This window comes from Pagrus major, chromosome 13, assembly GCF_040436345.1.
Source record: "Pagrus major chromosome 13, Pma_NU_1.0".
NCBI lineage: Eukaryota > Metazoa > Chordata > Actinopteri > Spariformes > Sparidae > Pagrus > Pagrus major.
Genome location: NC_133227.1, coordinates 2,328,664 through 2,400,752, shown reverse-complemented (window position 1 = coordinate 2,400,752; position 72,089 = coordinate 2,328,664). Strand labels below are relative to the sequence as shown.

At 40.9% G+C, this 72,089-nt stretch overlaps 3 protein-coding genes across 3 annotated transcripts in view; all 3 read left to right on the top strand.

The window, feature by feature from the left end:
* The window catches only part of LOC141007248 (protocadherin-10-like), a 5,391-nt gene extending 4,283 nt beyond the window's left edge, over positions 1–1,108 (top strand). Inside the window, exons 2-4 of the mRNA XM_073479597.1 lie at positions 194–255; positions 358–470; positions 837–1,108. Coding sequence (XP_073335698.1) covers positions 194–255; positions 358–470; positions 837–1,108 — 447 coding nt within the window. The remainder of the gene's footprint in view (positions 1–193; positions 256–357; positions 471–836) is intronic.
* A 13,117-nt stretch (positions 1,109–14,225) lies between these two features.
* LOC141007745 (protocadherin alpha-C2-like) lies at positions 14,226–20,783 on the top strand. Its single transcript, XM_073480141.1, has 2 exons — positions 14,226–16,658; positions 20,460–20,783. The coding sequence occupies exons 1-2, from the start codon at positions 14,226–14,228 to the stop codon at positions 20,481–20,483; spliced, it is 2,457 nt and encodes an 818-aa protein (XP_073336242.1). The 3' UTR covers positions 20,484–20,783.
* An 11,712-nt stretch (positions 20,784–32,495) lies between these two features.
* Positions 32,496–56,412, top strand: LOC141006566 (protocadherin alpha-C2-like). The gene is made up of 4 exons (XM_073478770.1): positions 32,496–35,156; positions 38,758–38,816; positions 44,235–44,320; positions 51,967–56,412. The coding sequence occupies exons 1-4, from the start codon at positions 32,616–32,618 to the stop codon at positions 52,278–52,280; spliced, it is 3,000 nt and encodes a 999-aa protein (XP_073334871.1). The 5' UTR covers positions 32,496–32,615; the 3' UTR covers positions 52,281–56,412.
* The last annotated feature ends 15,677 nt before the right edge of the window (positions 56,413–72,089 follow it).

The window sequence follows — 72,089 nt, the reverse complement described above, 5'->3', positions numbered from 1 at the left end:
CTTGACATTGTTGAATTGTCCTTCTATGGACTTTATTAAGTGTTAGTTTTCAACGTGAACAACAGACATAAAGACGTGCCTTTCATCTGACTATACAGTATCTCCCATATCTAATGCCATTACATACCCATGACTCAGCTAGAGATGAATCCAGCTGGTCAAAACTTTTTTTTTTTATGTTTTAACTTTACAGCTTAAGTATTTAAACAAGGACTGGACCTGGACAAAGAACCAACGCAACTCAGCATACAAGAGGTGAGTACATCGTTGAGCCGATACGCACACAAACAAGTAATATGCACACATAAACAAGTAAAAACCAAAACATACAATTGTCCTGTCCGTTTATGTCCTCAGGTATAGTTCAGGAAATATGGAGGGCACTCTTTCCCGCCAACAAAAATACGACGCCGGTGGGTTTTCCTGCTCTGTAGCTCCACAGTACTGGACCTGGGGAAATCACATGAAGGGTAGGTGGCAAACTGTGCAATTTGAGCTCATTATTTTTGCACATGAAAGTAGGTGGTGGTGTGGGGGTTCTCCATTTGTCTGTGTCTAAGGATTTAGTCTGAAATGTAAAATGGTAAACTGAAAAGCAGATAATACCAGCAGGCCCCAAAACTGGGTAGGAGGGAGGATTTTAATGCAACAACACGAGGATTACTAAAAGTCCCCGGAAGAAGTGTTTCGCTTTTTTTTTTTAGGAGTATAGGCTGAAATTAAGAAGATGCCTTTAAAGCCACCTTATTCAGATCAAGTATACTGTATGTAAATATGGGCTCTTAGCTGAAATAATCTTCCGATACAAACTGTAATTTATGCGCATTTCTTTACAGAATGCAAGATGTCTCTTCAAGAGGGAGCAGGTCCTAACTACTCATGGGCTCCAAAGTACACTCAGCCTCAGTCGGAGCCACCTGACTACCAGCACAATGTATACATACCCGGCACCGCGTCCGACTACAGCACTCTGAAGCTGGCACCCAGAGGAGAGCTGGATATGTACAACACATTCTCCACTTTTGGAAAGAAAAAGAGATTCATCTCACACTACGAACAGTCTTTTGACAGAGATGATGGCCTCATAAGCAATCCCATCTTCAATTGACACAACAAAACATGCTGTATATTCTGTGTATTATGTATATGTCACGAAGTAGTTACATTTATAACTATAAATTGCTTCTCCAGTGAAAGTGTTGCTGTTGGAGGCTGACAGACTCCTTTTTACAGTGGAAATTAAAGCTGCAATATGTAAGAATTGACCACCTGTCAAAATTTGTATAAAAAAAACAGGGGGCAGGGTAACCACTAACTGTTGCTATCTGTAGCTGCTGTTATCTAGTTAGCACGGTAAGCCATTCATCTAGCAGTCTGAACTGGAAGCCCCGAGCAGCAGGGTAGTGTTGCTGTTCACACAGCTAGCACAGGAGCTTTGCTTTGCTAACTGGTTAGCATGCTAACTTCATTAGATATCCCTGCAACAGAAAACATACACACGATAACTTCAAAACTGTGATTTCTTCACAGGCTGCTGATAATTTTAGTCACGTTTTGAATGTTTTCAACTAAAATCATTACATATTGCACCTTTAATACCACTTCCTACCATGAATATATTTTTATTTTTGTAAATACTGAAATAAAGTATAAATAAAGTAAAGTCTATTTTGAGCCATAGTGGGATCTCCAGGTAGCAGACACAGACTTTTCTAATATTGGTCTATTTTACGGACAGTAAACTGGAGCACAAGAAAAAAGACTTTTTATGTCCAGCAGCACTGAGCTCAGCTAAATGTGATCTGATCTGGAGGCTGCTGTCCCTCAGTTAGGTCATATTGAATGTCTAACTCCAGAAAAGGTTCATGATTTCTGCATCTTACAGTCTGTTACATAAGGTTTGTCCTTGTGCCAGTCACTTTTATGTAGACACACCTTTTTGTCTTACAGGGTCAACTGTGCTTGCAAGAAACGTGAAACCCTCAAAGCAGAGGTTTCAACCTAAAACCAACACATGTAATATATGTTTGCAGACGAACATTAACTGTTAGACTCAACAGCAAGAAGAATCTTTGTGGGTATTATTTTTCACAAATGTTATAAATCTTGGTTGGATAATAAAGCTGTGCTACAGTCACAGTTGTCTAATAGGTTCAGCTTTGATCATCCAATCATTCTTGTTGCATTTAGTGACATCATTTGTTCACAAGTCTATTAAGTGTGACAGCAGCCCAGGCACAATGCACAAGCAATGCTAACAAATGGTAGAGGTAATACAATAGAAACAGCACAGGCGGGTGAGAGACTGAATAGCAAACACAGCTGATTTCAGAAATGTGACACTGAAATAATGAGAGTAATAATGCAACAGCTTTGTTTCTGTTCATTGGACTTGTGCAGCACATCACATTGTTGACACCTAGAAGGGCAATAACACGGTGTAACTGGTTAAATGCATTCCAGATTTGTATTTACCATTGGGTGCGATTTGTATATCTGCAGATGATTTCACAGTTATGCTTATTAGGATCTGTGTATAGTCTATGTACAGTGACGCAACACCAATAAATCTGTCTTCTCTTCAACTCTATATAGTTGTTTGTTTGTTTTTTACAAAACAGCCACACACTAGATAACACTCCCATGAGCATTTAATACCTCCACATGTGATGATTCGAGCTTCTTCAGACATAAAACAAGTACAGAGACACACCTTACAAGTACCTGTGTTAAGGGCTCACCTGACAGGCCATGTTCAAGAGCGGACTTCACAAAGTGCTTCACGAAAAACAGAAGCGAAAGAGGCAGAGCAACAGACAGTAGACGCAAACAACCAGCTAAAACATGAGGCAAAACAACAATAAAGAAAACCAATTAAGCAAAAACAAGTCTAAACAAATGGTTCTTTTGGTGGATTTTGGTGATTGCCAAGACAGGTGAAAAAATTAGTTATAATAACACATAAACATGGCAAAATGGACCTACTTTTAGCAATATTTCTTAGCTCATGGAAACAGGAACGAACCACACAATATACATGCTGGTCAAGATTCACGGCCTGACCCATAAAAACACCTAGATTACAGAGGGTAGGTTTTAACTTTTTTTAAACTAGGTTTTTAAAATAGCTTATTATCTGCCTGAGAGGAAGCAATACAAAGCAAACAACAGTGGGCCCAGGACAGAACCTGAGGGAACCCCACAGAACAAAGACTGATGAGGCATAATTATCAACTGGCTGGTATGAGAAGAACCAAGTCAAGTCTCATCAGTTTTATTTATATAGTGGCAATTCACAACAAAAGTTATCACATGACTCTTTCCAATCGGTGCAGGTCTAGACCATACTCTTTAATTAATTAATTTACTGAGACCCAATATTCCCCCATGAGCAAGCACCTATATAAAGCCAAATCAGAGATACCCACCATCTGCCTAAGCCTAAATAATTTATATTTACAATATTATATGAACAGCCTAAATATACCATAACAAGATCATCGGGTAAAAGAACCACTAAAATAACATTATATATACAGTGATGATTATACTTACAGAGGTCACTGTACACATGATAGTATAGTATATTTGTAAGGCATAGTATTTAATGTATTTTGTTGTATTTTTGTAGTCACATCACCTGTCGGGTGTCTGAAACATTTTTTGGTTTGAGCATGAAACATCACAGTTGTAGCTACTGAATGTCCCTGGGAGGGTTATCTAGTGTGCAGACTGTCTTTGTATTTTTCTTTTTTGCTCCTGTCCTTTCATTGCACTGAAATAATTATTCACCATGAATAAACAAAGCTGGAATTTAATATTCTCTACCATTAAAAGCTGACATTGAGGACTTTTTTTTTTAAATATCAGAGCACAGGGCGAATAACAGTGTGGATTACAATTTGATGGTTTTGTGCAGACTTTTAAAATCAATCTGCAAACTCATGACATTGAAAGCGCTGAATAAAATGTAGCAGGAGCACAGTTACCGAACAGGCTTTGAAAGTTTCTCTCAGAAAACAAGGTGGAGGCAGAACTGGCAAGGCCGCCGCTCATCTCGTTGGCCCTGGCCTTGCATGCTGCCTTCTAAAGAGAGCTTGAGATTCGTCTGCACGATTTCAAACACTTTTATCCAGTTCCTTTCCATGACCGAATCAAGCGCAGTAATTTCAGGCACCCTGCTGAGTCTACAATTTGAGGGCAAGAACCCAGTCTTGGTCATGGGGATCCTCACATGTTATCCTCACATGGACACCTGACCTGTGTATATGGAGCCTTTGGAAGAAGAAGCTGTTATTATTGTTGGTGTGTTGTGACTCACGGCCCCGAGTGTCATTTAACCTTTACTCTTGACATTCTGGTCAGTAAACTTCAGGGCTTCAACTACGACTCCGGAGATAATCCTCGAGATCCATCGCCTCTAACTGAGCTATCGCAGACCAACGGGTTAATCTTGGGCTTGGGCCCGACTGCCTCAGTGAACAGCTTCACGTTCAAAAAGCTGAGTGCCCAGGGCCAGTTTTAGATTTATTTTGAGCTCTCTGCAGATCGAGGCAGAAGGATGAAACCTTTGAGGAAAAAAAATATGAATATATCTCCCTGTCATTTAGAGACTACCAGGAATTTAAAATACAAATCCAGATAGGCCCACAGCTACACCCTGCCAATGATTACAGATAATCAAGCCAAGATTTATTTTTGACTGTATCACAACCAGTACCAGAAACAGCCAGGCTTAGCAGTCATGATATGTCCCATGTGCTATAAGCAGAGACAGATAGCATATGTCTAGCCTCTGTGCCAGAGCCCAATCTGTGTTGCCGTATTCCTCTTTATTTCCCTCTTATCTCACCCACCAATCCAAAGCTTCCTCAACTCTGGTTGAGAAGAGGAGCTACCCCATTTCCTCCACTAGAGGGCACTTTTTCCTCACAGATACCTCATCTGAAGAAACTAACCACACTGTACCTACTGTATGTGTGTGATTCGTATGCATGGGCAACATTTTTTTCCATATACTCATAATAATAATGTGCCTAAAACAGTTACTTTAAGTCATTTAATAACATGTAAATGTTCCATCTAATTTTATAATATAAGTTCAATGTAGAGTTACACTTTGCATGCAAAATCATGTTGAGTCAATGTGAAAAAAATGAACCTACTTAGTCTTAGTTTATTCAAGTGCTTTTTATTCAGGTGTTATAGCTATATAGTTATGCATTTCAAATAGGTAATTCTGTCTAATAAAACACACATCAGATCATTTAATTTATACACCTTAGCGCAACATGATAGAAAAACTGCATTAAATATGAACCTTTACATTGAATATATGTCATATATAACTTATAATGTCATTCAAATAATAAAAATGATAAAGTAAATGTTTTAGACAAATAATTTTTTGAGTGTATTACTCTTGAATAATAATGTACTGTACTTGAATACTCTGTGCTTAATAAATTCTTTGTCAAATATAATTCATTTAATAATATGCATGCACGTAAAGTTTTCAGATAAATTTACATTTAAATGTAAAACTCACAAAAAAAACACCAAGGCACTCTCTTTTAAACTGTTAAAATGCCTTTATTGTCAGAGCATGATCATGTTAGACCTTTTTTAAGGGGTAACATTACCATGCCATTTTAATGTTACTCCTTAAACAAGGTCTAACATGACCATACTCTGACAATAAAGGCATTTTAACAGTTTAAAAGAGAGTGCCTTGGTGTTTTCCTGTGATTTTTACATCTCCTTGCAAAGTGCACCTCTAACAAACTCAATTTGAGTCCAGGAAGCGCCCCTACCCTTACATTTCTTGCTTGATAGAAACACATTTAAAAAAAGTTTGAGAAAAAGGTTCTGAATATGACTTCTATATCACTTATCCTGTCAGAACTGCTGCATGCAGTCAAATGGTCCATACATTAAAGGCGAAGCCGTGTTAACTCGCTATTTTCATGTCTCAGGTTAGCCCGGAGCTCTAACTCATACTCTTTCTCCTCCTCTACACACTGTTATATAGTGCAGCAGGAGGTGGGCAGGAGGCATTGCTTTTATAAACAGTGTGTAACACCTAGTACAGCCCTGACTCTTATATCTCTTGTTCAATCAGCAACTGGGTGCACACGGTCCCTGGAAAGATGACACTACTAGATTATATAAGCTACAATATGGTATATAATTTAGCATTCATTGCATGTAGTTTAGAGAATATTATGGATTCCAACACTGTCAGAAGGGAAGGACAAAGAGAAAAAGGTGCAATTGCAAATCTGTCCGTTACTTCAGCACCATGGACAGCACCACAGATGTATCAACACACAGCTCAGTTAGACTGCTGATATTTCAGAGCCAGAGTATGGGCCATAGGTTCTAACTCCTATGCCTCACCATCCTCTCTGCTACTGGACTAAGGGTGGCCATGGCATCTTAACAAGGAGGACAGCATCCTTTTTTCACTTCACTCAATCAGCAAAATGTTGATTTGAAAATTTCAGGAGACATATTTGCCTAAAAAGCATCTTACAAACTGGAGATTTACCTCTGACAAAGTTATGTGGCAATTTAATATGATGTGCTCGTGTCTTTTCCATGTACAGTTTAAGTTAAGAAGAACAATAGCTGGAATTTATTAATTAATTAAGTTAGTATTCTTCTTCTGTACATTTTTTGTCCGGCTTCTCCTCCTACAAATTTTGAGCTACAGAAACCATTCAACTATCAACATGTTCAGCTCTTTAAGGACAATACTTCTTGTACTTTTCTATCTATAATACTTTAGGAGATATTCAGCTTTTTCTGCACATGATGAAATAAATGTCAGTGAGTTTGTGTGGTCTAAGTGTGTATTGCATTACTCAAAAACAGGAAAATCAGGTGAAGTTGAATATCAAATATATTATTAGAATGAAATAGTCAAAGACATGGTAGCATCTAGGCAAAAGTGCAAAATTTGTCAAACACAAACGCACATTTACATATACACATGGTGTATAAACAGTTTTGAGTTTTGGATTCCAGCCTTCATCATCCCAGTCAGTCAGGTCACACTGAGAGCTGTGGTTTCACACAGGTAGTGCCGTTCGCCAGCACAAGTGATGTCATCCCAGGAGTTTAACCAACCCAGCTTCTCGGTGCTTGTTGGTGGGACAATTGCAACACAGTCCTGTCCCGCTTGGCTGTTGTCCCAGGAGGCCATGGCATTGTTTAGCTCACGACTCCTCCAATAAGTCACATCTGGATGGATTCTTTGGCCAGTGACCCAAAAGTAGTCGCTCTCCATCGCAATGTCCTGCAACCCGATCCACGCTGAATGGAACCCCTCTTCAGGGTGCTGCTGTACAAACTGAAAAGTCATGTTGGTCAAGAATGCCTGGTCTTCGGCATTCAGGACCACAGCCATGTCAGCCCCCATGTCGAGAGACTCCCTGCCAGCCTTTTCCCACTTCTTTGAGTCTTTGGACAGGAAGAAGCAGCGTGAAGTGTGCTCGACCCAGCCGGGCAGGCAGCCTGAATGCTGTAGTGTGCTCCTGTCGCAGAATCTCCAGAGGAAGGACATCTTGCTGGAGAACGGGATTGAATGCTGCCGTTTATTTAATTCTTCCAGCTGCATGGTGGTTTGCCGTTCAATATCTAACAGCTGGTGCCAACGTTTGCTCTCTGCAGACGCCAGGCTGATGATGCGCTGTGATGCGTTCAGATGTAGGTGCAGTTTACTGTTCTCTGCTTCTACGTGGTAGCAGCTTTCCATTGAATGTAGAAACATGGCCAACTCTTTCTTCTCCTCTTTCACCTGGGTTTTTTCATGCAATGTGTTCTTTAGGAGCAGGCTCAGCTGTGTCTCGTCAGCAGACAACGAGGTGAAGTTGTTCAGTGCCGAATTTAGACACATGCTAAAGTCTTTGTTCTCCACTTCCAGCTTTCTGTTCTCTTGCGACGTGTTCTCCAAGAGCAGGCTCAGCTCTGTCTTTTCAGCAGACAACGAACTGAAGTTGTTCAGTGACGAATTTAGAGATGTGGTCAGCGCTCTGTTCTCCACTTCCAGGTGTGTCTTCTCTTGCAATGTGTCCTTTAAGAGCAGGCTCATCTCCGTCTTTTCTTGCAATGTGTTCTTCAGGTCTAGGCTCAGCTGAGCGTTTTCTTGCGATGTGTCCTTCAGGAGCAGGCCCAGCTTGGTCGTTTCTGCAGATAACAGGGTGAAGTTGTTCAGTGCCAAATTTAGAGACTTGGTAAGCTCTTTGTTGTCCACTTCCAGCTGTCTCTTCTGTTGGGACGTGTTTTTCAGGCGCAGGTTCAGCTTGGTCTTCTCTTGCAATGCGTTCTTCAGGAGCAGACTCAGTTGAGTTTTTCGTCAGATAACAAAGTGGAGTTGTTCATTGTTGAATTGAAAAACATGTTCAGCTCTCTGTTCTCCTCTTCCAACTGTATCTTGTCTTGCAATGTGTCCTTCAAGAGCAGGCTCAGCTCTGTCTTTTCCTGCAATGTGTTCTTCAGGTCCAGGCTCAACTGAGCATTTTCTTGCGGTATGTTCTTCAGGAGCAAGATCAGCTTGGTCTTTTCAGCAGACAACGAGGTGAAGTTGTACAGCATTGCATCAATGAGCAGTGTCATATGGCCACACTCGCTGGAGTTTTGATGAGTAGAGTTCAGGAGTTGCTTCAGTTGGCTGTTCTTTATTTGAAGCTCCTCTGCCATGTGCTGTAACTCAGCTGTCAGACTTTGCTGTTTATGCATCTGAATGAAGAGGTTGCTGGCCACAACACAGAGGAGCATCGTCAGAACCCCAATCAAAATGGCATGTCAGCTGGATCGCAGTCTCTTCATGCAGTTGTTTTGTGTGTCTTCTTGGTCATTTTGATGTACAGCTTCTGAGGTTCTTCTGAACTTCTTTCTTGTTCCTCATGCTGATTTTCACCTGCGAAACTATGAGAAAAAAAAGGCTTATGCTTAATAGTTTCCCCTCACAAACACAAAAAGTGCATCTGTTGTTTACAGTTGGAAAGAAATTAGATATTAGCTTTAACAGGGTAGTAATACCTGTGTACAATTTTTAATAGAAACTCTCTCTCTCGCAGATCTTTAATCGTTAACCTAACTCTACATGACACACTCATGTAGTTGGTCAATATTATCGCCCAAAATTCACGTCTGGATTTTTTCTTCCTCCAGCTACATTTTTAAATCAGAAACAATATCTATGAATTGTATAAACACTCCTGATTACATTACTTCAAGTGGATATATTCTGGGTCAGTCATGTCTTGTCTGTAGAAGAAGAAGAAAGGGGATCAGGAAATGTTACTTTAAATCATATTGTCAGGTAAATGCCACATTTCAGTATCAAATTGGTCTATAAATTCAAAAATGATTTGACATGCAATGTTGATGTCCAAAAAAAACATGTTAATTAAAAAAAAAAATACAATAATTTCACCTGCCAATATACAGATTTGTTGCTTTAACTCATAATTCTGGAGTAAATACTGATTGCACAGTGTAATGGCTGTAGAAAAAAATTATCCACATATAGATTGGTTATCTATAAACCTCGCTTTTCGGTCTGCCACTGGGCTGGATTTTTCGTTATTGATTGTTAGTCCGATTGAGCCATCAGGGGAGCCACATGTGATACATTCATCACCTGCAGAACTGGCAGAATTTAATACATGTTATATTTGCATATTAAAATGGTATATAAGTCACCGTAAAATGCTTGTTATTTTATAAAATCAACATATATGTTGATGTGTAAAGTAAGATATGATTTATACATAAAGTACATTCAGATCTCCTAAGTTGTTTCATATTTTACTTTGATTGGACTGCATTTTACTGTCAGATTTCTGGTGCAACAAGGGCCTACAAACAAAATTAGTTACAAACAGTAGGTTTTTTTCCCCTTTAAATTTAATGGAAATAAATCTAATTTAATACATGTAATACAAGAAGAACAAACATGTTCCAGACAGTTTTTTTTGCTATAATGCCTGCAGTACTTCACCGTATAGAAAAACAAATAATTATACAATTAAATACATAGTAAAAATATAGCAAATTACATTTACAACAAAAAATGTAATAGAAATGGAAAGATAAACAAAGAATAACAACAACAACAACTTTTGGGGTCTGCTAAACAACTGCAGTAAATATGAAATGTCTAAATAATCTAATACTTGTAGCCAATTTATGATTTTTGAGTTTTAAGTTTTCAATAATAATCAGATATCTTTTAAAATCTGCATTGTGGATATCATTTTTTATCAAGATATTAAGCAACTTAATCCTGCATGTTTCATCTGACCAGAAACTGGGTTTGTTAATAATGAGTAGCCTAACATATCAATCTTTGCTACTACTTTTCAAAAATATCTTTTATTCAAACTTTTCCCCCTCACAATCACAAAAACTACATCTGTTGTTTACAGTTGGGAAGACATTACAGATACAATTGAGCATAGAAACCCTCTCTTACATCTCTATCCAGTAGTCACATAGCAGATTTGTTTTGTTCCTACAGCCACATTAATAAATCAAAAACATAAATATTAATGGTGGAAACACTCATGATGACATTACCTCACTTGGATATTTTCTGTGTCGCCCATTTCTTTTCTGTTTCAGTGCTTTTCGTCAGGATTTGTTGTTTATCATTAAGTAAGTACAAGTAGTAGAAGTTGAACGAGCAGATATTTGCATGTGTATTTTTGAAGTATCAAATGATACGAAAACCGATGATGACCCCCAAGTTGCCATAGCAACCTTGAATGCCTTGGACCCGGGAGATCACGTTGCTCATGTCACGCGAGATTTGAGGTTAATCACGTCCATGAGATTATTAAGCTAGCTACAGGGTTTTATTTTCGTTTTCAGTTGTATTAAAAGGGGAAACGTGGAGATATCAACAGCATCTGTGACAATTTCTCACTAAAGAGTAGACGTCACGGTCTGGTGCTTGCTTATCGGGTTGTGAGCAGTGTAGCTAGCCATTAGCCATTAGCAGCGGTGTACTCAAAATGAGTTGGGGATGTTGGGATATGGGTGCATACATGCGTGTGCATGGATATTCGCTAAAAGTCAGATGACACTCGCATTATTTTTGAGGACAACAAAATAACCACAGAACACAAAATAAGGTAAGCTGCGTTGCGTATCTGCTCCGTTGCAGCTCCGGCAGTCCGGAGCCTTCCGGAGCTAGACTGCTCCAATCATGTTGTTCCTCTGTTCTGATTGGTGGACTGATGTTAAGCTCTTCCTAGTGAGTTTAACTGTCAATAAAGTCAAACCTTGATCTGTTTCAGATTACATTTACATTTCAATCGTTTCTTCATCCATCTCTTTCTTTTTCTCTTCCTCTCTTTCCCTCTACCTTTATCACACACACACACACACACACACACACACACACACACACACACACACACACACACACACACACACACACACACACACACACACACACTTTTTTCAGCTACTACTACTAGTAGTACTTCTACTAACACTACTACTTTACCACTACTTCTACTAGTACTACCTAGTACCACTACTACCACTGCTAATTGTACTACTACTACTACTACTTGTACTACTTATTGTACTACTGTTTCTTCTACTACTTATTCTAAGACTACTACTTCTCCTAATCCTACTACTTGTACTACTACTACTTCTCTTACAACTACTTCTACTACTACTACTTGTACTACTACTTCTACTACTACTACATGAAAGTTTTTCAGCAGTGTAGTGCAATGCATTATAGTTTTATGCATTTCAGGCAATTATTTTCCAGTATATTCAGGAGTTTTTTTCGATCTTAATAATAATAATCTTAATAAACATACCACTGAGCTATACTTTCATAGTTATAGTGCAGTATTGTTAAAATAATCCTTTAAATGCATAAAGCATAAGAAATAAAATAATGTCTCCTGTAATTCTGTAATATGTCACTGGATGGAGCTAAAGGAGAATGAATTTTGAGGACCATCCTCATCTTATCGCCCATCCAGGCAGTATAACCAAACACATGCTTCTGCCCATGCACAGTGCAAAGCTTTAGTGTTGCTAAAGACACTGCTGGGAATACATTAAGTTGCTTTTAAAAACTCAAACAAACTCTCTTTGTTTGATGAGGTTGGAGTAAATGAGTGAGGAATAGCCTACAAGGCAGAGATGAGACACGCGAGAACAACTTTAAATGTATGCTTCATCTCCCAATACAAGAACACATTTAAAATATGTACTACCCACAAACTATTCTCAGTTATCACCATCAGCCATATGGCAGGACTCTCATGCAGTGTCACAAGAATGCACTTTAATAACCACCCAAGGGACAGACATATATATGAATGACACAACATACCCACAAACATAATATTCTTTTATCGTTTCCTTCTTCTTTGGTAATATTTTGATTGTAAGCTTCAAAGCAGATGCTGGGTTGTTTGCAGAATTCAGCAATTCAAATATAAAATAGCAGCCTATCATTGTTATGTACCTCCTGTCAGGTAGTATTTATGAATCTTTACAACTTTTTTTTTACATTCTACAAAGGCATTCTTATTGGGGTCAACAAATAAATGAGAATAGGTTTCTTTGAGCCACATCTGTACAGTGGGAGTCTTGCAGATGAGATTAAAAAAAAGACCTTTTCAAGGAACTACATGAGAATTATGAGAGATATTGTTCCTCACTTCAGAATAATACTTTAGACAGAATTTCTATAAATAATCTTAATTTTGAGATCAGGGTACTTAGTTTGTAGGTCAATATGGAATGCAAGTTGCAAAATGTTGAATAAAAATATTCTATTTTTCATTTTTGGAAATTCTTGTGTAATCCACATGTATAAAATGTGCCTCTTCACATGCGAAAATCTAAATATAACTTGTGACTTTAATATTTTTATATTTGATTGGATATTTTCACCTGTGAACTAATATTTGAACACAACAAAATAAAATAATGTCACATGTTGACTCATTTTCACAAGTAATTGACTTTTTAACACACTGTATGAATGGCAAATTCCCTATATTTATACCTTAACATGTGAATTACATACATTCATATGTAATTGGCTTATTTCCACATAAATTAGAATTTCCACTTGTTGGAACAAAAATGTCCTTATTAGTTTATGAGGCACTGCACGGCCTTGCATCAGACTATATCTCACAAATGCTTTTGGATTATGAGCAAGGAAGACCCCTCAGATCCTTCAGGTCTTCATCCTTGTTCCACAAATCAAAACAAAATATTTGGTGCTTTCAGGATCAGAGAGGAGCTGGAAATATAGATTTTTTTAAATTTATTTTTTTACATAAACTAATAACCTATCTATTCAGTCTGGTTTTTATACGGTGTCTTATAATTTTATGGTTTTAGTGTTCATGCTTATTTGGATTTATTTATTATTTCATTTTCTTTATTATAACTGTCTTTAAACATTTTACTGTTTATCATCATTATTATTATTGTATGTTATTTTATAAACATTGTTTAAATACATTTTTATGTGTAGTATTTTATAATTCTATTTTTATCGCTATTTTTCTTGCTCTTATCATCTTTTATTCTTTAGATTTTTTTATTTTAACCACCAATATTTTACTGCTGTCTTGGTTTACATTGGTCTCTAAATCCATTTAGGTTTACTTATCATCCCATGTTTTTTTCAATCCCTTTTAAAGCACCTTAAAATGCATTTTGGTATGTTGGATTGACTATTCAGATGTAAATTCCACCTTTTCGCTTGCGATTTGGTCTGTTCTCATGTGAACTACAATTTTAACATTTGAAAATAAAATAATGTCATGCGTTAACTGGGCATTTTCACAAGTACGATTTTTTCCCAAGACATTTACATTTTTCTATGCGAATTATATATCTCCATTTAAAAAAATAGATAAATATGTGTATTAGAATATCCACATGAGGAAACTGGTTTCAGACTCCCCCACTGTAAGCCTTTGATTTGTGTGAGCCCCCCCCCCCCCCCCCCCCCAGCAGCCCACACACACGCTGCCTCCGCCCCTGCAGAGCGCTGATGAGAGAGCCCCGCTCCTCCAGCGGTGCTCTTCTGTTCATGGCCTACTGCAGCTACAGCTACAGCGTGGAGGCAAGAATGACACCGGCGCTCCCCTACACCAAGACAACCTGATCGTAAGGACGGATCTTTTTCATTTCTCAGATTATAAGATACCACAATGATGGCGCGCGTCGTCGCACCTTCACGGACGCGACTGATCGCGGCTGTTTTTCCATTCTTGGCACTATGGGGATGCGCGCTTTCCATCACTCGCTACTCTATACCGGAGGAGATGGAAGAGGGCTCCTTTGTTGCCAATCTGGCCACAGATTTGGGTCTGGATGTCCGCAGTTTGGTGGAGCGCAGGGCGAAGCTCGATGTCATTCACAGCAAAAATTACCTTGACATCAACAAAGAGACGGGGGAGCTGATAATCCGCGAGAAGATAGACCGGGAGAGCATATGCATGACTAAAACAACCTCGTGCTTCCTGAAAATGGATGTCATACTCGAGAGCCCCATTCGCATTTTTAACATCGAGTTAGAGATCATGGACATCAACGACAACGCGCCTGTGTTTCGCAGGAGGACAATGCACTTGGACGTATCGGAGGCAACCCCTCCCGGTGAGAGGTTCTCATTGACAAACGCTGTGGATGCGGATGTGGGGGCGAATACAATCAAGACCTACTATCTGAGCGAGAGCAAATACTTCAACATCGACATACAGGCCGGGAGCGATGGCTCCAAATATGTCGATTTAGTGCTGAGTGGTAATTTGGACAGAGAGGAGCATTCAGTTCATAATTTGATTTTAACCGCTGTGGATGGAGGGGTGCCTCCCCGCTCCGGCACAGCCAGCATCGTTATTAACGTCCTGGATATCAATGACAACGCCCCCCTGTTCAGTCAGCCGGTATTTTCTGTTAACGTCTCAGAGAACTCGGCTGCGGGGACTGTGGTCATGACCTTAAACGCAACAGACTTGGATGAAGGCACCAACGCTCAGCTGGTATACTCATACACGCTGTACACCTCAGAGAAGACTCAAGAGCTCTTCTCGCTTGATCCAAACTCTGGCGAGATCAAGGTGAAGGGGGTGATCGATTACGAAGAGAGTCAGAGTTTTGAGATGTACATACAGGCTCAGGACAGAGGGGCCAACCCGCTGTCAGGCCACTGTAAAGTCATGGTGTTCGTCACAGATCTGAATGATAACTACCCCGAGGTGCTGATCAAGTCTGTGAAGAGTTCGCTGACAGAGGATGTCGCTGTAGGGACTCTGATCGCAGTGATCACTGTCAGCGACAGGGACTCTGGGGCCAATGGGGTAGTGGAGCTCACCTTGAACCAGCAGCGGTCTTTGCCGTTCCTGCTGAACAAATCCTCAGAAGGCTACTTTGAGCTGCTGGTGTCAAAACCACTGGACAGAGAGATCATAAGCAAATATGACATCACGCTGAGGGTGACGGACAAAGGCTCACCGCCTTTATCTGAAAACGAGACCATCACCTTAGAGATCCTTGATGTCAATGACAACGCGCCCAGATTCCCCCAGTCCTTCTACACTATCCATGTCATGGAGAATAACCTACCAGGGGCGTTGTTGACATCTCTTAGCGCGCTTGACCCAGATCTCAACGAGAACCAGTACTTGGTTTATTTCATAATGGAGAAGGAGATTGTTAACACGTCTATGTCAATGCTGTTCTCCATCAACCCTGAGAATGGAGATCTTTATGCCCTGAAGACCTTCGACTATGAGAGAGAGAGGGAGTTCCTCTTCCACATCGAGGCACGAGACTCTGGCGTTCCCCCGCTGAGCAGCAATGTGACAGTTCACATCATCATTCTGGACCAAAACGACAACACTCCTCTCATAGTGGCACCTTGGCGGGCGCAGGGCTCCGTCGTGGAGGAGGTCATCCCGAGGTCCACAGATAAGGGGCACCTGGTGGCCAAAGTGATCGCTATTGATGCAGATTCTGAGCAGAACGCCAGGGTCACGTACCAGCTCCTGCAGATCACCGATGCGAGCCTCTTCAGCCTGGATCAGTACAACGGTGAAATCCGGACGACGAGGATGTTCAGTTACAGAGACCCGAGACAACAGCGGCTGGTGATTGTTGCCAAAGACAACGGTGAACCTGCTCTCTCTGCTACTGTCACCATCAAGATATCAACAGTGGAACATGTCATGTCCTTTTCAGAGACTACAGAGTTGCCAATAGAGTACGACGTCTTCACAGACCTAAACCTCTACTTAGTAATCGGTTTAGGGGCTGTGTCGTTTCTGCTGCTGATAACCATCTTGGTTATTATTGTGCTGAAGTGTCAGAAACCAAAGCCAAAGGCCATCAAGATCCCTCCGGCCAACAGGAACAGCGTGATCAGCAGGAACAGCGTGATCAGCCAGAGAAGCTCCACCATCGCAGATTCCACCCTGATATCCAGCGATGCCTACTGGTACAGTTTGTTCCTTGCCGAGACCAGGAAAGGCAAGGTGGTCGTGAGACAGCCGATCATTCCCAAAGGAGCTGGGTATTTCGTTTCCAGTATACCCAGAAGCATAGGGCCAAGCGAGACCACAGACTCCAGAGCATCCACACTGGAGGTATGTATGAATGAAAGGGTAGCTGGGCTCTGATGTGATTTAATCATCCGTTGAACAGGTGCGAGACGTTATTTTTAAGGGCAGCATTTGATCTAGATGAAAAAGGCCAACAAACACACTTTTGTTGAGGGCTGCCTACAGACAAAACAGTGTTGATGAAACAACTCACTGATGTGTTCGGGGACTTACAGTTGTATAAAAACTTCTGACAGATCATGATTTTTCTTTCCTTTAGAAGGCCAACAAGTTGTTGTTTCGCAGTTTCAAAGAAGTGCCTTTAGAGTCAGAAACACAAATCAGAATCAGAAATACTTTATTGATCCCCGGTGGGAAAGTGGGTCATGTTACAGTTGCTCCCAGTCAACAACAGAAATTATAAGAATTTCTGATACAAATAAAAGAAAAAAGGAGAGTGAGTATGTAAATGTCTGCGCATCATACTACAATGAATGAATACAGTGTAAATAATATTTGAATAAGATTTGAAACAAGCAATAATTGAAACGTGCAGTATAAATGCAGTATCAATGTACACCAGCATATTGAACAGTGGAAAAATTTGCAGGGATGAATAATTGAAAAGTAGCACAGGGCTGATACAACAGAATAACTTACTGTAAGCATTCGGAACAGGTCACATATGCAAAATTAGAGTGTCAGTCTTTCATACTTCAGTTTTTTTGTTTCATGCACTTTTTATCAATTATTTTAAACATAGAAACATTTGAACAATTACTGTTGAAGTGATAATCATCATTTGCAGGTCTTTTGCAGATATGTGATCTGATGGATTGTCCTCAAAGCATAAGATATATTCATAAGATCCTCCAGTGTCACATTTCTGCTCTAAACATCTCAGATGGTTTTGTTTAAATGAATGGTCGAGGCTTAAAAAGATCAAATTGTACTAAACTGTACTTATCTACACAACTGAACTGTATATAAAGTTTCTAATACACAGTCAGTGATATAAAAGTGGTTAAAACGAGCTCCACCTCTACCAGCTTCAACACTCAAATGCTACTGTTTAGTGATGCATCAGTATTAAAGGTCCAGCGTGTAGGATTAAGTGGCATCTAATGGTGTGGTTGCAGAGTGCAACCAGTGAAATACCCCTTTCCCCTACAGCATAAAAAAGGCAAAAGGCCCTCTCTACAGTCAGTGATTGGTTTGTTCATTCTGGGCAAAAAACAAGTGTAAAAACATGGACAGGACCCATTCCCTCTCTAGATACAAAGAGCTAATTCTAAGGTAACAAAACACAATGATTCTTATTTTCAGGTGATTATACACTAATATAAACATAAGTCTTAATATTATATTTAATCTCTGCTAGTATATCATCCTAAATCCCCCTAAATCCTACACACTGGACCTTTAAGAATGTAACGGTGTCATGTATTATTGTATCTGCCAGTCAAAGTGACCACTTTTTCTGCAGAACAAGAACTTTTATATGCTATTGATACTTTTTTGAACTTTAGTACTCTTATTGATGTAGGGTTTTGAGTCCAGGAGTTTTGTGTCAAAGTGTTTCTACTGTACTTTTACTTAAAGGATATGTTCATGCAAAAAATGGAAATTCAGTCATTGCATTGCAGCATTCTCATGAAGCAAATGGGGACTTGTTTAAAAACGTAAAATAGACCCACTTCAGACGGGGTGTACGCTAATGCCTTTAGCTTAGCAGCTACAGTGAAGATTTAAAAAAAGGGTTAAAAAGTCAAACAAATCTGGGATCTCAGGGCTTTTGGAGACTTGGATTACACCAGAAGAACTTTTATGTTTTCTATCCGTTGTTTTGTTACATTTTAAGTCCCCATCTACTTCAGTTGTTTAGGAAAAGGCTGCAACGCAGTCTTGCTGTGAAGCTCCACAATTTTTGTTGTGGACCTGACCTGACTTTCCATCGTCATCGGGGTGAAAAGATGATGACTGAATTTTCATTTTTGGGTGAACTTGTCCTTTAGGTCAAGGACCTGAGTATGTCTTTCACAACTGGCTTATGTGTACTCTGAAATGTGTTTAGGCTATCACCAGTGCCTGAAAAATCTATTATTATGTGCTTGGACATCCACTGGCTGATATCACTCTACAGGCAATGACATTTTTTGTGCGGTCTTCATAAAATTGAAATGTGATGCAAATGAAAACAAGATTGGCGAAATGGTGTAAAAATACTGCGTTAGCTCCAAAACACTTCTACTACACTCATTTAATAATATACATATATAATGCACTATAATGCATCTATTTCCAAAGGCAACAGTTAGAAGTCCGATAAGAATTAAGCCCTGCTGATGTTCATTATGAGTGTATTTCTCGAGCCAATTTTCTGCACTTTCATTGCATAATTAGGCCAAACAAATACCCCCAAACTGATAATGTGCCACTGTTCCATGTCTTCTGCAGTATGTAGGTCATTTATTGCAGATGCATAACACACAATCAGAGCATAACTAGTAGGCGTAAGACGGGGGTGGGGGGTGGGGGAGTACTTCAAAGAAGCCCAGACATGGAGGGGTTTTCTTCAAGGACAAAGGATACATTTCGCTGCATGATGTGGGATGCGTCATGCTGGGGGTCTGCGGAATCAGTCGACTGTATTCAATGTAGAACCGTTGCTACTGATCCAGATGTTGTTTGCTTTTGTACAGCTGGACCTGCAGACTCGACTGCAACAAGTGATCCTATGAAAGATTAAACAGTATGAATATGCATAAATTAACAGGTGCACAGAGAGAGAGAGAGAGAGAGAGAGAGAGATTTGTGCATGATGGTTTGAGTGTCTGAATTTCACATGTACCACTGAACTTGTCTCTTTTTTCTGTTCTTAAGTACTCAAAATGAAAGGAAGTCCATTCTACAACTGGAGGTATGCTGGTTGCTAACTACATTCTGTAGAGCCACTAGAGTCGTGTAGACATTTATTTTCTATCCTTTTCTATTTGGTATACATTCTTGGTTTGGCTAAAAAAAACAAAAAAAAAAAAAAAAACGGTTTTGATGACCTCTCAACAGTCCCCAATGTAATCCTGTGGTCAACATACTGTATTCTCCTGATTAAATAGAGCAGAATCGAATATTTCCATCGGACCTTCTGCCCCTTCACAAACACTCAGTGCTATTGTGAGCACTCGCATTCAAATTGGCCGGTCTCTCAAGTGCGAAAACCTATCTTACCGAGAGTAGAGATTAGAATAAAATTGGCTGCTGGTCAGACTTTGTGTTGTGCACATCTGGCTGGCTTGGCGGAGATTCAGGGCGAAGTGATGGCACAGACAGAAAAAAAGGGATTATGGAATGAATTGTCCTGAATAGGCTCTCAGCGTGTAACATACCTGAGAGCAGTGACTGCGTCTGCTATCTCCACATCCCTGCACATGAACTCTGTTAGGGCATGTTTCAAATTCAATGTCCAACGATAATGTGGAGCCTATTTTTTCCCCCTCCATAGTTGTAATATTGGCCCGCCAAATACCAAATAGCACATTGTGATGCCTGCCTGTGCATGCTTAAATGACACCCTCTGCTTCCCTATTGTCATATTTTATTTTAGCTGTGTGTTAATCTGATTTCTTCGGATGATTTGGTGAAAATCCAGAACCCCTCAACAATACTGATTCAAAAGAAAAACAAAAAGGAAGTTTCAGATTTAAATGTCCCTGAACCCCAATGACATATCACTGATGGTGGCAGTAACCAGTCACAATCCACTGTTGCATGAGTGAGGACTTTCTACAAGTGCATATAGAGGTCAGCCTTCTGTTTCGGCTAATTCTATGTTCTGTCTCTTCGTAGCAACCCAGAAGAGAACTGCCATGATATAATCATCTCTTCATGGGAGTCTCTCGCTGAAACTCTTCCCTGTGACTCACAAAGAAGATGTAAAACAACTGTCCTCCCTCAGCCCCCCTGCTCCAGCTCTTCTTTCTCTCCAGCTCCTCCAATCCCCCATACAGTCATCGACCAATAATCACCTCAGCTTTCCACCTGCCTCTCTCTTTTAAGCATGAATCTGCATGATTCTACAACATGGTCAAAAAAGTTTGGACATAAGGATCGAAATCATTACTGGCAGGATATTTCGGACATCTCTAGAGCTGCCTCATGTAGTTAATCATTCCCTCCTCAACGCTTTGAAACTCCTCAGTGGACATATTTGCCTTCTCTCCAGGGTTTACGCTGTGTGCTGTAGTTCTAGAAACCATCATATACATAAGTCATGCTACGTTTTTTTTAAGCAAAAGTTTAAAACACGCCTATTTACAAATACAACCTTGATTTCAAAAAGTCGGGACGCTGTGTAAAACGTAAATTAAGCAGATTGTGATAATTTGCTCATCCTTTTTCATATATACTCAATTGAAAACAGCAGAATGACAATATATTTAATGTTTTACCTCAAAAACTCCATACCACAGGTCAAGAAGTTAATGTTATGCTCAGTCCTTCACAATTCAGAGTGGGGTGACGTTCACTGCTTTGCAGAACACATGATTGTATAAAGGATATTGAAGACTTAAAAACGAGAAGACACTTTATTTAGCCAGTTCAAAAAGTTTGACAGTGATTGAAATTGTATTATAATTATTCATATTCACTGATAAAAATGTAATCGAACAAAAAAAAAAACTTTATAAAAGCTGAATCAATTTTTTATTTCTTCTCAATCATAACATATTCCCTTCACCATTACCTTTAAATTTTAATTTCCAAGTCAAGTCATTTGTTATTTATTTACGTTTCTCACAGCGTCCCGACTTTTTTTGGAATGGAGGTTGTGCACAGGAATCAGGGTAAATAGATTCTTCCATAATTCTTATGAATACCGAATTGTAGCTGGTTATGTCAGTGATTCAGGCTTTGCACTTGGTGTTTTTCTTTTTTGGGTAATAATTTCTACTGTATTATGACTCAGCAGGGCTCGGACTGTCGACTAGAAACTTGCTGAAGAAATGAACCAATGATCTGATTTTTGATTTCTCCATTTTTTTACAGTGTTTGTCGTACTCAACGGTGATGAATGTGTGAAAATGACAAAAAAAGAATGAAAGAAAACTGTAAAATGGAAAAAAAAAAGAACAAAGATAGGAGATTTCTCTTTTTATTTGATTGTAGATACTGTAGTTCTGTAGAAACGATAATGAGGTCGGACAAGCAAAAAGACTTTTGACACTAACATCAGGTTCATATCGTACAGACATTTGTGCTGGTACAAAACATCTGACAGGGCACACACTTATCAGACTGCAACACTGAATTTTCAGAACCTTTGATCACGTTCATGTTGGAAATTTGTATCCACTGTTTCAGCCCGTCTCCTCTCTTTGGGGTCAGTGAGGGTGCATGGGGGAGGTGTGGCTGCAGATTAAAATATGTATCCATAGGCACTGTGACATCACGAATCGGGGTGGGGCCAGACTGGGGTCAAATGTAAATTCATCTCTCTTTATAATAAGATATTATCAAAATTATAAGCTATTATCTTACCAATCTCATTTTTTCCCAGGCCGATACAGCAGTGCAAATCGTATTAATCAAAAAATACAATTACAGTTAAAATAAAAAAATATTTTGTAATGATAAATCGAAAAGAGTAAAGAAAACTAAAATGTATTTATCTTTGCCGTGGTACAGGGGAATATACGGTCCAGGCAAGGTGTTGTTTTATGAATCTTCATGTTTTTATAAATATTTTAAGTATTAACTTTTAATGCTGCTTTCGTGAGCTTCTTGAAGGGCATTTTGTGTTGCATACTTGTAGTTTTAGTGCATATGATGTTGTTTTGATAGTGTACATAAGTAAAAACTGAAGCTAAAGTACTTTTTTCTTGACCTCAGAGGTAGCGCTGTTGCGCTACTGTCAAGCCCAGGACTTTAATTTCTCAGAAACAGGGAGCTTATTAGGACTCGCTCATTAGGGTGCTAAATGATCAAATCTGCTCGGGTGAGGGAAGGAGATTAACCAGTGAGAAGGAGAACGTAGTTGCAGTATTCCGGCGCTGACTCGTCAAGAACAAAAACACATGGATGGTGCATAAAAAGTATTTAGCGGATGACAGCAAATATGCACCGAATCTGAATGTGTCTAATGCAGCGACTATTTCGAGATGTATCGAGCTACATGTTCTGAGTCAGTGAAATCTAACCTCTCTCTTCCTCTCTCACTGTTGCCTGGTGTTGCTGTTCCACCAGGCCGCCCAGACACAAACACAGCTGGCTGTCTGTCACACTAAAAAGACGTCACATAACGAGGGATCTCTTGCTGCGGAGTACACGGTGTGCAGTCGATGATGCCTGATTCCAAAAGTGTTTAAAAGACAAAATTGCACATGTGATGAGCTGCTTTGCGTGCCTTCTGCATTGTAAACGATGTACTGTCCATGACTGTTAATGAATGAAATAATGGCATGTCATACAGTATTATAAATTACAGTAACCCCAATGATAAAACACCTTGGATTACTAAAGTGGATAGGGGGGCTCAGCCTTTTGGTTTCAGAGCAGACGTTCTATGAAGAACCAGTAGATGCATTTACTGTAAATTGAACTGCTTTATACTTTGTGTTTTTTATACAGTAGACTTTTTTGATATCTTCTGTATTCACTGTGATCGGACGGCACAGGAGGTGCTTGTGCTCGGCATAGTAAACGTGTGTTCTTTCTCATTCGTGTACACAGCTCAGTTTTTTTCCTCTGCTAATTTGCCAGTCAGATTGTACCGTATGCTTCGAGAGTCACATCAAAACCTAATCCGGTTCCATCCCACTTAGTGGATCAAAGACAGTATGGGAGAGAATGGTCTCGCTTTTCTTTTCAAGTCTGGTTAATTGTCGGATTTTGATGTTGCTTATTTGGCTTAAATGTTCTGCCTGATCATACTAGTTTGAATAAAGCTTTTTAATCTGTCTCTGTGTCATCGTGTCTGTGATGAAAAGTGAAACACAGTTATCAAAAGTGACTTCTGGAATGTGACACACTCACACTCTTTCTCTCTCTCTCTCTCTCTCTCTCACCCTCTGAAATTCCCTTGCAAACACACATTTTGACCCAGTTTCTCTGTATAACGCTCTGCACTAATTCTTGGAAATTGAAAACTAAATAAAGGGGATGTGCCTGCAGTTCAAATCGCAGAAGCAGACAAATAATGGCTTTGTCAGGATTAGTGAAAGCCTAGAGCCAAATTGCACAGTGTGCTCTTCACTGTGACCACACAGGGCTATCAGTCTGCAGTCCACCAGGAGACTGATGTGTGAGGTCCCCATGAATTTCTGTGACATTTGTGTTGCATCATGTTTGCCTGTGATTTCTACCAGAGTAAAAACTCTGTTGGAAATGGATTTATGTATTATTGCTTTATGCAAGTTTTCTTACACACATCAAGGGTGTTTGAAAAAATACATGTTTTATTATATAAATGTCTCTTTGTATTGGTATTCTAACTTATTCTCACTCTTCTCAACAAAATTCCAGATAGAGAAATAGAGTTAAGTGACAAATGTTATAGAAATGTAATAAAGGGATGTTATCCTACATTTGGGACATGAAAGTCATCATGTTGGATACACTGTAAAAAGTTCTGTAATTTTAGGGATTATTTCTTGCTCTTTTACATTTCGTTTTTTTCCATGTGAAATTACTTATTGACTCCAGCTGTAAGTCAGCATTATGACAATACGTTCTTGTCTACTCTCAAAATTGCTACTTATATGGCAATGTGCTCTGCCGGACATCACAGACACTGGCTGTGCTCACATGCACACAATATTCCAGTTTTTGCCTTTATTCTGAAAAAGACAATATTCCGACTAAGATGTTGGCATGGCAAATGAAAATTCCAAAAAAAGAAGAGTGTGCTTCTCCTTCCGACCTGACTGACTACCGTGACTAGGCAAGAGGCTGTGAGTCCCAAACTAGTGTAAAAACTCCAAAACTCTGAGGTGCGTATTCCGAATGCACTTTAAACATGTCCAGAGAATGCTCCTAAAACAAGATTAACACCGGCATGTTCCACATGTCTTAATCGGAAAATGCTACATTCAACCTAATTAAGAATATCCAAATGGAGTATGCTGTTTGCAAGACCCATATCAAATTTTGAATATTGTCATATTTGGAATGATAGTGTAAAACTAGTGTGCATGTACGTAAACGTAGCCACTGATACTAATGTATCAGTGAAAAGCAAATGTTGGCAGATAACTTGTACTTGCACTAGTACAGTATTGATGTTATAAACCTGATTACCAGTTTTAAGAAAGTACTAGGACATCTCTTCAGTCATGTTTCTTAATGTAACTGTTTTGTGGGTGGTATCTCATTTTATTACCGTAAATATTGAGGAAATTTCCAAGATTTTTTTTAATGTAAGATTTTATAATAAAACCCAACTAATAACAGGACTCTTCTGCACGTTTTTTCTTCTGCGAGTTATTTAATTGTTTTTACATTTGTAAGTATCCTTAAACGCCAAAGCCAAAAATAAAATAAATATCCAATGTTAAATTAAACCTAAAAAACTGTATTCTAATAACAGAAAATTGTGTTTTTGTGACAGTATTTTACAGTTCTTTTTTTTACAGTGTAGTCTGTGAACCAACAGTCAACTCTCATCCCACCAGCACTTTGCGATGCTGCCACTGCCATGTCAAAGGCCTTAAGGTCCTCCGGTTACTTGTGCTTTTAAAGGGTTGGATGTAGGTCGGAGGAAATAAGCAGTGCACCTGTGGCTACACTCTTCTGGGCTGAGCGTCGCTGTAATACTTGCCATTATTTCATCTCCCCAGTGGTCTGAGCGTTCAGGCCTGGTGCTGTCCATGGTGCTGAAACGGATATACAACCCTGCTGCGATACTACTTTTATCATTACACTGTTTACTTGAAGGTAAACGTGTATTTTTTTTCTCTTAAACAATTTACTCTGCAGGGTGCTCTGCCCCAGATTTTTATTTTATCGGAACTTAACGTTTCTTTCGGTTCAGTTTTAGGTTTTGACAATGCTGTGCTAATGGTCTGGTTAGATTTAGACACAAAAAACACATGGGAAGAGTTAGGAAAACATTTGGCTGGATTTGTGGTTCTGTCACCATAAAAACAGCTCAAACCGGTCCTGACATCTTGTTAAAAATATTCAGTGTTTTCGTACTTAAAAAACCTTAAACCCCATCGTGAACAGTGGTCTATGGCTTGTTTATTATAGAGTGGGAAAGGCTTAGGAGTTTACAGAACCACCAACAAGAGCTTGCAGCATGTGGCGTTTGAGTGATTCACCAGTGCACTTACATTATATGTATCAATCACAGAAAAGCAGCAGCACTGAAAAACTTTCTCATCTCCACAGTAAAGCAGTAAAAGCTTTATCAGACGATGCAATTAAGCACCCCATTATACATCATCAGAATTGCTTTGTGTGGTGCGGTGGAGCTTTCATTTCTAGTCTTTGGGCTTCATCATAAATCACCTTCAAATCTTCACAATCAGAGAAGTGTATCTGTTTGCTTCGAGCCAAACCAGCAGACAGCAGCATATTGATCCGGTGAGTGTGTTTCACTATTGAGTACCGGATTAGAATATTAAAAATGGAGATTTTCAGAGATGGGAACAAGCCGCTTAAACATATTTTAACCAGATTATGTGGATTTGCTCAATCCTGTCTCGATTTGGTCAGTATGAAAGTCCATTTTAAATCAGTTCCAGACAGACTCTTCAGCATGGATCTTGAACTTAAAACTGGAGTTTACCTTTTATAATCATTCATGTTTAAACCATAATAGTAGAATCTGAGGCCCATTCTCTGCTTCAGGCTGCAACAGTCAATTAAAACTTTGGCTTGAAGTAGCACTTCAGCAGAAGGTGATCTCTGGTGCCCTCTGTCTGTGCTTGGACGCCTGAAGTATGCGGAGGATGGGAGGGTTAAGTGGTGTGTCATCCTGTGTGAGAAAGGGATTTGGGTGCTATCATAACCAGTGCAAACCATAGCTATTAATACACTTTTAGGATGAGATTCTAACACTCTAATATAATTAGGCCATGTCAGAGAAACTTTGCTCATCAGATGAGTTTATCAGCGCACCCGCTGCAAATGTACGAGGCATTTCAGTCACAAAACACACTCAAACATGCTGCGGATACAGAATAAAAACACAGACAGCAGCCCACTGAATCAGTACATCTCTGTTAAAACCACATTGCAATGACAGTTACATCAGTCAAAGTGTGAGACAGCCTGTGAGTGCTTGACCCATTTGCATGAATGAGTCAGATCAGCAGAGAAGATACCCTGGCCTGAGCCCATGCACAATGGGGTCATGAGTCTTAACACCTAGAGCCTCGGTCTGCACCACAGCTGGAAGGATAGAGTGAGGAGATTTTCAGCAAGTGTCCAGTCATGTGCTTCCCCGAGCAGGAGTCAGACTACGGAGGATTGATGTGTCATTTGTTTTATTGTGTGAAAGATAAAACAGCTGTGGCATCGCAGCAGAAATGGATATGAACAGGTTGTCACTCTGATTTAGGGACACACAGTGGATGAGGCAGGAGTACAGATCTATTAGTGCATCACCACAGACAAAATCTGTCTTGTTGCCTTTATATTAACATCTGTAAGATGTTGTTTTGATGAGGCAGACGCTGCTTTGGATTAGAGAGAATTCATTTCTTGATCATTGTAATATTTATATACAGAACATTAATAAGGAACAGGCTTCGCATTCACAAGGGAGCCAGAGACTGAGGCGGTCTGGTCTGATCTGGTGGCCTGGCTGACAGAGTACTATGATGGAGCTAAGTGCAGTGAGATTTAGGCTCCATCTTGAGTGACGCCTGTGGCAGGTGTTTTATATGGGGCTGCCCTTGCCACGGGGTCACTGGTGGCCGTTCTGTGCTGGTTGTGTTTGATGTCTGAGTGTCAGCTGGAATCCAGAACATGTACTGTATTTTATTTATTTTTCGGGGCAAAATGACCACAAATGTGTGAAAACTTGCAGAATTCATCACAGAAATGCTTCAAATGCCCCACGCTGCTGCCCAATAACATCACTCCTTTTGAAAAGCATATTTGATTAAAGATTGTGACTATCTAAGGAATATGACAGGGTTATTATTTTAGTACGTCTGACATGGCTTCCATAGACTTTTCATTATGTTGTGTGGGGACTGTACATCAAATTTAGTATGTTGATCACAGCTGGCACAGAAACATTCATCAAATTGCTGTTGCTATGGAAACACAATTTTCCGAGTCTTATGCAACAAACCTAAAATGGTTCCTATAACCAAGCAGGTGAACAATCAGCAGTGCATATTCAAAGGGGAATGCATGTTCTGCTCAGATTCCTCGAATGCAACACATGCTTTTTGCAGATCTGTTGTACAGCCAGCGTGGCGGTGGCCAGGGCCTGTTTTTATATATTTGTCTTGTGAATTAATATGAGTCTCTCCTGTTCCCTTCAACATGAAGTACAGTTAATAATCGACAAACCCAGGCAGAGTCTCACATTGCAGAATTCTGCAGCCACATTAAACACATGCTGTATCAGCTGAGGATCATGTTGCTCCCACTGTATTTCATCTCTCTACCACAGGCTGAAATTTATAGGCCAGTCAAACATCAAGGTGAAAGACTTATAGATCCCGGGGCAGCTTGAGGAGAAATATTTCAAATCAATTTTCGGTGTGCTTTTGAAAAAAAATCTATTATTCTTTTTCCTTCTCTTGTTTTGATTCACGCCACATTTTTTTAATTTGGCATGTATTGACAGACAACTGTTAGTGAAAACACTTGTAAAACTTATTTCATATTTTCGTTGTAAAATGATGTTATAGTGGTCCAGCTGACTCTGCATAGATTATTCACAGGGGCCGTTGTGGCTCTCCTCCATTAGACGCATTCACCCAGTGATCTATTCTGCTCGGGGCTATCAGGACAGCCTTGCCCTGCCAGATGTTGTGACCGACTTTGCCTGTCTGTTTTGGACGGATTTCCCAGACTGCCTCAGCTTTGGCCAAAAATAACAAGGCTTGGCTCTCACGGAGAGATGCTGGTGCTGATTCTTTATCTTTAGTGATTTTTCCTGTTGCTTATACCAAAGCAACAGACACAGTTTACAGCTCCTTGTTACTCAACTGTGTTCCAAATTCAGTGCGTCTTTACAGTTTCCTTTCAGGTATATGAAGCAGTGGCTGCTAATTCATTCACTGCATGATCACTATCTCTAGACTCTGCCCCAAATTCTATACAAGACAGTCATGGTTACTTTAGTCACTTGCTCCACCATCTTATTTTAGAGAGACATGTGATGTTTTCTAAAGCTATATGCAGTAAACTTTGTATATTTTACAATAAAGTCTGAAAATAAAACAGCTAATTCAAATGCATTCACACGTCTTTATGCATTCTTCAGTTTCGTACGCCATCCAGGACTGTTAGAATGCAAAGAGCATGATGATGGTGTCAACACTTCATCAGAACAGGACAAAAATACTATGCAGATTTTCTTTACACCTCATTTTGGCTGATACAGTCACATTATTTGCTGCATTAACATGTGATTTTCCTCATGTAACTAATACAGCCAGATATAGAATATTTTAATCTATTTAAATAGGGATAGACATCTGGCTTCAACATATAAGGCGCCATATATTAGATCCATCTTAATCACATCATGAGCTTAACTGGATTATCATTTTTATCCGAAGATCCCAAACCAGGTTCAACAAATGCATAATGACAAAACATACTTCCAATGAAACAGTAATTACAGATGTATCCAGATGCAAAATGATCTGTTGTGGCTACATAATGCCTTCATCCTGCGACTTAACCCAGCCTCAGCCTGAGGAGCTGACCCTACCATGACCCTTCCATTGAAACTGCAAAACCCAGCAACTCTCTTGAGCTCAGCCACATCCTCCTGTAGTCTTCTGGGAGGACTTTTTTAAAAAAAGTTTTCCAACAAGCATACTGAGATCATGGTGAAAGGTGTATTAAAATGGTGTTGCACTACCACAAGTTTGAGAAGTAAGATGCAATACCAGAGTCACACTAGAAGACCTCTATGTATTTTAATGAGAGCAGTGGAAATGCAGTCCCTGCTCTAAAATGCTCTGATTGAAACGCAGGCTGGGTAGACAGATAGCAACAGTGTGCTTGTGTAACCATTAAGTGCACTTAGAGCCTGTGGATGGCAACATCTTTGAGAACTTCACTCCCATTAATGCTTTAGTGTTCAAATACGTGTATAACACTTCAGAACTGCTTCATATTGCATGAAGGTTCAACCTTCTCTCTGCAGGGTTAACTGAACATTAACCAGGTTATGAAACTGCACCCCGGACCATAACAGAGTCATCTGAATACTGCATTTGTATTGTATTTTAACTTTCCCCATTTATATTTAATTCATCATACATAACCAAAATATATACCAATATCCAACACCTCACCCACTTTCCCAAATATCCATCTGTGGCCAAACTTTAAGGGTTCAGTCATCTCAGGCGGTGTTATTTTCCACCCATAAAACACAGAAGGAGTAGCAGAGAGTAGGATTTCAAGGGTAAAAACAATTAACTTGATTATATTACTTGATTAAATGTGTCAAGTGTATTTAAGATTGAAAGATTAATATCTATAAAGTGAAATAAAACTATATGTGAAACAGCTGGTGGGGTCTAAAGGTCAAATATGGAGACATTTTTTATAACTATCTATTAGAAGCTGCTGGTCAGGGTGAGGGTCGAGGCAGTTAAACAAGCCAGGGGAAATATAAGGAAGACCCACTTAAAAAACTACTACAATTACACACACTTAGACACACACACACACAAAGATTTAGCACTGGGCCAAATGTGGTCAATCAGCCCACATCCAGTTGTTCTCCTCTGCATACAGGAACAGGTGACTGGAGCAGCCGTGTCCCAAAATTGCAGAACGTCTTAGATATCTTTTTTTCAAGGGGGTCACTTTGTGATGAAAAGTGGTGAGGACATAAGGGCTCAGATAAAGCAAACATTTAAAATGATCTTCAACATTTTTAGGTAATGTAATGAGGGGGATGTATGAGGTCAGACTAGTTAATTACAGCGGGAAAAATATGCATAATGCATCAAAATTCACTTAATCGAATTTGGTAGCTAACATTTCCTGATGCGAGCTGGTTTTGAGCCGATTTCAACTAATCATGCGTTATAAAAAGTGATGGGGACTTCACTGCACAGATATGAGACTCTTGAAGAGAGACGTTTTGCAGGTCAGCAGGTTACCAGATGTCTCGGAGTGGTGAGGTCACTTTATTGTTGCATCTCTTTAAGAGTGGAAACATAAGAATGAACCTTTAAAGCAGGAAACACTTTGAATTGTAGAGTGGGTGTTCCTTTAAATGATGGGTTTACTCTTGCATCGTGTATTTAATTATTTCATTATTTCATATTGGGCTGTATTGCACACACTACCAGCCTCTATGTTTTCCCATGCCCATATATAACCCTATATCGTGTTTCTCTCCGGGATATCTACTATAGACAGGAAATGAGACTGCTTTGTGGGGTCCACCACAGGCATCTCAAATACGATTATGTGACCTGACAGTCTGGGGTCTACCACTGACAGTGATCCATGTGGAGGGAAGGTTGTGATTGTCAGTGCGATGCTTCCTTTCTGCTGCGCCTTGGCCAAACGCTCGCCATGCGGTAGGCTGCGCCACAGAATCGCTACCGGCACATTAGCGACTCCAGCACAGACAAAGGGAGACAAACAGAAGCCAGTCCTCCCACCCCACACGAAAAAAAGAAGAACACATGTGTCTATGTGTGTGTGTGACCACGTTTTTCTGCTTGTATCTTCCATTTTGGGGGGAGGTGGCGATGCTTGGTGCAGATTGGAGCTTGTGACTATACCTTTACGAGCAACAGTATGTCTAGAAAAGGGTGATTCAGACGTTTTAGCCACAATTTTGGGGTCATAATATCCATTTCAGCACGTTTTTTCCAGCCATGCGCTGCACAGGGATTCGGATTTATGGAGTGAAATGACAGAATGTGTGCGTCCTATGGCCACCTTTCTTCATTCTGGAGGTGCCTTCATGTGTCGCTCGTCGGTTAGCTCCCAGACCTGACACCGACATCGTAATGGAGGGATGAGAGGAGAGAAATGGGTGGGGGGGCGGGGAGGGAGGAAGGGAGGAGGAGGGGAGCTGCGCCACAGTCGAGAGGAGAGAGCCGGAGTCTGAGTGCGCGCTAGGGTGGGATGCTGTCCCTCCAAGGTCAAGCCAGCTATATTAAATTAGCCAACTTCCGGTTGCCGTTTTCAAAATAAAGTCTATGTGTGACTACAAGCTGTTCTGCTCAATTTTTTAAAGAAACACAAGCACGCTCATCCTTGGCACATGCGTCATGACAATGCATATTACAGTGAATATAGCAAAAGTAAGCGTTTGTTTTCTTGAGCGTAATGGAAAAAAAATGTTAAAAACTAAATTATGAGATAGGAATTAATGAAACCCCTCATCAGTTTTGACTACCAGCCCTCTGTTATAATGCCTCTTCACCCTGGTTCCCCTAAGTTTCTCATTTGCTCCTGTCTAGTAGAGCTAACTGAACTCATTTATAAAAAAGGGACTCTTTTGGTAATTTTATTGTGGAAGGACAACACTTCTTTTCCGGTTTTGTTAGGGCTGAATTCAGCGGTCTTGACGGATCTCACAGCTCCAGCGGCAGGGAAACACACCCGTCAGCAGCGCGCACTGGAGACAAAAAAGCGCATCACGGACAAAGGAAATATGGGTGCGCTGGAGAGGATTCACCTCAGCCGGGTAACACAATGGATGAGCCGCTGCTGTTTCATTTACCGGGAGACCAATTAGCCCACCTTAATGAGGTGCTGGGATGCAAGATACTGCAAGCTAAAAAGGCGGAAGGCTGCGTTTAATCCGTCTGCGGATCCTGTGAGCTTGCGATGGCTGTGGCGGGGATATGCAACCGGATAGGGAATAATGTGCCTTTTTATTTTGTGATATTTTCCTTATTTTGTGGCCTTTCGTTCGGACAGTTGCGATATTCGATTACAGAAGAACTAGAAAATGGGGCACTGGTCGGTGATCTGGCGCATGACTTGGGGCTGGATATTCGAAAGCTCGCCACTCGAAAAATCAAGGTAACCTCCAACAGCGGTAAGCGCTACGTGATTGTCAACCCCAAAAATGGGAAATTACTCGTCAATGAGAGGATCGACAGAGAGGCGCTGTGCGATCTATCCAACACCTGCCTCATTAATCTCGAGGTGCTGGTCGAAAACCCCACTGAGGTGCACCACGTCGAGGTGGAGATCGTTGATGCCAACGATAACGCGCCGCAGTTCCCCAGAGACGAGTACCAATTGGAGATCATTGAATCTGCTCTGCCGGGTTCTCGTTACCCGATCGAAAACGCCCAAGATCCGGACATCGGGTCCAATTCTGTTCGCATGTATCAGCTCAGCCCCAACGACCATTTCGCGCTGGTTTCCAACAAACCCTCCCTCAATACAAAGCACATCGAGCTCGTGCTCAAAAAGCCCCTTGATCGTGAACAGACGCCTTATCACCAATTAATTCTAAGTGCTGTGGATGGTGGGACACCAGAGAAAACAGGCACGGCTAAAATCAATGTCCGGGTCCTGGACTCCAATGACAATATCCCCACGTTTGACAGCTCCGTGTACAAGGTGAAACTGCTGGAAAATTCTCCCAAAGACACCCTGGTGATTAAACTGAATGCAACTGATCTGGATGAGGGCACAAATGGGGAGGTTTATTACTCCTTCAGCAGCTACACTCCAGAGAGAGTGAGGCAGATGTTCAGCATGGACACTAACACAGGGGAGATAAGAGTGAGGAGCAATGTTGATTATGAGGAGACCAACTCCTACGAGATGTACATCCAGGCGATGGACAAGGGCCCCGGAGCCGTGGCATCGCACTGCAAGGTGGTGGCAGAGGTGGTGGATGTGAATGACAACGTCCCTCAGATAGTGCTGTCGTCTCTGTCGAGCCCTGTGAGGGAGGACGCCCGTGCAGACACAGTCGTGGCCCTCATTAGTGTCACTGATCGAGACTCTGGCGCGAACAAGCAGGTGAGCTTAGAGATCCCAGCAGGCCTTCCGTTCAAGATCAAGTCATTCAGAAATTACTACACCCTGGTTACCTCAGCCTTCCTGGACCGCGAGACCACCGATGCCTACAATGTCACTCTGAGTGCCACAGATGGAGGAAACCCTCCCCTCTCCTCCCAGAAAACCATACAGGTGGATGTGGCTGATGTGAACGACAACCCGCCGCGATTTGAGCAGACTTCATATACAGTCTATGTGGCAGAGAACAATGGCCCCGGCGCCTCTCTGTGTACTGTGAAGGCTCAGGACGCAGACATTAAAGAGAACGCACGCATCACCTACACAGTGCTCAATGACAACAACCATGGCATCCCTGTCACCTCGTATGTGTCTGTGAAGGCCGATACAGGGGAGGCGTATGCCCTGCGAGCCTTTGACTACGAGTCACTGAGAGAGTTTCACTTCCAGGTCAAAGCCCAAGATGGGGGCATTCCTCCGCTCAGCCGTGTCGCCACAGTCTACATCTACATAATGGATCAGAATGACCACTCACCATTGATAACCAACCCTCCCGGCAATGGCACACGCTCCTTGGAGACGGTACAAAAGAACGCAGAGCCTGGTGCCTTGGTGACCAAAGTGGTGGCATATGATGCAGACGCTGGTCCAAATGCCTGGCTGGTGTACGTGCTGGAGACAGCCACCGACCTGGACTTGTTCAAAGTGCACGAGCACACCGGTGAGATCAGGACAACTCGGAGGATCCTGGAGGACAACTTCACCTCCTTCGCTCTAACCGTTGTTGTGAAGGACCATGGGCAGCCTAGTCTCTCCTCCACCGCCACCATCAACGTGGCTGTCATGGAGGTGCCACCCAAAGTGGCTCCTGACCCCAAGAGGATCATCAGACCTCACAGCAATGTGCTTTTCTCCAACGTGACCCTCTACTTGATCGTAGCTTTGAGTGCCACGACCTTTGTGTTCCTGGTCACCGTGGTGGTGCTGGCCATCGTCCGCTGTCACGCCTACTGCACCCAGCCGGGGTCCTGCTCCCCTTGCTGTGTGTCACAGAAGCCCCCTCCAGATGGCGGGAGCAGCAGCGTGAGTGCTGGCGGGGGAGGCGGCGGTGCAGCCGGGGCACAACCTAATAACAATGTGGTGCTTCGGAGAGACCTTAAAGTGGAGCCTCACTACATTGAAGTGCGTGGGAATGGCTCCCTAACAAAGACTTACTGCTACAAGACCTGCCTGACAGCCACCTCTGGCAGTGACACTTTCATGTTCTACAACACAGGACGGCCCATCAGTGGCACTTGGGGCAGCGGTGCAGACCGCTTCTTCACGAGCGGAAGTGGATTTGTACGCAGACTGAGCATGCCTGATGCCTCGATGCAAATCTGCCCAGAGGTGTGTCATTCATTTTTTATGTTTACCTTTGCCCGCATGATTTAGACAGTAGTGGCTTTCATTGAGTACATAAGACCCTTTTCATTTATGTTGCATGCATTGTTGCTGTAATTTCTGCCAGTTTTATTTCTCTGCAGCAGGGTGATGATATCCCTGTATGTCAAGTTCGATCCCCTCCCGCTATGAATTGAATCCTTGCAGGCTTCAGTCTCTTTGTTCAGGTCCCACTTGCACCGTGCAGTCGCTCAGCCCAGCCCAGCTCAGCACTCACACTGCATTAGTGTCAGGCCTGATGCTTTTCAGGGTCCTGTGTTATTTCTGATGATTCAGAGATTTGTGTTTCAGTTCGAGGTTGTCATCACATCTACACTGAGAACAGGTCACGTACAGTCCTCGCCACTCGCTCATTCTCTGTGCAAGTGGGGTTGAGTTGTGCGTGGGGGTGGATATATGTGTTTGTGTGTGTGAGTAAAACTGTGACACAGGAGCAGTTGGGGTTAATTGACTCGATCAAAGGCCCTGCAAGACTAGTTGTTGCTGCCTCTGACTATAAAGATGTGCATGATACTGTGATGACACTGCATTAACACTCCAATGATACACATTTCTGCCCTATTCTAGATGAGTGAAACATTGAATGCCATTACCTGCAAGACCATATCTATATTATTATTGGTATAATGTCTGAGACTCTTTATCAACAATCATTGATTCAGATTAAATATTGTAAAAAAAAAAAAAAAAGCCACCAACATTCACACCAAAAACACCATTAATATCAAGGGTTAGGGTTTGCTGTTTAATTGGCATGATCTCAATGAAGATGCCCCAGATACCTGTTTCCCTAGCCATACATGCACCATTTGTGCAGCTCTTAAATTTGGAAATCTTCATGCCTATCAGTCGTAGATTTACGAATGCTTCAAATGGCGGAATAATATCATTTTTAGTGTCAGATTGTTGAGGCAAAGGCTCCCAAGGCTAAGAGGGCATCTCTGGATGCATCATCGTAATTATCAGGTGCCAGTCACTGGTACATTAGTCATACGAAAAATCTCTTCCCGAGACAAGTGTAGCAGTGTAAATTAAATTAACCTCCAGCCTCTGTTCCTCAACCCTGCAAATTAGATTTACTCAAAGAGGCTGAGTCTACCAGTGCAAAACACTCCCCTCTGAATTCAGCTGAGGAACATAATGTGCCATCTTTATCTGGGACACTTGCTGCTGCCTGAGCAGGTTTGTGTCTTAAACACAGCTTTTCTTATTCAGTGCTCCTGACGTCAAGGGCTGCAGCGTACACGATGCTGTCAGAATTTAGCTTTAGCGGTGATACAGATGCTCACGATCGTTGCATACAGTGCATGTGCCCAGTACCTATTCACAAGGAAAATCATTATGCAAGAGTCAGGCATAATTAATGGACGTGAAAGAGAAGCTCATTAAAAATATGACCTTTTGCCCTGTGAAATTCATATGGTTCTTTGAACTTAAAGACATAATCATCAGCAAAATCTGGCTAGGCTAATGAATGATATCCTGGCAGCCTTGACATAGTGAATACGTAGGTCAAACCCTGAAGGAATAGAACCCTGTTGATTTTGTGCCGGTTCATTGTTATTTGTTGTCCTATGCTGCGACTCCAGTTGTTGTAGGCTGGAATGAGCTAGCCAAAAACCCAATATTGCATTAAAGATAATAGTTTTTGGTCGAAGCTCCTCAAGTAATTAATCCAATCAGCTTTGCCATCTAGTTGGCTTCATCACTCAGTCGGTTTGTTCACACACCACTGATACGTCTGTCAATGAGGTTATGTGAAGTTTGGAAACAGAAGTATGAGGACATTAAATATAGCAATCTCTAAGATTCAGATTGTGGACTCGATCGTTATCTAAAATCACCAGATCACCCACCCTACTATGTAGATAGAAACATTAAACTTGGCTCAATAATGTGCAAATGAGTCCCAAGAATAATGAGCCTGATCGGCCTGATGGTGGTGCTACGATAGACCCTTTTCACTGCAGACTTTTTGACCCGTCAAAGCAGGAAAAGCACGTGACTGCATTCTATTTAGGTGGGCTACTTCCAGGACTCTGGTGTTGTGCATGCTCATTTACTGCCATGGCTAGCTGGGGACACTTAATAGAATGGAGCCAACATTAACGTTATTGGTCACACCGGTGCTTTTCCCGTTTTGACAGGTCTGTCTGCCATGAAAAGGGTCTATTGAGGCACAAAAACACAAATTCTTCTAACACTGTAAGTCTGATTGACTTGAAATTGGACACAGAAGTCCAGCTTAACAAAAGCCTCTTCGACTTTAAAAGTCAGTGTTTTGAGCTACTTTTAGCATTGTGAATCTATCAGCACCAAATTAAGTATACAACCTTTTAGGATTTTGCAGAATTGATTGATAAACATGGCCACCATCCACCAATAAATCTGAAGAGAAGGCAGGACTTTAAAAAATGATTCGTCAAACATCATACATTTAGATAAATATCTTCAAGCCGTTTTTTTGTAATAGGCCTACCGAAGAAGCATTTTGAGCCTGACCAATAGGGTGCCTCACAAATACCAAAAATGTATACCTTAAAACTATTTGACAGAATTTCACTAATTTTGGTGTGTATGCTATGTGTCATATTGAGCAGTGCAAGCAGATGCAGTCTATGATGATAAACAAGCGTGTGTTTGGTCTCCCTAATTCTATAATTTTTGTTGATTGAGCTGCTTCCTCCTGGCTTGAACCCACAAATTGCCTCTTGTGGCTGTATTATTGTTTTTTAGGTTTTTAGTGCAAACGTACTACCAAAAAGGTGTCGACACAGTAGTTTCAATTGAATGGTAATAATAACAGAAAATGAAATCAGTTAATAGTTAAGACTATTCAGAGATAATTTGTAATATATCACTGATGATGACCCCACACATTGTCTTCAACTAAATGCTACACATACATGACCATATTTGTATGACATCCCTTCACACTGGGCTAATGCAGACCAGAGGTACATGTATAGGATGTGGTTGCCTTGGTGATGATAGCTCTTGCTTATTGGTTTTTAAAGGCAATAACTTACCAAAGACTGCTGGGAGATGCAAGCACTCAGCCCAGGTTCATCAGGGGCAGACAGATCTACTGAGTCACACACAAATACATACACATCGGGCTATACAAACACTATACAAACACCCCGGCACTCAGGAAAAGGGCATAACTCTCCCTGCTCTCACATTTATAGAGCCATGGAGTGAGAGACTGTCCAAAAACTCATCAATATGGCTTTCAGTCACTGGCCTTTTTAAAGTCCTTCTGTGGCTGTGTGTGGATATCAATATGTATGCATGCGCGTGTGTGTGTGTGCGCGTGTGTGTGTGCTTGCAATGGGGGACACGACTGCAGTGTTCCTATCACGTCCAGAGCTGGGATGTGTATCATGATTAATTGATGAGGCCATGGCCCAGCCTGGCGCTTCACTGTATGAGATCAAACTAAACTCTCTCTTCCCCCATCTTCCCATCTTTCTCTCTCTCTCTCTCTCTCTCTCTCTCTCTCTCTCTCTCTCTCTCTCTCTTTATGTACCTCTTGCTCACTCAGCCAAAAGCCCCGAATGCTGACTGGCGATATTCTGCATCTTTGAGGGCAGGGGTGCAGAGGTAAGCACTTTCCGTCTTTAACTCTTTTGCAACTTTTGATCATATCGAAAAAGTTACACCTATTCATCCCACTCACACTGTCTACATCAAGTCTGTGCTACAGCTACAGTGACCCTCATGCTGCTCTTAACCACAGCTGCGGTGTATGGTATCTCTAAAAAAAAAAAAAAAAAACCTGCAGACAACTGCACCTCATAGTGACCTCTATTAAAAATCATAAAAAAGACATTGCAACATATCACTGAAAATTTCTGCCATCGTCAGATACGACTGCTAGTGGCCCCTCAGCATCTGTTTCAACCTCAACCCCGTCCTCCTCCTTTGGGAAAAGCCATGTGCGGCACCCATCAGTGCATGTATAGCACTCCTCCTCTGCAGTGTAATACTATATAGGTCATCTACATTCTGAGTGCCGCTTCCCCCATTTACAGTCTTTAAGCAGGAAGCATGAAGGACAAATGAGCTGACTATGACCTTTCTTAGATGATCAGATGCACACATGCATCAGTGTCTGCACGGACAACTGCCCAGCATGCACACATGTGTGCTTTTCTGTGTGTATTTATATATTTTTGTCCGGAGATGAGCGGGGGAAGTTGTGTACACAGACAGCAGAGGACATCTGGGACTCCAGTCAGACTTGTTAATTCCTTGTTAATTCAGATAAGACCTTATTACTTGACCAAATACCAATAATAGATTGATCTAAAGACGGATAGATACATTATATATGGTTTAACACATTGTGCCAATAATTACACTGAAACAAGGCTTAGTTAGGTTGTTGTTAAGCAGTGATAAATGGGTGCACATCTACACAAGATCGTTATTTCCCAACAATGATGAGCAGGTTTCTTTGACTTGGGTTTGTCTGGATTTTTCTAAACAAATGCAGAACAGAGTAAAATATATGAGTATTTTCATCTTTGTCTGAGTGATGAGGTACTACACGTGTAAGCATCCTCATTAGCTACCCACAGCAAATCAGAGAATACTGATATTATGAGGATCCATCAACAATTGGTGGCCAAGGGAATACGCGTTGCAACAGCCCAAAACATTTTCACGAGGAGAAACCTGCAAATATGGAAACAATGCAGTCAAAAACACACAAACCCTGAAAACAAGTAGAACAGAAAAACTAGATCCAGACACAATGGAAGTTCTCCAGGACTCTAGGGGGAGCAGTTAGAGGAATACCTTGATTTATGAACAGAGAATGGACCAGATGAGATAGTAGTCTTGTTCGAGATGAATTGTGTCTCGTACATGATTATTATTTAATCCGTGGCCTCGCCTGGAAAGTGGACAAGAGCAGCAACGTTAGCAATGAGCAGGGACAAAAAGCTGCAAGTGGGACATTTTCCTGCAGCCTTCAGTCTTTACAGGAAGTGACGGAAACACTTACATCCTATTTGATCTGATTCTGTTTTATTAAAATGTTATCAGACCAATATATCAGTTTGTACACAGGCTCATACTGTTTTAATTATGACAGGGTAGCCTATTAAAATGATATACAGGCGATCGTTGATATCTGTTCATGGTGTATATAAATCAGCTGAGTGGACCTGTTCCTCTCAAACCATATAAATAGATTGAAAGCATTAATAGTCAAAGATAGAGATAATAAATACAAAGACAGTCACTTTCATGATTGATCTGTCAGATATTTAGACTGTAAGTGCTTCACATCTGTACAGATGTTATTTTAAGAAACCCCACATCCCACTTACAATACCTTTTTGTGTTGCTAAATACTTAAATAACTAGAATGACGCTCAGTAAAGTGCATACTTTTGCAAAGGCCCAAGAGTCCTCTTTAATTCAGTCAAGCCTAATCCAATTTCAAACTTGATGGCCCTGAATCGCTCTAAATTTGAAACCACCCATAACTCCTGGACGATCATTTAAGCTCACCAGATCTAGGATCCACATTAAATTGTACTCACTCATAGAAACCAGGTGCCACGTAAATATGACTGATTTATTTCCATCAAGATCCATGCATTATTCCCTGAGAAATAAACAAAAATGTTAAAGAAAGTGAGATAAAATTGAATCCGTCTCTTTATCGGGATCTGCACCAAATGTTAATGGGGTCTATTCTGGGCTGAGACTTATCCTCCATCCAGGTTTCGTGGGAATCTGTTCTGTAGTTTTTTTGTAATCCTGGGAACAAACCAACAAATGACTAGATCACTCCAATGTTAGCATACAATACACTACAACTATGAAAAATTGTATGCAGTTTATAATATAAATGTATTTAGTTTGCCTGACTGCTACATGTCACCATCAAGTCAATTAAAGTCCTGGTTCTTGCAGTCGGTGGAGAGTGCTTCCCCTACAGGCCTGGAGAACGTCGCTTCCTTTGTATTGAGGATACAGCGATTTCTGTTGCGTTTGTTTTTAGGGTTTGTGTATTTTAGACTTAACATCATTTCTGTTTTTGCACTATTCTCATAATGGAAATGTGTTGGGCCATTGCAGTGCGTTTGTGTGTCAAATAGATAGAGACATGCTCTAACTGCATGCTTAATGTTTTCTTTCTTGCCCTTGTCAGCCACCGTATAAAATAAGTCTAATAGGTGCATTTAAACATGTAATGAAGTGTTTTGTTAATCTGATATGAGGACGACTGTAACATGGACTAATTAGTTTTACCTCCAGATGTCTCTTATTTGCACTGAATTTTCATAATTTCATGCTAACAATGCTTACTGTTCCGTCTAAGTTTGATTTAATTGGATATTAGTGTTAATTTCTCTGGTGCGGAGGGTATCACGATGTGCATCATGTCATCAAGTCACTGTAACATGACATGGATTAACATAAATCATCATTGCAATTTACCGCTGCCGTCTCTGAAATGGCAGCGCCTGTAACACACATAGACAGAGAGAGGCTCATGTTAACGCCTAACCCCAACACACGCAGACTGTAACGTATCACTCCACACACAGCATGTAGCAGCAACATCACTGACCCACATTACTGGTGTAGTCTGTCCGTGTAGAAAGCACCAGTGCTATGTGTGTCATACTCACATTGAACCAGCACCTTTGCTTATGTAAAAACATCAAACACATACTATTTAAAATGCACATGGCCATTTTATATTCATGGCAAATCCCTATTCAACACAACGAGTCTGTTGCAGTTTGAGATGGATGCACAATGTGCTGCATTGCAGAGGCCCCAGTCGGGGTAGGCCCTCCTATATACTGAGCTCTAGGTTCATTATCAATGTATGGGGAATTCTCAGCTAGGTTGAAACCGCACGCATGCATGTGGCTGTTCATGCATTATGAGAGTTTCTAAATTTAAACATACATTTTTAGTATTATGATGCTTTTGAGGGAAAGCTTTGGATGTTTCTCTTCAGCCCCATCGGTATTCAAGGAACTATCTTCGAACATTGTAATGTAAAGCAATTTAGTATTTACAACAAGCACATTTAAACACAAAAAAGGAATAGTTCAACAATTTGGAGAATATGCTTATTTAGATACTGTATTCCATTACTCTATCTGTCTGTTAATATGAAGTGACAGCCAGTAGCCAGTTATTTTAGCTTAGCATAAAGACTGAAAAAAGTGAGAAACAGTTGGCCTGGCTGTGGTAACAAAATGCTTTCCAACACCTCCAAAGCTCACTCAAAATTGATATCTGTTTTGTTCAATCCATAGAAAAACAGAACTATATGACAAAATGTGGTTTCATTGGGGATCATGTGTGGGACTGTCTGAAGTCTCCACTGGCTGCATGGTCACAGATTTGGTAACTTTGATCTGAACCAGGCTAATATGAACTGAGAAGTATAAGTAAAACACATTTTTCAATTTTAATTATTTCTTTTAAATGTAAATATGACATAATTTAACTACAAAAGTGAAGGTGGATCACATCAAATTGAACACTGCATTTATGAATGTAGCTTCGTCCACAAAATCAAGCTTAAAGGTTCATTTAATTGTCATCCTACAAGGCAAGGCTGTACAGCAAAATGCATGTTGTAGTCCCTGTATGCTACAGAAGAAAACCTACTGTCTATGGAGGATGAATACCTGTATGATATACCATATAATGGTGTGAGCGACCATAATCAAAACCTCATTTCCATGAAACAAAAAAGGCACAGGAACATATATCTTGCTCATCTTCATTGCTTGGCTGACTCTCCCTGCCTTTACTTGCTCCCTGCAAATGTACAAAGAATGTTCAAATGCAGATATTGACGAACCAGAAGGCCTTTAAGTGGTTTTAAACATACTTACTGTACTCCTCCTAACTGCACAATGAAGACATTTGGGTGATGACAAGCTGAGGTTTATTTCTGTTGCATGAAAGACAAAAAAGGGATGAAAGAGTGAACATCAAGTGCTGCGTTTATCGGGAGCTACAAAATGACTCAAACTTTGAAAATGGGTTATTTCCATAGTCACCTGCACGGCCACGTACTGTGTGCTGACCCAGTCACTTTACAGTAATGTCGACACATCGCCACTGAGGCTGGGGACTGTTAACATGGCCGTCAGCATGGTAAGAGTAAGGATGTAGTTAAAAGGAGAAAGCATAGAACAAGTCCCTTTAATACCAGTATTTAAAGCGGACCACCACCACCACCACCACTATGAAGATTTTTTGGATAATCTAACTTGTATCAGTCATTACGCATATGTCAGATGATACTTAACAATGGTTCAGTGATTCTTAATCTTGTTCCTCAGCAACGAGAGAGCAATTTCTTTTGGAGTAAACCATAAAATGAGCAGTCATATTACAAACGAGTCATCACATGACTGCAGTTCACCAGGTGGAAGCCATTAACTATCTGGTAATAAACAGCACTTCGGGTTTTCAAACAGCCAAATTGAATTGAGGAGTTCTGCCTTAGGCTACACAATGTGCATATTTGTATTCTCTCTTTCACTGGTTCTCTCATTTTGGCCATATTTTCTCATCCTCGATTAGTTGTTTCAAAAACGAGGCTTGACAGGCAGCCAGTAACTGCCTTTGATCACCAAAATGAACAAAATACTTGAGTCATATTCAATCTTTGTAGTTAACTTCAGTGTGGGAATGACTTGCCATGGTAGGCAGATTTCATGCATTCTTATTCTGATGTTCGGCACAGGCCTTTTTCATGAAAGAATTCTACTTGGCTGCTTTGTTTTTAGGGTAAAAGGTTTTCCATTGTAATGTTTTAAGGCATTCCATATAAATAGTTTACTTGATGCACCTATTGCTGTAAAGGCCTGAAACAGTGACCATTGATGATGATGTTGATTATATATCTATATATGATTATCTATAAAATCAAGGAAAACAAACAAAATTAATAATAGTGAGCGGTTTTCTTTTTAACGACTTGATGTGTCTCACTGAGTTTGCTGCATGTGTTCTGCCTTTCAGTTCGGTCCACATGGAGGAGTCCTCTGTGATGCAGGGAGCACAGGGGATGCTGGTCCAGAACTGGCCCACTGTGTCCAGCGCTGCAGGTGAGTAGAAGCCTACGAGTCAGGATAGAGTGAAAAAGCACCACGAGTGTCATCTTCTGTGGGGTCATGGTGACAGACAAGTATAATTGATTTTGCTATTTGTACTTAGATCTACATTTGAATGGAAGGAACTGAGCAAGATGGCTCCAAAATGTATGGAAAAGTAGACGTTTAAGGCGGGAGCACTGACAACTCCGAGCTATTTGGTAAAAGGCATGTTAAAGCTGGTATCTTTTTTTCAGTATTGCAATAGAACATATTTCTTGAAACATGATTATCAAAGTGAAAGTGGTCTTGGAGCAATGTTCTTGCCCACCACCACAAGCACCACCAAGTCTATTTTTGATGGAAGCGGACCGCAGCCATGTCACTCTGCACAGAGCAGATCGAGCGCATCCAGTCAATTTTCAAAATAAAACACCCAGTATTCAGGCTCTACAGCACAACAAAGTTGGAAATATTAATAATAAACACCCTTAAAGCAGATAAATCATTAAACAATTTAACTAAGTAGCCTACTTAACCACAGTAGGTGCACAAAAATCAAGCAGAAATTATGAAGTACACACAGTCTGAGTAACTCAACAACAGTTCCAGGACAGAACAAAACAGTGGCGTACACGCCAGGTACCAGAGACGTGCCCAGTGGAATCCAAGGGTAACCATGGCACACTAAAACTGTAACTTTACTAGTTATTTAAGTTAGCATATAGCTAAACAATGGCAATAATGAAAGAGTTGAGTAGTGTGGGTCTCTGACCTATTACCCCCAAATATGCTAGACATAACCTTGACTACATTTTAAGCTCTGAAGGAACAGGATATACTTCCAGGAAGGTAATTTCAATAAATATAAATTCAGATTTTTTATTACTTAAGGAATAGTTTGACATTATAGGAAACATACTTGTCAGTTTTCTTGCAGTGGGTTAGATGAGAAGATTGTTTTAAGCTGTCATGTCTCTATGCTCAATATGATGCTAGAGCAAGGAGAGAATTAGCTTAGCATAAAAACTGGAAGTAGTGAGAAAAAGCTAGCATTGTTCCGTCCAAAGGTAGAAGGGAATCTCAAATAGGTGTTTCTTTTTTCCTTGTTTATTTGTGTTTTTTTTTTTTTACCTTTGGACAGAGCCAGGCTATGGTTCCCCTCACTTCTGGTCTTTATGCTAGGCTAAGCTAAACGTCTCCTAGCTTTAGCTTCTATTTACCCTGCAGACCTGAGAGTGTTATCAATCACCTTATGTAGGTCTACCTCTCAAAAAGAATAAGAATATCTCCCAAAATGCTGAACTTGTAAAAACATTTTAGTTTAAAGTAAGTGTCACAAAGCTCCCCACGCCTAAATTCCATTACAATCACACTTTACACATAACAATTCATCCATTGCATTAAATCCTATTCAAAACGCTGAATTAATTGTGTTAAATTCATCTTTGTTTTTACTGGGGATTTGAGAGAATTGTCCTTTGAATATCTACATGATCTTGAATTCCAGTTTGATGTTCATACAGAGCTTAGCTGAGGTGCCAAAAGCCCGGGGCCTTTATGCAGAGCCACATATAAACAGCTATGTCCTCCCATAAAAGCATCTGGCAGCACAGAGAGAAACAGACTGAAAAAGAAAGGCGACTGCTCTTTAATGAGAAAAGAGTGGGTGGGAACATTGAAAATGTGTTGCAACACAACATCAGGATGAGTAGAACTGGCCTTAAAAAAATAACTGTGCTTTATCATTCACAGACACACTGGCTCAGAGCTAATGACTAACAGCTTTTGTCAGCTTACTGGAAGACTTTTTATAACTAGGCTTTCGAAACAGTGTTAGCTGTTCCCTGGTTCCTCCAGCCAAGCTTCCATTCATTGATTTTCTGTCGAGCTCAGGAATTAAAACATAGGTAGAGACCTAAAGGGTGAAGGGTAGCATCACACTCAATCACTCAACGAGTCAGTGACAGAATATGTCTCACTGTCTGTCAGCTTTTCTGTCTGTGGAAAGGAGAGCTGCAATCGTTTGAGGTACACGATGTACCAGTTTCTGGTATCTCTCGGACAGTTTTCTGCAGAGAAATGTGTTTGTTTGTTTTTTTATTTTTTTTATAGCAGATGAAAAGCCGCCTCTGAGGTCATGTAAAGACTCAAACAGTATTGTGTACAGTAGAGCTTCAACGTTGAGTCGATAAGTCAATGAAAAGAAATTTAATTGCTGACCATTTTCATAATTGCTAAATCTTTTGAGTCATTTTACATGCAAAAATGTCAAACACTTGCTGGTTCAAGCTTCATTAATGTACACATTTACTGCTTGTCTTTGTTATTTATGAAAGAAAATGAATAGTCTTTGGGTTTTGGACTGTTGGTTGGACAAAAAAAGCAATGTGAAGATGTCACTTTGAGCTCAGGGAAATTGTGATGAGCATTTTTCATAATTTTATACAAACATTTTATAGCCAAAATGAATAATCAATAAATCATGAAAATAAACGGCAGATTAATCAATAATTCAAATATTTTTTTCAGCCCTACCATACTGCAACCTATAAGCAGTCAGCCAAATATCATGACAAAGCGGGAAGAAGACCTATCCATCCAAGACAGGATACCATGTCAGTGTCATATTTTGCCTCACCAAGGCCTGAAAGGGATATAAAAGGTTCAAGACCAGCAGGGTCTGGGTGGATGGATTGGTCAACCGCATTTGTCAACGTTGATTGTTGAGTCCAGTGTGTAGAAATTAGGGGGATCTATTGGCAGAAATCGAATCGAGTACTCATAATCATGTTCACCTGAAAACAAGAATCATTGTTTTTGTCACCTTAGAATGAGCCATTTATATTTACATAGGGAGCGGGTCCTCTTCCATGGAGTCCGCCATGTTGGACCGCCATGTTTTTACAGTAGCCTAGAATGGACGAACCAAACATTGGAGAGTGCCTTTCATGTTTTTCCAAGTTTTTACCTTCCATTGTAAAGGAAGATGAGATGACGGTGTTGGTTGGAGTCTTCAACTTCATCACTTAATGCTACGCACTGTTCCTTTAAGGAAGTAGTGATTTGAACCAAAACCATGATCTTTCCCTAAACCTAACCAAGAAGTTAAGTGCCTAAACCTGACCAAAGTGACTGTCACCTGGAATGTTTCTCAGCTAGTTTTATTTGTAAAGTATAACCAGATGTTACATATCCATTAATGCTAACTTGACCGCTTCATGAGAATGTGTACTCTTCATGCACATGCTTTAGCGTGATACTGGGTTGCAGGGGTGTGTTGTTGCCTTAGAAAATGAATTGTTAGGAGAAGCTCAGTGCTCAGGTAAAGACATGTACTGGATTGCAGGTTGATCCTCTTTACTATGCATGAAGAGGTGGAGTCTTTTTTGTGACACATTTCCATGTCTGCAGTGGATTGTTATCACCATGAAGTTGTCTGATACGCTGCGATGTATCTACATGCGGCGCGCTCACAACCGGGTTTATGTAAGTGACCCATGGCGCAGATGAGGAGACATTTGTCTAATGCCAGAGGGGGAGAGAAGCTATTATCGGTAAAAGGAAGGTACCGTGAAATAAAAAGAGATCCGGAAACATTAAAAGCGATTTTGGAGAGGAAGAGCAGAGGAGACGTACAGGGGGATGGAGGGAAATAAAGCGAGGTGTGGGGGGATGGAGAAAGAGAAAGGTTAAGAGGATTGGCAGGTTCCTGCAGTAGTGTTGTTGCTAGGGAACGCCATGTGACCTGTTGCCTGGCAACACTGTCTAACTGAAAGATTGCTGCAGCGGCCGCACCCTCCATCAGCGGGGAGTGGGCGAAGGCAGTTTCCATAGCAACCGCTCATATCTCTGAATGGAAGATTTAGAGACAGAAAAAAAAAGGAAGGCGTAAGTAGCGGGAAAGGGATGGGGACTCTGCAAGGGCAGGTATTAAGAGGGAAAAGAGGGCAGGCAGTAATTGAGGGGAAATAACATCAAAAAAAGGATTGTTTGGGTAGATGTGTCTCATGCAGAATATGTATGATGTACCGCATATATTTACACAGGCACTACAGGGCTGTCAGATTTGTGCATGTGCTACAAACCACCAGAGGGATTCGTTTTAGATGGAATCCTGGACTAGACAGGAAATAACGTAGCCTATTTTAAATGTAGGACATCAGGTTACACGAAATGAGGCTCCAAACACCCACATATCTCCACCAGGTGTCATGGCAACCTCCTCACAAGGAGCCGCACTGACCCGCTTACCAGCAGTTAGACGATAATCCGTTTCAGATTTTCAGCGCGTTTGCCGGGAAATATAGGCTAATATGAAGCAATGGCAGAGTTACAAATAATCCTCCATGTTAGGGAAACTGTGGCACAGACGAGGCAAAGCTCCTCATAGCAGCACAGACTCATCTGACCTGCTCGTTGTAAATTACTGTTTCACATGCACACACACACATACACGGGAATATCTCAGATTAATACCTGGGCCGGGATTCTAATTAACAATGTCAGACATTTGGATTTGTCACAGCCGGTGCAGAGAGCCCTGGGATGTCCCAAGACGCTGAGACAATATTCACTTGATTAGACGCTACACAGCCACTTGACATTTTAGCTCAGTTGGTCATGCGTAGGAATATGAACTGCTGTTGCCCCATCGGGTGTAAAAATGCCAGAAAAACACAGGAGTTTTATTGCAGTTGCAGCTCCGGTACCAGTCCAGTAATGTTGCTCACGTTTCGTAATTGCTTAGTGAGCTTCAGATCAAGACTTACCTCAATGTGAAGAACAGTTTCAATAAGTTAAACCATATCTTAGGTCTTGTTTATTCTTCCATGATAAATTGTCAAATTAAGTAGGTCATGGCTACTGTAATAGTCTTACCAAAATCGATTAGTGGACCCAATAATCACTACTGATTCCAGACACTTGGATCAAATCAAGATTATGTCAAAAATGTCTATAAAAGCTTATGTTAATATCCATGTGCAGCAGAGGATGGGTATTAATGGTTCAGTAAACCCCTCACCTTTGCTCTAGCGCATCATGAGGCTTTCTCAATTGAAATGTATCGAGCACATTCATATTCCAAATAAGGAACACTTTTTGTTGCACACTGATTGGCCTTTCGTCTCCAGCTGAACTTCTTCTGTAATATGACATTCATTCCCCCAAGAAAGACCCTCTGTTGACCTTTAGTCATCTGCCAACACAAGACTTTCTAAATAAAGTATTTCCAGCCTCTTCTGACTGAGCATCAAATCACCTTCCTTTAAATAGTAGCGTCAGGTAACAGGAAATGGTGCGTCGGGTATATAAAATGGAGGTGCTGCTACATTGTGCGCAGCGATGCCATGCACTGCATTACCGGCTCAATAATCTCATCCACATCCTGCATCGCAGTATTCTGCACACCTCCTTTAACTCACCGGCTGTCTTTTTCGGTTTATTTTAAGCTCGGTTGTCCTCCTCCACATGAGAAGCAGTCTTCCTTGCCCGGACCATTGACAGCCGTTGAATGGGACTTATTTAAAACACCAGATCCTCTTCCTTCCTCTTTTTAATACCCAGATTAAATACAAACAGACAGATCATACCATCAAATGTCATAATCCTCAGAAACAGACTAGCATTAGAGTATTAAAACGCCAACTCCGCTAATGGCGTGATAAGATGATAACATCTGACACTGACTAATCATTAAACAAGCTAAATTACACAGGTCAATTAGCTGCACAAAAATAGTTTAATATGAGACAAAACCATGGTTAAAAAAAACAAAGCTAGGCTAAATCTGGCCTTCTCTCAGTTTTCATTCATGGTTTATTTATACCGGTCCGTCACATGCTAATTATTTAATGTAACTTAAAAATGAATACTTCTATTTTTGCAAGTGGAAAACAAATAATTTATGTGTGTCTGTGGTCTCATGTTCTGGTCACAATGGCATGTTGCTGCTATGTTCCTTTGAACCTGCTGTACTCAAAGCATCAGTCCTTTACAGCGTCGCATTAGCACGATAATACATGATCAATTGTGAGTGAGTCATGGCTCCTTTGCAGAAGTGGTTAATGCAGCGCTATCCATTGTGCAGTGTGGCAGTGTCCATAACGTCTGCTCTTTAATATTCTATACATGTAATTTATTCTCATCCTCGACGAGCTCATTGTAGGGACTCAGTGAGGCACTGTGCTTATGGACAAGTGTGTATTTTCAAAATAGTGTACTCCCCAATGGGACAGTGGTTGGAACCATTTCAGCGCTCCAGCAATGTCATAAATAGCCTACAAAGAAAAATCAAACAGAATCTTTTTGCAAGGGCCTGTGTTTGATCTAAATAAAATCCAGACTGAAAGTAGGTCAGTGCAGAGGGAACTGGTGTGGGCCTGAGAGCACCGTGTCTGCAAAACCCGCCCACCCCCATCCTCCTTCCTGCCTCTCTCCCTCTCTCTGTCTCTCTCTCTCGCCTTATCTCATCTAACATCCTCTCTCCTCTTCATTCTGGCACCTTTCACCTTTTGACCTTAACAGATATGTCTCATTTTCACTTTACTTAATAATTTCTCTATTTATAGACGCTTTTTCAGTATCTATTTTCCCGACTTGCCATCTGAGGTCCTTTTCTCTGTCGCATCCGTGCTTGAGCAATAAAGGTTGAATCCCTGTCTCTGGCCTCCTATGAGAGCTGGATTAAACTGCTGCCATCATCCAAATGCAAATACAAATCGCACTGCCAAGTTAAACATCCCTGTGGTCTAAAGGTTAGTCCCCTCCAGCGTTCCCTCCTGTGGTCTCGGCTGAATCACTGTCCTGAAAATGTCTACACCCCGCGGATGTCGCTCCATTGTCAGGCTACCACTCTGCTCGCTTTTGCTTGATTTTGATTTTTTTCCTTGTGTGTCAGATTTTATGAACATCTCAGAGAACAAATAATAAAGTTTAAGTACGGTGTGGTGCATGGCAAGCAATTAATTAATTTGTATAAGCCATTTTACAGGATGGGGGTCAGACTATTTCATGGCTGGGTTCAGTGTTTTCCTTGTGGTGATGGATCCCACTGCTTTACTTGATAAGACCTCTCTTTTTGCCTCTGATTGGCTTGCCAGTGTAAACCTAACCCCAATCAATCTCACTCAGTGGGTCCAATAACGTGTCCTTTCCTGGAATTTCTGCCTAGCTACTGCTTCCTAGCCAATGCATACATATCGCCATGTAAAATTAAACAAACAAGATATAAAATGGTCAGTGAGCTTGCTGAAAAAGACTTTCACCAGGTTTTTTCCTGTGTATTCAGTCTTTGTACTAAGCTAAGCTAACTGGCTGCAGCCTGTAGCTTTATATTCTGCCATACACACATGACAGTGGTAACAAACTATGCACAAAAGTCAAATGTCAATATATACAGTAGACGCTCCTGACAGAGGCAAAGGAGCAATATGTCAAATGTAAAAGCTGTAGGCACACATTTACTGTCCGTCTGCCCTGAGGTCCATCACTCACAGCACCTCAACAAGATCACATTTTTTTTTGTTGGTCATGTGATTTGTTCTTTCAGCCAATATGCAACAGGCCCTAATAAAGCAGGGTGGTAACAATGATTGAATAACGGTAATGAGTAGCCATGATTAACCTGATTTCTCTTTCTTTTCATCATATCTGTGTAGATGGAGAGGGTGGTGGAGAGCTGTCACCCCCAGTGGGCGCTGGAGTCAACAGCAACAGCTGGCACTTCAGATACGGTGCCGCACAAGGCTACGGCCCTCCTCAGCCATTGAAGCCTGGAGAGATTCCTCCTGAAGCCTTCATCATCCCCGGATCCCCGGCCATCATCTCTATCCGCCACGACGCCGGCCCTGTGGACGACAAGGGTGACTTCATAAGCTTTGGCAAGAAGGAGGAGGCCAAGAAGAAGAAAAAGAAGAAGAAGGACAAGAAGGACAAGAAGGATAAAGGAAAGGATGACGGGGGGGACGAATAGAGGAGAAGGGGTGACTTGAAAACAGAGCTACCAACAAGCTACCATCCCAATCACAGAGCCAGAAACAAAAGCCAAATGCGTATTATAGAACAGAGGGAGCCTCCTTGCACCATAGACATTGTACGGTGGCCAAACCCTCATTAGACCAGTCCTGGCTCCCCACACCATGTGAACTAACTAAACTAACTCTCTTTCTCTTGGCTCATTTGGCCCATAACTTTGGCCCTTGAAAGGTTTATGGTAAACAAATGTGACGTCACCTAAAGACTGGACCAAATTAAAACAGAAAGGATTTTATTGAATTAGATTAAACTTTCTGTGATTTTCTGCCCCCCTCCCCCTGCCAGTTTGTAAACTAAAAACAAAAACACCTGAAAAGGTGTACTATTTGTATCTGACCATTGTCAGCTGAGGCTGCCTGCGTTGGCATCTCTGTCTTTATGCAGCCCCCCTTCCTTTTTGGCTCGCCTAGTTGGAGGTGTAGCGGACGCCGAACGAAATAAATGAAACAGAGGCTTTTGTCTTCGCTATTATGGAGGCCTTGTAGAAATTCAGAAAATGTGGTCTTTTGTATAAAAAAAGAAAAATGAAAAAGCAACAACATACAGTATATGTACCATGAGATTAGCACCTTGGAGAGAATGAGGTGGCTGAGACAAGCGGGACCACACTCGAATTAATAGCTCTGTTTCAGTGTATCATAGCACATTGGAGAGGCTGAGGAACTGGACTGGTTTGCACCAACTATGCGCAAGTTTGTTCCCAGGTTAGGGTATAAAGTTAGTGGCTCCGTCACTGTTAGTTAATTTGCAATTAGCAAGTTACTAAATTCGATTGTACCATAGGTAGTAAGGAGAGAATTCTACAGCTGTAGCTAGTTAAAAACATTAAGACTTCAGACTTGTAGCCAATCAGCACCTCGCTCATGACAAACCACGTGGATTTGTAGTTGACTAGATTGGCAGAAAAATTATGATTGGTAAATAGAATCCATATTTGACTCTTAAAGGACAATACTAGTTTCTGCATGTTTTAGTCCATTCTCTACAAATCTTTTATACTTTATGTCACAGACCGTTGACTTCAGGGAAATTTTAAATTATTTTCCCTTCCCTGCAGGCAGCCATTGGTTTTACACAAAAATAAATGAGCTGAGACGTTTTTTGCTTTATGAAATCCATCACAGTGTTCGTCTTTACTGTTGGTTAAGTTACATTTTCATCACATGGTATTGTAGCTGAAGCGCAGACGAGGGATAGGCATTTCAGGCAAAAAAAAAGCTATGTGACTGTCACCGGGAAGTATTTGGTGATTATTTGATGATCTGCTGTTTGTATGTACTGTAGCATATAGTTGTACCAGAGCCTGGTAATAATAACGCCATTCTACCAAGGCCTGTAAACGTTATTTTCAGGCCCGGTAACAACAAGGGAAAAGCAATGGAAAATGTGTTTTTTCCAGACCAAACCATATTCAAAAATCAAGAACCATCCCTGGTGCAGACTCAAACCTGCACTGTATTATACAGTAACATATGGCAAAATTAAACATGACGGACCACGTATGTCAAGCAAGTCTCAGTATGTTGATGTTAATACTGTATGGAACTGAATCGGAGCCAGATTCTGCCTGAAAGATGACAAAAACTTAAAAATTCAATTGGCAAATCGAGAAAAATTTGTAGAAAATGGGTGCAAAAACATCCAAAATCACTGCTACAGTCCTTTAAGTCGCAAAATGGCATGGATTTACTAAAGACAAAAAAATACGCCGTGTGCAAAAAGAAAAAAGAAAAAAAGAAGAAAAAAAAAATTCCTGCTTAACTGTTAGTGAGTGCAATTGTGTGACTTTGTATCATTTGCACCTGCTTTACTGCTTGCTTAACTATTTAGTTGTTACTTAAGGTTACGTAACAGATTTTTCGTGGTGCTACCGCTTGTGTTTTAGCAATGCGTGAATCGGGATTAGTGGCTACTATCGGATATAACTAGGGAACCTACATGCAGCTGATGCAACCGGCCCCTGACCTTGCCCCCTCTCTTGGAATATGGAGCCGGTCATGGGGTCTTAATCCCACTGTGTATCAGCACGCCCAGTCTGACACACACGTTATTGTACACAAACACTGACTCTCTCTCCGCCTCTTACTCACACATACACACGAGCAAACACGCACACACATTCTCTCATACGTACGAACACACAAAAGAATACAAGCCCCTCTCTGGAAACCCCAAGACTGAAGGCCAGTGCCATCCTTAATATGGGATTGTATTATATGGCTGGGACGCAGGAACGTTGCTCGTCGCTTCATTTCTGTTCAAGCCTGATCCCTCTACTTCTGTCTTTGAATGTTAAGTAGTTGTTCTTCAAGCCCTGCACCACTGCCTAGACTGCTTCAGTGCTTGTAGGATTTGCTTGCCCGCTGCCTGTTTCCTCCCTCTACTCCAGTTTCTTCAAGTCAACTTGGTCGGACGGCATCTATTCGAGTCACCGTCCCTCGATGAACTGTGCCGTTGTAACACAGTGACATTTGTGTATTTGCGTATTCACACACAGAGTACACACATATGCACCACATACATCTTTTGTTAGGGTTAACTTCAACTGAGCTTAGGCGCTTCAGCCAGAGTGTCTCTTCTGATGGCTCATTGTCGACAGTCCTGTCATCTCTCGCCTCGGTTCCACGCATCGCATCGTGAGGACGTCTGACAGGTTCGCAAAAAAGTGAAATTACGCTGTCGTGGTTGTGATGAGACAAGATGGAGGGGCAGAAAATAGCAGTCATTGTAGTGTGTTGTGTAGATAAGGAAGCTAGCGCAGAGTTAATTGGGCGAGTCTTTCTTCTTTTGCACGAGCAGAGGTGTTGCAGTTTTTCCTGTGTGTCAGCCATTAGTGACAGTCGATTAACCGGGGTCGGTTAAAACCACTTCCAAAATAAGCGAAGCAGCAGCGGAAAGATGTTGGCGGTTGACTTGGAAAGGGGAGGGGGGGCCCACTTAGGGATAAATGGAGGTGAAGCTCTCTGTTGAAAGAGGTAACATGGTAGAATATGGGAAGATGAGATCAATAATCAAAGCTGGAAAGACCTTAAAAGTATGCATTTTTTTGCTTAATTGCTGAACACAAACATCAGCAATTATGCTGCTGGAAGAAATGCAGTGACGCAGGTGTGAACTGTTTCATATTGTGAAACCCTGGTCTAGCATGGTGGAGAAGTGTCATAAAATCTCACCTTAGTGTTCCTTTTTTTCAACCGTCGTCTTACCAGTCACCGTAGGGGTATATAGGTGCTGCTATCAGGCTCAATCCCTCCCATGCACACGTTTCCTTAACCCCCCTGCCCTGTCCTTCAGGTGTACTTCTGTGCTGTCAGATCACCAAGTGGCTGTTTGCATGTTATAAGCAAAGGAAACAGATACTATATAGATACTATATATACATAGATATGTTTTTCCACTGGGAAATGCGTATCGGAATACATATACCTCTGATACACATTCTCAAAGACAATACACGCACATTGAAAGACCCACACACTCGCCATACATACATACACACATATACGCTATTGCGAACAGTAACTTGTGGAAAAAACCTAAAAGAATCACATTTTTTATCCTGTTGAAAATGAATTTAATCTTCTAGATATACATAATGCTATTGTGTTATGCTATGAAATGCTTTTTTTTTCTGTTTCTACCCTCATGATTTTCATAGGTGAGAAAACCAACCCTTAAAGTTGTGTTAAGCTTTGAAACGATGATCAAACAAACACTATTGTGAAATGGAAATCATTTACTCACCCTCCATATCTATCCCTCGCCCAGTAGAGACAAAAAGAAAATGAAAAAAGATGAAAAAAAAGATCAAAATAAGTAAAAAATGGTATTAAAAAAAAAATAAAGTTGATGTATTCTCTGCTTGTGTATAGTGAATGTTCCTCAGTCACTGGTAGTGGCAGTGAGTGGCACATACCAGTGGACTGTGACAGTGCAGATCTGTTAATAACTTCTTTTTGTACACCTGCTTCATCATTGTAAAGGTGATAATAGTGATTCTTATGATTTCATCAATCTGGTAATGTGTTTTGTTAACAAGTCACAAATAAAGTTTTTCTTAAATATCTTAATATCTGAACTGTGTTCTCACTTTATTTCAATCAACAGTGGTGTTACAGGATAAATTCACCCAAAAATGACAATTCGGTCATTATCTACTCACTGACAATGTCGATTGAAAGTCCGGTGAAGTTTTCGTTGTCCACAAAACATTTCTGGAGCTTCACAGTGTTGCTCCTAAACAGCTGAAGCAGATGGGGACCTCTTTTAAAACCTGGAAATGCCAGAGACTTGGTTTACGCTGGACAAGCTGTATGGAGCCATTTTATGTTTTTTTTTCCTGTTGTTGTCTTTTTTTTTTTACATTTTAAAACATAAGTCGAACTTCACCTGACTTTCCATCGGCATTAGGGTGAGTAGATGATGACTTAATTTTCATTTTTGGGTGAACTTATCCTTTAAATAACATGAAAATAGTTTCTTCTTATCAAAGGTTTGGATAACAAGCTATTTTGGAACAATCTGACTACTACTGTAAATGAAACTGTGGTGGATGACAGAGGGTAACATTTACTGTCAGCACATTATTATAGAATCGTATGATTCCAGTAAATATTTTCAAATAGTATATAGTCCATTATTCCAGGAAACAAACCATCAGGGATTGTGAAACTTTTATAATCTTTCCCGTCAGACAATATTAACCTTTTTAAACGATAACCTCTGGCTATAAACTGAAACATGTGTCCTTCCCCTAATAAACAACTCAGCCACACTGACAATATTACTCAATCCCCTCTCCCACTACTTAAGTTCAACTCAGCCAAGCTACAAACATCCTTGTTTTTTGGCAGGGGCGACAACCACTGTTGAAACACATGTGAAAACTGCTCAGTTGCCAAATGAAAATCAGAGTGAGTTGAAACAGATGGTAACAAGGGAGCTGATAATCATCCAAGCTGCTGACCTGTGACTGAATAAAAAAATCAATGGAGCAAAAAACAATACAAATATCTGACATTGGTCATTAATGAAAACCTTTTGTGCTCAGAATTCTCCAGTGAGTTGAAGGTGAAGGGTCAGACACATGATGGCAGGGATCCAAGGATACCACAGAGGTTTGGTTCGGTTCACATGGGAACTTAATCTTTTCCTCCATTTGAACAAAGAGTTCTCTTTCTTAATGTTGAGGGAGTCTGTCGATGTCTGTGCCACGGGCTCCATCTGCCTGTAGACTGGAGAAATCATCACTCACGCCCCCGTGCCTCCTCCAAGAGTTCATCTCTCCAGTAATACTGACATCTACTGATGAAGGCAAAGACCTGCAAGTGACCCACATAGTTCATATTCTATAACACAGGAAAATAGCATCCTGTATTCTTTTGTTGTCATTTATTAGCTTATTGTATGCATTTTGGTATCATTCAGCTTTAAAATGACTTGAATGTACCACAATTTATCCCAACGACACACATAAAATGACTATTTACATTAACAATTAAAACTGACACGGTTCAAGTATAACTTGGAGAAATGGGATGGTGAATGGCAATTAATAGATAATAAAATACTCATCACAGCAACAAAACAAGCCTTGTGACCTTTGAGCAATTTACAAAGAGAATCCAATACTGGAGGACCAGCTTGTAAAGCAAAATGATTTCAGTTACAAACAATGCGAGAATGAATAAACCAAAACTGTGGGAGTCAGCAAGCATGGCCAAAAAGAAAAAAAAAGATGGCGTAAGTCTGGACCTGTCTCGCAATGGGCCATGGGAGCCAACAACTTCCCTCCCCAAACTAGTGAATAACGCAAAGCAACAAACAAGGCGTGCAAATTTCGAAAAAAAGTAAATTAACACAAACTAAGGAGCAAAAACGACAAAAAAGATAGCGAAGACCTGCAATGTGTGGGGAGAGCTCCTTCTCCTCACTCAAAAATGGGGCAGCACCCACCAATCAGCTGACCAGGAGCACCTGAGTTAGGAGAGAGAAGAACACAAGGGGGAGTTTATAACAATGTGCAGGAGGAGTAGTGCTTTAATTTCTTTACCCTCAATGCTGACTTTAATTATACAAGACTTTTCAGGAGGACAACAGTCTTCTACAATTAAATGCAAGAATGAACATGCAACAGACAAACATACAGGACAGTTCTTACATAATCAAATCGCTGTTCATTTCTTGTTTTCTAAAACTACCTGGAACTCCAAAACCAAAACTGCACTGAGAGGCTCTGTGGGAGTATCTGATGTTCATCTGCCTCACAGTGGACATTTTTTATAAATGCAGCTTTAAACAAATAAAAAAAAAAACTCCTCCTTCATTCAGCTCTTAAGTTCCATTGTTGAATACAAGTTGAATGACATGTTTTTGTACCTTAAGTACCTGAGTGTTCAACTGAACATTAAAATGGACTGGACAGACAACACAAATGCACTTTACAGGAAAGGAGACTCGGGTCTTTCGGAGAGCAGAGGCACTCCTGGGGACCTTTTTTGACTGTGTTGTGGCATCAGCCATTTTCTATGTAATAGTCTGCTGGGGCAGCAGCATCTCGACTGCTGACAGGAAGAGAGTTGACAAACTGATTAAGAAGGCCAGCTCTGTCCTGGGATGCCCCTTCCACCCAGTGCAGGTGGTGGGAGAAAGGAGGATGTTTGCTAAGATATTATCCCTGATGGAGAACGACTCCCACCTCTGGGAGAACACTTTGACAGCGATGGGGAGCGCCTTCAGCGACAGGCTGCTTCACCTTAACAGGCTGCCCACACTGGATGCTTGTGTAGTGCGTTGCTGAACTGCTGCTGCTCACTCACACACTTTCAACTGTGCAATTTCAGCATCTCAACGTGCACTGTGCTATACCAATGTGCACTGGTGCAATTGTTTTGTGTTTATATGTTTAATTTTGTTCCTCCTGCTTTCTTTTTTTCTCTTGTTTTTCTCTCGCTTTTTTACTTATTGTATTACTTATTACTATTGTTTTTTATTGATGCTTATTTATATTTTTGCTCCCTCCTTTGTTGCTGTAATAATGCAAATATCCCCATTGTGGGACTAATACAGTATTATCTTATCTTATCTAATCTGGAGAAACCTCTCTACTCTAACCCTACAAAGTCTTAAGTCCCCAAAAATGTATGGCTTCACTGTCTTAAAATGTCACACTCAACACTGTACATGAACATGTATCAATGTGCAGGCATCGGATGACTTATCATAATGAATGCACACTGCTGTGCTTTTGGTCTGGTTAGGCACAACAAATACTTGTTTTGTCACCACAAACACAGCTGGAAATTGTCCTGAGGTCTCTGTAAAAGTATCCAGTGGTTTCACTCTTGCAAACGCTGACACGCAGCATCGTGATGCGGTCACTGGCTTGGCATCCGTCTCGCCTGCAACTCCACCACCATCCACTTCCCCTCCAGATATGAAAGTCAGGTCATAAACATGTCATTTAAAAGTGATATGACACCATATTACAGTGATGTCAATAGAGTCTGTATCACATGTGAAGGTATTAGTGGCGTGCAGAACTGAGACTGCATTTTATCCTGGCGAATTCACTGTCAGCCTATTTTCACCACTGGAATAGATGATACAATACGGTACATTCATGCACTAGGGTCCGATGAAGAAGATTCACACTTCGAGTGAGAAATAAATTAAGTAACATTTATACACTTCTCTTAAGAAGAACAAACTATTAGCATAAATAAATGCAAAACACACAAAACTCTTACACTGACAGTAAAACTGTTACTAAGGCACAGTAGGCATTTTTACTGATACAATCATGTGTAATCACCTCGAGGCTATGGAACAATTTTTTATTCACAAAGTCAGCCTCATGTTCCCCAGGGCTGCAGTGATGTTATATGAGTGCAATCTGCTCCACTCAGCACACGCAGGCATCCTAAATTATGAAGCTATTTCAACGCTCTAACCGTAAATTTGAATAATTACTGAGAACTGTTGTCAAATTATGTAAACCACCTGCTAGGGTAGAAGTTCCTCTCTGATAAGAAATGATGTGAAAATGCTGTAAACATTAATATTGTTGTTTATAATAAGAATGTTTGTATACTGGAAAGAGGAGTCAAAAGGAGTCTTAACAGTTTATAATGTGTGTTCCAGTGATGTAATGTAGCCTAATATGGCCCACTAAAAAGTGAACTGGGACAGGATAATGGAGTTTGTGGGTTTCTGGAGTAGACTAGAGTTGACTAGTGTAGCAGAGCGAGTAATATTAGAGTGAACAACTGGAGTACAAATCAAGGTTGGCTAAAAATTGGTGAAGATTTTCCTAAAAAGGAAATGTTACCAACAAAGATGCAAAGGTTAATTCTACGTGAGTCATGATTCCAGCATATGATATTGTTTGAGTGGTTTGATGACTTTTATGAAGTGAATCTTTTCTCTAATTATATTAACTTGTACATTTCTCTTCGACAGCCCAGTTTCCATTTTGAACAGACTTTCTCCAGTCCTTTTTAACTAAAGCAGGCAGGGAAGTTACTCTAATTAAACTAAAACAACTCCAAACTATGATGCTGGTTCACAAGAGGGTTCAATCAAACTGTCATGTATATCTCTCCCACGGCGACTTGGTGGGGGATTTCAAAATAAGTCAGTCAAAAAGTAAGGCAGTTTTGATCACCAATTTGAAACGACTTTCACTGACTTTGTGTTAATTAGTCCTCGTTGTGATTTTCAAGCTCTAAAACAGACTCCGCTATTGTTTGCTGTTAAAGCACAGAACAAGAATTGAATGTGACAGAGCTCACCGTGGGACAGTTGGGTAGGGCTGTACTTTCACTGCTGATCACAAGAGCACAGTGATTACTGACAAGCCCCTACATACAGAGTATAATTATCCATGCGCTGCAGGCTATTTGTTTTTGATGGAAACACTGTGTGAAAAGAAACGGGATCCTCCTCGCTGGTAATATAACAATAACAATAAGCCTCGGATCATATTCCAAAAGGTAAGACAGCTGTCACAATACAAAAAAATGGTAATGATGAACAGTTATGATTAATTAATTTTAAATTAAAGCAACTACAAAGATTGGTGTTGATTCTGGCGGCCCCTATGGACAAAAGTGGCCGTGATTCCAGTAGTGACCTGGCTAGCTCGTGCATTTGTTTTTGATGTGAGTGAAAGAAAGAAGTGACATATTTTTAATAATATATTTGTTTAATAAACACAGCTGATTAAAGGGTGAGGTCATCTTTTAGGGGCTATGTAAGATTAATAACTGTGATATTACGATGGTGTAAAAAAGGAAACTTTGTTTTAGTGCCGGCATAGGCTACATGTCAACCTACAACTAACACATTTTGTTGCTTGGTTATAATAGTTTTCTTGTGAAAGCCGACATTTTGAGATTTTCAGCGCTTTTTCTGGCGACCAAAAATGGAACGACGCCTGTGCGCTAGTTCAGGCAGGCAACTTGAGCTGCACTGCTATACACATGGCATGCCCCACTCTCACCACTCATCTACCAAATGCACCCTGTCAAACTGCAAAAATCTCCCAACTCTCCCTCTGCCTGTCAGTGCCACCACTGTTAAGATGTTTTGCTCAGCACTCCCCAGTATTTCTATGTGAACATATCTGCATTGAGTGATGAGGTCGGAGCCTGGACGCCAAACTCTAACCATGTTGTGCTGCCCTTATAAACATGAAATGTCCTACTGAACTGCCTTTTTTTCACGGTAAGTCAGACCATCTCTATCCGTGATCTTGTCGACCGAAGCAGGTATTTTAGGCCAAACTATGATGTTTTCCTAACCCTAACCAAGTGTTTTTTTGTGCCTTAACCTAAGCAGAGCAGCGTTGAGACAAAAGGCAAATAGTAGTAATACTTCTTACTGCCAACTTTGACTGAAAAATGTAGACATAAGCTCCGCTTGTCTGTGTGCTGTAAATCGTTCAGTCTGACCCGACCCGGTGGCATTACAAATAGCTGCCAATATTCTCGCTGATGGTCTTGTTTGCTAATGTAGGCCATATAGAGGCACTGGTATGAAACTGAGACTGCTTCGTAACAAATTCAAAGTTCCTTGTAGTACATTTAATGCATGTTCCTATACATTTATTTAGCCCCGTATACAACAAAACCAGCTTCATACATATATTTATACCATTTATAGGTAAAAGTGACTTTCTTGGTACTGGTACAGTCGTAAGCATTTTGTTTGAGAGCAGATCAGATAAAAGCCATTTGCATTTAAATCTCACCAACTGAGTCACTGCCAGTAAAGGGAATCCAGATGGTGCATATCCATTTGAAATTAATATGTCCGGATGGTGTCATTGTTCGTGGTTTAAAATACAGTTTAGAGTTGGGGTAAAATCATTCTCTCACAGTTTTATTTTCTATCTCCTCCTTGGTGTCATTGCATTTTCCTGCTTTTTAACTTGCATGGTAATTTACACACAGTCCCTACCCCACTGATGCAAGTCACTTCCTCCCTCTCTCTTTCTTTCTCTCTCTCTCACTCTCTCTCTCTCTCTCTTGCTCTCTTTCTCCACCCAGCTGTAGATCAGGATACATGAATGCTAGGGAGGAGGGCAGTGGCAGAAATAAGAGAGAGGGAGAGGGGGAGAGAGAGAGAGAGAGAGAGAGAGAGAGGAGGTAAAAAAAAAAGGCAAGACATAGTAGCACAGAGTGTGTTGGAGGGCAGCATACTGTAGCATACTGCTGTGTTGTGATCATGGAGTGAGCATGGAGCAGCAGGACCAAAACAAGAGGAGAAGGGGAAACAATGAGGACACAGCTTGGCTTCATGCCTGATCAATAAAAGGTAGATTAGTTCAGAATCTGAGCATTAAAACAGAGGGCTCATTAAGACAGCACTGCTTTGCAGGACTGACTGCCTGCAGACTCGTTTGAGTTTGAAATCTACCACCAAAGGGATTTAAGATGTGAAGACAAAGTCACTCCAAACCTTGAGGACCTATGAGGACATAAGAAAGCGGAGAACTGGCTCCTGACATTTGGACTCAAGGAAACATCTTGCAGCAGGATCAGACACTCAGGTATGCCTGCTTAAAACACAAACACAAACACATTTCAGGTTGCAATTGTATTGAAGCCAGAAGCAGCTCCGTTCTTTAGTCCTGATAATCTAAAAAGTGTGTGGTACTGCAAGAATCTATTTTTTCCACTGCAATTTAATGGTGTATTAACGGGGCAGGACAGTTGTCACTTAGCGTTAGACGGTGACAACAGACATAGGTCACTTGACTGAGCTTAAGTAACATGAAATGACACGAAAAAACCAAAATAAAAGGTGACTAAATGTTCTTTTCGCAATTTTGACATCCCTGGGCTGTTGGTGAGGATGGAGGGAGGCTTGTCATAATGTGTTGGCTTGAAATTTATGTCATAAATCAAAGCTCGCAAGCACCAACACACACTGTATTTAATCAAACCTCTGCTCATATGCAAAAATCCACACATTGTCGCCTTGTTCTTGACTGAAACGTTGTTGCGCAAATCATTAAAATGACCTCCTGCACACAGAAGGAAACTGGCACATGTGAATTCACGGCTGGCACGGACACACGCACAGGCACAAAATGCCACCTCTGTGAAAGGGTGTTCCAGCTAAATGCACGCGGGGCTTAATGAAGTCTACGCCGTAGCATCAGTGTCTACATTATGGCCTCTTTCCAAGGTGAGCTGAGTGTGGAGGACAACAGAGCGGGAGCTGCTCGCTATGACAAACATTTCAGCGAGAGAGGAGAGAGAGTTCGCCACAGGAGCCACGTTTGGAATTTTATTCCTCAAATAAATTATTCTTTGTGCTGTCAGACACTGAGAGGGGGATCTGTGTGGTATGTTTGAAATGCTAATATAATATAGAACACTTGTTTTCCCAGCAACAGCCTCCCCTTATTATGAGCATCAATAGACTGCCATTCCTATCTTTTAACCCAGAGGTCGTCAAACTTTTTCTTTCCCCGTTCAGAAGCTTCACAAAAGTTCACGTCCCCCAACCTACCATTGTTATCAATCATTAAAGGGAAAATTCACCATTTTTACACATTAAAGTGTGTTTACAGGTCTTGGGGTGTGCTACTGCATATGTGAAAAAAAGGCGTATAAAATTGTCTTTTGGCTCTAGAGGAAACTGCATATAATCTGATGAATTACCTCCAGTGATATCACTCAGTAGCAACGTTGGATGGTGGGTAATGTAGGCACCATGTTTTGAAAAGGAAGAAAAATACATGGAATAAAAAAGGGATATCTCCGGTTCTGCTGTATTGATTTTAATCATTTGTTTTTAAACTGCCCGTGATGAGTCCAACAGTGTTATAGGAGTGCTTTCAAATCCCGGTGCCTACAGTACCCACACTGCCACTGAAGGACATCACTGGAGGCAATTTATCAGATTACACGCAGCTTCCTCCGGAGCCACAAACGGCTTTATACTACTGTTTAGTAGTATTTACCACTTAACAATGATAGAGAAAGCAACTAATATAAAAAGCATCCAAGTTGGATTTTGGTGAACAAATGGTCAAAACTGTAGCGTCAGCCCACTCTTGTATTTTCCCTAACAAATCATATTAATTCCACTCAGTTTCACTCCATATTGTGTCCCTGGTGGTCCCCCAAGCAGTGGCTTTACGAGCCCTCAGGAGGGCCTGCTCCCCAGTTTGACAACCACTGTCTTACCCTGTCACACTTTGTCAGAAGAGTTTACAAATGAGAGCATAACTCTTTCTCCCTTATCTCAAATCTGCAAATTATTTTTGACAACTCTAGTTATCCCTAATTCCTGCAGCAATGAATCACTTCCTTGTCACAATTCTTGCTCTGTGCATTGTTTCAGCTTGTCCTGCTTACTCATCTATTTCTTCACAGCACCGTCTCAAAAAGCCTCTCACAGTAAACTTGTTCCTCTCTTACTTTTAGACGGATGTAATGGTGTGGAAACACCGCTGCTCTCTTGAAATATCAGACCTTTGAGTCAGTCAGACAAGGGATGGGGAGACGAGCGGCCGACCTGACAACTCCGGTTCCAGTTTTAGGTGTCCCTGCCCTGGCTGGAGTGCGCGGCTGGAGGACGACGGGAGGAGATAGAGGCGGAGGAGCCCTGCTGCAGACGTGGGGACCTCACTGCAGCGTTGGTGTTCAGACATCCCCAGGGATAAGCAGACCACCCACGGAGAACAGTGTACAACTAACTGATACACTGTCCACACCATCAGATAACATTACTCAAGCATCCAGCAGCTATATTACCAAGGAAACGGAGTACAGGGAGATATTACTGCTAACAAAGAGTGACAAGGAGAAAAGGGCTATTTTAAAACAGAAAAGTGGGGAAGCCAAGACCAAAAAGGAAGTGACTTTCAGAGCACTTGGTGAAGCCTCTAAGGATGTGACCTGCAGTCAGAGGAGCAGTAGTGGGACTTATTGCTATGCCAGGGCAATCAAGACCAACCCACACTTTGCAGGGACTGTAACCAGCGTCAGGCCTAAATTGAAACCCTCTGCCCGCTACACCAATGGCAGCGTGGTTGATTCAGAGGCGATCGGTGGTATTAGCCTCGATAGCGATGAAGCAGAGCCTGTAAAGAGTGGAAGAAACCAAACCAGACCGCAAGGTCATTATGCAGAGCAGTCTGGGAAGTCGCTGCTGTTATCTGCCACCCGACCTTTCGGTTTGCCACAAAAAATATGCAGCCATTGTGGTGGGAGACAGTCTGTAGCCAACACTGTTGTCACATTGGGGGAGAAAAGCCCCACCGCTGATGCTTGCCTCGGAGAAAAGGGCCTCAACTCGCTGTCGACTTGCACGCAACTCCAGATGCCCCATAAGCTTCATGAAATCTCTGAGAGCGTCACAAACAGAGACAAACGGACGCACATTACAGTCAATCCACATCTGTTGTATCTCAGTGAAGAGCTAAAGTATCGGAAAACACCACACCCGGCTTGTCCGGTGCACTCTCGGAGCAATTTGGTCACTTTGTCACAGACGCATGCTGCCAGTGACACAACCCAACCCACAACCATCCTACATGCTAAAACCATCACTGTCACTAAAGCAACTATTGAAACAAGACACGATGATCCCAGTGCAAAACCGTCACAGGAGGGTAAGATCCCCCGACCGACAAGCCTCATGTTGACTCCACAGATGGCCACAGCTACCAAACCAAACAACCCACATTCAAACACGTATCCCAAGCCCCTCAAAACACTACAACAACAACATATTGTACCTCAAAATGTTTGTGTATCCGTACATGCTACACCTGAAAATACTCTGTCCCTACCTTCTCATTTGTACACTACAGCATCCATTACCAACACGCACCAAACAGCCATTAATACGGCACTGATGTCCACTGAAAGTATACCTGCTAAAGTTGCTAAACATGAAACCTTGCACTCAACGCAAGTCAACATAGCAACAAATACAACTCATAGCGCAGGAAAGACCCTTAAATGTCCCATTGTGTCACTGGCAGCCAATGCATTAGACCCCATTCATAAACTGGAAACAACTGCACATCCTGTACCACTAACTTCGCCCGATCCAGGTCATAAAATGCAAGAAAACCCATCCTCAAACATTAACAGCAAGCCACCAAGTAAAGCATCTGTTATCGACACAGCTGGATTCCCCACCTTTGATAGTACAGCGCACACAACTACACCACATTGCAATTTGAATCATAACTCCAATTCAGATCAAATTACGCACACCAGCACTAAAAACACATCTGAGCCTTCACAAATCAAGCCTAAATACTCTAATTCTGAACCTACGCTCCACGTTTCAACAGCGTCTCTGAACGCAGCTCCTAATGCAACAAAACCCCAAGACTCAAGAGCTCGGCTGCTTTCGAGCGCAGCTTCCAGTTCCACATCTACATGTAGCAGCACCCTATACGAAAATATAGCCCTCAGGAACTCCTCAGTCCATCTGAAAAATTCACCGCCCACAGCCGCCACTTCCTCATCTAAATTGTCAGGAAACCAAATGAACGTGTGCTCGTCAGGTACAGCTTCACTTCAACCAGCAGACACAACACAACGCAGCAGAGAGCTCAGTCGTAATGAAGCACCCCGCACACATCAACGCGGTCACACGCGAGCGGCAGACAGCAGAACTCAAACGGATAATGAATCTGTTGTTTCCAATCAGGGGAACGACTCCACAACTACTCCAGCTGCATTATCTGAGCTGCTAAATGTGTCCAAACATCATAACAGAGGCAGTGATGCAAGCGATCCCAAATCAACCATTATTCCCAACACTGACAAATTCAATGGTAATCTAATCAATGAATTAGTTGTGTATGAATCACAACAGCATGAAAATTCAAATCTATCACAGGTCACTGGCCTTCAGAATTATATTTCCCTAATTAAGTCAAGCAGCTCTTGTCTGCAGGGTTGCATAAACACAGAACAACAAAGGCTTGCACATTATCAAGGATACACAGAAACAGAACATGAGGGACGATGTGCTGCATGCCCACCAGTGAAAACAGCCCAGGAGACGGATGCAAATAGAGAAAAGTTTGCCATGGGTATATCAGCCAGGCATGCAAATATTAAGCTCAAATCCAGTGCAGATGAACAGACACGTCCCAACAACCCAACAAAAACAAACTCTGAGCCCATCATCTCATCACTGGAAAACACTGGACCACATGTGCACACAACCACCACAGAATCTTCATCCCCACAATACTTAGACACTTCATCGCTACCACAAGTACACACAAGTCCAGAGCTTTCTTTCACACCAGCCTCTTTTAACAATAAGGGAGAGCTTTGTCCGCATGCAAGCCAGGAATGTAATTCCATATTGCCGTCATCAACAATGAACTTGGCGTCCCTTCCCCGCCTCCAGCCCTGCGACGCACAGGCAATCGTCAGACCAGATTCAAAGTTTAGCCCTGCCCGCCCTCAGCCGTGCCCAGAGGACACCAGTCTGGCTCACTCCCACCCAGCTGATGCAGCCCTGTTGCTGCCTCCCTCCCCACAGTGCTGCAAATCAGCAGCCCTACAGCAGAGGCTCGAGACTGTGGAGGCCAACCTGGCAGCCAACAAGGACAGGATCACTACTCTGCTTAACATTATCCATGACCTGGAGACGTGCCACACTCCATCGAGCGGGTAAGGAGACGAGTGTGTGTCTGCATGTGTGTTTGTAAGTGTAGGTGAAATGACTCCCAGTCATTTTTTATTTGTTTAACATATGGAACTGCAACAATAATTCTGTGTTGCTTATTAATCATTTGACTCATAGTTTAACTCTGCAGGGTCAGATATGTCTTTGATTCTTTTTATATATATATACTCTAAATTCTGTCCAATTCAGGTATAGCTGTTTGCCAGACTTTGGCTTACTCACTTACTTTAAAAGCTGTCCTGCAGTGCTGATCTTTGACTTTCCAGTGACTCATCACTTGCATTTACTCGAAACACTCAGTGACTTTGTAATTTCTTGGCAAACGGCATTGTGTTTCAGTCCAAACAAAAAGCTTCTGTAACACTTTATAATAACCATCTTTAATAATGGTAAATTTATACTAAATTAAACATCAATTGCAGCTTTATAATGGCCATCCAAATAATCTTTATACACGAACTACACAGTATTTATTAACCATTTACAAAGTGTTATAAAAATCAGTTGAAACTTTATGCAATCATTGCTTAATAACAGTTTATAAAGCATTTCATTGTTAAAAATGAAATAATTATAAAGTAAAGCTTAATTAAAGGACATATTGATAACATTTTGATGTAGACAAATCATTTATTAAAAATAATACATCTACAGAGCCTGTAGAAAGGTGCAGAATAAAAGTATCTTTTTTCCATTTTTTTTTCCATTATTATGATTGTGAAGCAATAATATTTTTTTTTTTTGTCGGATCCCAAATCATTCTTTTGTTTTTCTCTGTGTAAGAATTCTGACAGTTGGTTCGAGCTTCAAGATTTGTGAGCCAATAGTATAATGCTGTTGGTATCACGTGGTATCTGTGTTTCATCAGCGATCGACAGTCTTGGTAGTTGCCAGTTTGTGGGAAAAAACGTAAGAATGGTTGCACAGTATGCACCCAGCATACTGTCCTAATGTTATCTAGCTTTAGCAACGTTAGCTAATGCACAAACTGGCAAGCTCTTGAGGGGGCGGATAGTTAGAACAACAGCGGTGTTGAAACATGAATGCAATGGTCGGGGGTAAATTGGAAATGCCCCATTCTGTCACTGAATGCTATCAATAACGCCGTTAAACTTACCATATATAATATATGATTATTGTGTTACCATGATAGCAGTAACATTTGTAACATAAAATCCAGTTTGAGGTTATTTATACCCACTTGTAGTTTCCAGGGGTAGACATTTTTCAATCAAAAGATAAGATACGTTTTCCCAATAACAAGGTAGGTAATGATGGCAGCGAATGTTTGTCACAGAAACTGTATGGTCATCCTGTGTGACGCAAAATATGGATAGTTTGTGCAACACTGTTTTCCTCTAAAATGTAACAGCTAAATGCAATGTGAAGTTGACGTTCAGAGTTCATTCAACAAATTGTCCATTACTGATTTTCTGGTGACACTGACACACACACACACACACACACACAAAAGCCTGAAGAAGAGAAACTAATTACCATTTAACCATTAATTGAATATGATGTAAGAAGTCCCCTTTTGAATTTGACCATACTGTCAATATGTTATGAAGCTGTCTCTGTGGTCACTATAAATGTGTTATATATCAGTGATGGTATTGTGCTGACGTGAAGCTTTAACATTGTTACACCTTGTGAAAGCAGGTCTGTGAATGTGTGCCTGAATGTGACAGCAAACTACTTGGGCATTTCAAGAGGGCACATCTCAGAGAGATTTATTTAGCCATAGAACTCTTCTGGGACAAATAACAGGAATTAAAACCTGCTTCTGGCAATGTGTCTCTGTCAATCATTCTCATCCACTGTAGTGTGCTAATAAGCTGTGACTGCCTCTGAGGTCATGTTTCAGAATAACTGACTCCTAATAACCGACTGATGTCTGACATAATGCATGTTATCAAGCTCATCGCTGCCAACTGCGGTCTGAATGAATATCAGACACAGAGGATGAGTGGAGGGAATATTAAATTGTGAATCTGAAAGGAGGAGAGATAAATTGCGGGGGGGGGGGGGGGGGGGTTTGGGGGATGCTCTAATTTACGGAATTTAATTTATTAATTTATTTACTTGTTGTTATTCTAGTCGGCGAGGCTACAAAACTGGACAGGACCTCAAAAACTGCTCAACCTGCCAGAAGACTGCGTGTATTGTCTACAGGTGAGATAATAGTGAAATTGCCAATTATGCATGCATGCAGCGTTCGATCTGATAAGTGATCAGAGCCACTCTAAGATTTATCTCTTTTCCAAGTATACGACTACGGTTGAGGAATATCCTGAATATGAAATTGCTTTGTGTTACTCCTTGGTGGTGATTATAGGCTGGAGCAGGGGGCCTTCATTTAGATAGAGTTGTCCAGTCCTAAAACATTCCAGGTGGATATTTTCAGAAGGATTGAAAGAAAACAAACTGAAATCAATATTTTAGAATGACACTACTTGATCAGACGAGTATTTCTACCATTAACTCACTAACTATATACGACCGTGTACTGTACGTTGGAAAGTGTACGTGTACTGTGTTTGCTCCACAGACTACCAAATGTTGACTGTGTTATTGTTTGTGTTGAGAAAAAGATCCACTTCTAATAAAATAAAAATGCCTAACTTATATGTGTAATGTAAACACACATTTTTGTTTCAAATTCTGTATTTAATTCTGCGTCTGGCATAATTGTACTGCTGCAGTCTGAAACTTATATTCATCAGAACAAACAAGGATGTCAATATTTCGATCTGAAATACATCTTTCTGTACAGATATTTAAATAAAACAATGCCAGATAGAAATGTAATGTAGACTTTTAATATGTTAAGTACATTTGTATTTACATCTGTAGATATTTTTTTTTATTGTTCTTCATTTAATTCTGTGCTGGCCTGCTGGAAACAAATGTACTGCTGCAGTCTGGGACGTGAGCTGCTTCATTATTTATTAGGAAAAAAATACAACAACAAATTCCAACCCACAAATAGAACCGAGTGAGTCAAAAATGCTGAAAAAATGTGACAAATTAGTAGTTTGTCCTGTCTTGACAGAAAGAAAGTTCAGTTGTGTCTCCAGCATTTCAATCTCATACCAACTTTCTCTTAAAACAGTATTTCAGTGAAGAATTCTCCAAGAGCAATTTTTTCTCTTCGTACCTTGAATGTGCTACTTATTTAAATAAACGATAACTGATTCACTGAACTCTCGATAGGATAGGCATTATTGTGTTACAGACACACAACAACCCCCGTCCTTCTTATTATATTATTATATTATATTATATTATGTATTATTATAGTATTTTTAGTTTTCATTTGCAGTACAGTTCGGGTCAGGCAGCACAGCCTTTTGGTTAGATTTAGGCATTAAAACTTCCTGGTTAGGTTTAGGAAAAGATCATAGTTTGGATTAAAATAATAAGTCAGTGTTTACTTTTGGGTTCTCACTGATGTATATATAGATATATATATATATATATATATATATATATATATATATATATATATATATATATATATATGTATCTACATGAATTTCAATAAATCCAGAATTAAAAACTA

Excerpts from the sequence above, each read along its gene's own strand:
- LOC141007745 (XM_073480141.1), top strand. The coding sequence starts at position 14,226 with ATGGCGCGCGTCGTCGCACCTTCACGGACGCGACTGATCGCGGCTGTT. Across the intron at positions 16,659-20,459 it reads CCAGAGCATCCACACTGGAG|CAACCCAGAAGAGAACTGCC; the intron begins GTATGTATGAAT and ends GTCTCTTCGTAG.
- LOC141006566 (XM_073478770.1), top strand. The coding sequence starts at position 32,616 with ATGGCTGTGGCGGGGATATGCAACCGGATAGGGAATAATGTGCCTTTT. Across the intron at positions 35,157-38,757 it reads CGATGCAAATCTGCCCAGAG|CCAAAAGCCCCGAATGCTGA; the intron begins GTGTGTCATTCA and ends TTGCTCACTCAG. Across the intron at positions 38,817-44,234 it reads TTGAGGGCAGGGGTGCAGAG|TTCGGTCCACATGGAGGAGT; the intron begins GTAAGCACTTTC and ends TCTGCCTTTCAG.